This window comes from Mus musculus, chromosome 8, assembly GCF_000001635.26.
Source record: "Mus musculus strain C57BL/6J chromosome 8, GRCm38.p6 C57BL/6J".
NCBI classification, from domain to species: domain Eukaryota; kingdom Metazoa; phylum Chordata; class Mammalia; order Rodentia; family Muridae; genus Mus; species Mus musculus.
The window spans coordinates 57152693-57224781 of record NC_000074.6 but is presented as its reverse complement, the minus strand read 5'-3'; positions in this window follow the sequence as shown (position 1 = coordinate 57224781).

The following is a 72089-nucleotide window of genomic DNA, read 5'->3' as shown; positions in this document are numbered from 1 at the left end:
GTATATCAGAAGGCAAAAGGACACCTACACATCTGATTTCTGCTGTCAGCCTGGGACCATTTTTTCCTGTGATGTTTTGGAGAGGACATGGACTAGCCTTGTCTACTAACAAATCTTACTTTAAAAGAAATATTTAAAAGAATTTTCTTAGTCTGTCTTTTTAGGACTGCCTTCAGGGGATGAGTTCGAGAATGACACTTCCCTTAGGACCTAGTGCTCCAAAGCTTTTCATCCTCCACACATTGTCCCATTTTGGATATTTGTGTTAATTCCCATCTAATGCCAGTAAAAGCTTCTTTGATGTAGGTTTAGCAGCACACCGTTCTATGGGTATGGAATAGGATATTGAGTCCTTTGGGCATATGTCCAAGAGTGGTCTAGCTGAATCTTGAGATTAATATACTCACAACTTCTCGAGGAACCTTCACAGTCATGATCACAGTGGCTGTATGAGTTTATCCTCCCACTGACAATGAGGAAGTGTTCCTCTTTCTGTGAAACTTCACCAGCATGTGTATTTTGATAATTCTGACTGAGATAAGATGAAACTGCAAAGTAGTTTTGATTTGCATTTTTATGATGGCTAAGGATGATGAGCAGTTTTTAAAGTGTATCTCAGACATTTGTCTTTCATCTCTTGAGAACTCTCTGTTTTTGTCCTGTATTCCATTTTTAAATTCGGTTATTTGTTTTCTTTTTTCTTTCTTTTTTTTTAATTAGGTATTTTCTTCGTTTACATTTTCAATGCTATCCCAAAGGTCCCCCATACCCACCCCCCCATCCTCTACCCACCCACTCCCCCTTTTTGGCCCTGGCATTCCCCTGTACTGGGGCATATAAAGTTTGCAAGTCCAATGGGCCTCTCTTTGCAGTGATGGCCGACTAGGCCATCTTTTGATACATATGCAGCTAAAGACAAGAGCTCCCGGGTCCTGGTTAGTTCATATTGGTTTTTTTTGTTTTTTGTTTTTTGTTTTTTTTTTTTTTGTTTTTTTTTTTTTACATTTTTTTAATTAGGTATTTTCCTCATTTACATTTTCAATGCTATCCCAAAGGTTCCTCATACCCACCCCCCCAATCCCCTACCCACCCACTCCCCCTTTTTGGCCCTGGCGTTCCCCTGTACTGGGGCATATGAAGTTTGCAAGTCCAATGGGCCTCTCTTTGCAGTGATGGCCGACTAGGCCATCTTTTGATACATATGCAGCTAAAGACAAGAGCTCCCGGGTCCTGGTTAGTTCATATTGTTGTTCCACCTATAGGGTTGCAGTTCCCTTTAGCTCCTTGGGTAATTTCTCTAGCTCCTCCATTAGGGGCCGTGTGACCCATCCAATAGCTGACTGTGATCATCCACTTCTGTGTTTGCTAGGCCCTGGCATAGTCTCACAAGAGAGAGCTATATCTGGGTCCTTTCAGCGAAATCTTGCTAGTGTATGCAATGGTGTCAGCATTTGGAAGCTGATTATGGGATGGATCCCTGCATATGGCAATTACTAGATGGTCCATCCTTTTGTCACAGCTCCAAATTTTGTCTCTGTAACTCCTTCCATGGGTGTTTTGTTCCCATTTCTAAGAAAGGGTAAAGTGTCCACACTTTGGTCTTCGTTCTTCTTGAATTTCATGTGTTTGGCAAGTTGTATCTTATATCTTGGGTATCCTAAGTTTCTGGGCTAATATCCACTTATCAGTGAGTACATATTGTGCAAGTTCCTTTGTGATTGGGTTACCTCACTCAGGATGATACCCTCCAGGTCCACCCATTTATTTGCCTAGGAATTTCATAAATTCATTCTTTTTAATAGCTGAGTAGTACTCCATTGAGTAAATGTACCACATTTTCTGTATCCATTCCTGTGTTGAGGGGCATCTGGGTTCTTTCCAGCTTCTGGCTATTATAAACAAGGCTGCTATGAACATAGTGGAGCATGTGTCCTTCTTACCGGTTGGGACATCTTCTGGATATATGCCCAGGAGAGGTATTGCTGGATCCTCCGGTAGTACTATGTCCAATTTTCTGAGGAACCGCCAGACTGATTTCCAGAGTGGTTGTACAAGCTTGCAATCCCACCAACAATGGAGGAGTGTTCCCCTTTCTCCACATCCTCGCCAGCATCTGCTGTTATTTGTTTTCTTGATGAACATTTTAAAAATTTTTCTTTTTATGTTCTAGATACCAAACCTGTACCAGATGTATAATGGCTAAGTGACTTTTCCCCTTCTGTAGGCTCTGCCTGAATCATGGCATCCTTGGCCACACAAGAGCTCTTGGGCTTCCCATCTATTAACTCTTGTCCTTAGAGCCCACACTCTTGGTGTCCTGCTTAGAAAGTTCTTTGCTATGCCTATAAGCTCAAGACAGTTTCCCACTCTTTCTTATACCAGGTTCCAATTCCCTGTATGATCCCTGTGACTTAACTTGTAGAAGGAGAGAAGTGAGTCTTACAAGTTGTCCTGACTTCTACACAAGTGCTATGTGTTAACATGTGTACTATGTAACACAAGATAATTGTTTGAAAAGAAAAGGGTCACCTGCAAACTCTCTCATCTCAGTATGTGTCTATGTACAGTTTGGTTCTGTACTGTACATTTGAAATAGATAAACTGCCCCAAAGACAAAGAGAAAAAGAGTTTTTAATAGTATATATACTATTTGTTAGTAGTGGTCTAAAGGCATAGTAGATGAAGGTATCAATCTCTGATGGGATTAAACATTGACATCACTGACTACAGTAATAGTTACAATTGGTTGTGCTGGACGCGGAAGCAAGTATAAGCATGCAAGTCTTAGGTTAGGATGATAGTGAAGATGTAGGAATGAATGTTAGGAAGATAGGATGTAGGAAGATGTTAGGAAGATAGTGAAGAGTATAATTATAGCACGTGTTTTTAATAGATAGGATTGTTATTGTATATATTACATATTTTTGTACCTACAGTCCTAAATCTTACAAACTCTTTGCTTTTAGATCACCATGTTGGTTACAAAATACTACTGCTTACTATATTTAGGTTAGTTCCAAGTTTTTTTTTTATTTTTTCCATTTTTATTAGGTATTTAGCTCATTTACATTTCCAATGCTATACCAAAAGTCCCCCATATCCACCCACCCCCACTCCCCTGCCCACCCACGCCCCCTTTATGGCCCTGGTGTTCCCCTGTACTGGGGCATATAAAGTTTGCAAGTCCAATGGGCCTCTCTTTCCAGTGATGGCCGACTAGGCCATCTTTTGATATATATGCAGCTAGAGTCAAGAGCTCCGGGGTACTGGTTAGTTCATAATGTTGTTCCACCTATAGGGTTGCAGATCCCTTTAGCTCCTTGGCTACTTTCTCTAGCTCCTCCATTGGGAGCCCTATGATCCATCCATTAGCTGACTGTGAGCATCCACTTCTGTGTTTGCTAGGCCCCGGCATAGTCTCACAAGAGACAGCTACATCTGGGTCCTTTCAATAAAATCTTGCTAGTGTATGCAATGGTGTCAGCGTTTGGATGCTGATTATGGGTGGATCCTGGATATGGCAGTTTCTACATGGTCCATCCTTTCATCTCAGCTCCAAACTTTGTCTCTGTAACTCCTTCCATGGGTGTTTTGTTCCCAAATCTAAGGAGGGGCATAGTGTCCACACTTCAGTCTTCATTCTTCTTGAGTTTCATGTGTTTAGCAAATTATATCTTATATCTTGGGTATCCTAGGTTTGGGGCTAATATCCACTTATCAGTGAGTACATATTGTGTGAGTTCCTTTGTGAATGTGTTACCTCACTCAGGATGATGCCCTCCAGGTCCATCCATTTGGCTAGGAATTTCATAAATTCATTCTTTTTAATAGCTGAGTAGTACTCCATTATGTAGATGTACCACATTTTCTGTATCCATTCCTCTGTTGAGGGGCATCTAGGTTCTTTCCAGCTTCTGGCTATTATAAATAAGGCTGCTATGAACATAGTGGAGCATGTGTCCTTCTTACCAGTTGGGGCATCTTCTGGATATATGCCCAGGAGAGGTATTGCTGGATCCTCCGGTAGTACTATGTCCAGTTTTCTGAGGAACCGCCAGACTGATTTCCAGAGTGGTTGTACAAGCCTGCACTCCCACCAACAATGGAGGAGTGTTCCTCTTTCTCCACATCCACGCCAGCATCTGCTGTCACCTGAATTTTTGATCTTAGCCATTCTGACTGGTGTGAGGTGGAATCTCAGGGTTGTTTTGATTTGCATTTCCCTGATGATTAAGGATGTTGAACATTTTTTCAGGTGCTTCTCTGCCATTCGGTATTCCTCAGGTGAGAATTCTTTGTTCAGTTCTGAGCTCCATTTTTTAATGGGGTTATTTGATTTTCTGAAGTCCACCTTCTTGAGTTCTTTATATATGTTGGATATTAGTCCCCTATCTGATTTAGGATAGGTAAAGATCCTTTCCCAATCTGTTGGTGGTCTTTTTGTCTTATTGACGGTGTCTTTTGCCTTGCAGAAACTTTGGAGTTTCATTAGGTCCCATTTGTCAATTCTCGATCTTACAGCACAAGCCATTGCTGTTCTGTTCAGGAATTTTCCCCTGTGCCCATATCTTCAAGGCTTTTCCCCACTTTCTCCTCTATAAGTTTCAGTGTCTCTGGTTTTATGTGAAGTTCCTTGATCCACTTAGATTTGACCTTAGAACAAGGAGATAAGTATGGATCGATTCGCATTCTTCTACACGATAACAACCAGTTGTGCCAGCACCAATTGTTGAAAATGCTGTCTTTCTTCCACTGGATGGTTTTAGCTCCCTTGTCGAAGATCAAGTGACCATAGGTGTGTGGGTTCATTTCTGGGTCTTCAATTCTATTCCATTGGTCTACTTGTCTGTCTCTATCTATACCAGTACCATGCAGTTTTTATCACAATTGCTCTGTAGTAAAGCTTTAGGTCTGGCATGGTGATTCCGCCAGAAGTTCTTTTATCCTTGAGAAGACTTTTTGCTATCCTAGGTTTTTTGTTATTCAGGACAAATTTGCAAATTGCTCCTTCCAATTCGTTGAAGAATTGAGTTGGAATTTTGATGGGGATTGCATTGAATCTGTAGATTGCTTTTGGCAAGATAGCCATTTTTACAATGTTGATCCTGCCAATCCATGAGCATGGGAGATCTTTCCATCTTCTGAGATCTTCCTTAATTTCTTTCTTCAGAGATTTGAAGTTTTTATCATACAGATCTTTCACTTCCTTAGTTAGAGTCACGCCAAGATATTTTATATTATTTGTGACTATTGAGAAGGGTGTTGTTTCCCTAATTTCTTTCTCAGCCTGTTTATTCTTTGTATAGAGAAAGGCCATTGACTTGTTTGAGTTTATTTTATATCCAGCTACTTCACCGAAGCTGTTTATCAGGTTTAGGAGTTCTCTGGTAGAATTTTTAGGGTCACTTATATATACTATCATATCATCTGCAAAAAGTGATATTTTGACTTCCTCTTTTCCAATTTGTATCCCCTTGATCTCCTTTTGTTGTCGAATTGCTCTGGCTAATACTTCAAGTACTATGTTGAAAAGGTAGGGAGAAAGTGGGCAGCCTTGTCTAGTCCCTGATTTTAGTGGGATTGCTTCCAGCTTCTCTCCATTTACTTTGATGTTGGCTACTGGTTTGCTGTAGATTGCTTTTATCATGTTTAGGTATGGGCCTTGAATTCCTGATCTTTCCAAAACTTTTATCATGAATGGGTGTTGGATCTTGTCAAATGCTTTTTCTGCATCTAACGAGATGATCATGTGGTTTTTGTCTTTGAGTTTGTTTATATAATGGATTACATTGATGGATTTTCGTATATTAAACCATCCCTGCATCCCTGGAATAAAACCTACTTGGTCAGGATGGATGATTGCTTTAATGTGTTCTTGGATTCGGTTAGCGAGAATTTTATTGAGGATTTTTGCATCGATATTCATAAGAGAAATTGGTCTGAAGTTCTCTATCTTTGTTGGGTCTTTCTGTGGTTTAGGTATCAGAGTAATAGTGGCTTCATAAAATGAGTTGGGTAGAGTACCTTCTACTTCTATTTTGTGAAATAGTTTGTGCAGAACTGGAATTAGATCTTCTTTGAAGGTCTGATAGAACTCTGCACTAAACCCATCTGGTCCTGGGCTTTTTTTGGTTGGGAGACTATTAATAACTGCTTCTATTTCTTTAGGTGATATGGGACTGTTTAGATGATCAACTTGATCCTGATTCAACTTTGGTACCTGGTATCTGTCCAGAAATTTGTCCATTTCGTCCAGGTTTTCCAGTTTTGTTGAGTATAGCCTTTTGTAGAAGGATCTGATGGTGTTTTGGATTTCTTCAGGATCTGTTGTTATGTCTCCCTTTTCATTTCTGATTTTGTTAATTAGGATTTTGTCCCTGTGCCCTTTAGTGAGTCTAGCTAAGGGTTTATCTATCTTGTTGATTTTCTCAAAGAACCAACTCCTCATTTGGTTAATTCTTTGAATAGTTCTTCTTGTTTCCACTTGGTTGATTTCACCCCTGAGTTTGATTATTTCCTGCCGTCTACTCCTCTTGGGTGAATTTGCTTCCTTTTTTTCTAGGGCTTTTAGATGTGTTGTCAAGCTGCTAGTATGTGCTGTCTCCCGTTTCTTCTTGGAGGCACTCAGAGCTATGAGTTTCCCTCTTAGAAATGCTTTCATTGTGTCCCATAGGTTTGGGTACGTTGTGGCTTCATTTTCATTAAACTCTAAAAAGTCTTTAATTTCTTTCTTTATTCCTTCCTTGACCAAGGTATCATTGAGAAGAGTGTTATTCAGTTTCCACGTGAATGTTGGCTTTCCATTATTTATGTTGTTATTGAAGATCAGTCTTAGGCCATGGTGGTCTGATAGGATACATGGGACAATTTCTATATTTTTGTATCTATTGAGGCCTGTTTTGTGACCAATTATATGGTCAATTTTGGAGAAGGTCCCGTGAGGTGCTGAGAAGAAGGTATATCCTTTTGTTTTAGGACAAAATGTTCTGTAGATATCTGTCAGGTCCATTTGTTTCATAACTTCTGTTAGTTTCACTGTGTCCCTGTTTAGTTTCTGTTTCCATGATCTGTTCTTTGAAGAAAGTGGTGTGTTGAAGTCTCCCACTATTATTGTGTGAGGTGCAATGTATGCTTTGAGCTTTACTAAAGTGTCTCTAATGAATGTGGCTGCCCTTGCATTTGGTGCGTAGATATTCAGAATTGAGAGTTCCTCTTGGAGGATTTTACCTTTGATGAGTATGAAGTGTCCCTCCTTGTCTTTTTTGATAACTTTGGGTTGGAAGTCGATTTTATCCGATATTAAAATGGCTACTCCAGCTTGTTTCTTCAGTCCATTTGCTTGGAAAATTGTTTTCCAGCCTTTCACTCTGAGGTAGTGTCTGTCTTTTTCCCTGAGATGGGTTTCCTGTAAGCAGCAGAATGTTGGGTCCTGTTTGTGTAGCCAGTCTGTAAGTCTATGTCTTTTTTATTGGGGAATTGAGTCCATTGATATTAAGAGATATTAAGGAAAAGTAATTGTTGCTTCCTTTTATTTTTGTTGTTAGAGTTGGCATTCTGTTCTTGTGGCTGTTTTCTTTTTGGTTTGTTGAATGATTACTTTCTTGGTTGTTCTAGGGCGTGATTTCCGTCCTTGTATTGCTTCTTTTCTGTTATTATCCTTTGAAGGGCTGGATTCGTGGAAAGATATTGTGTGAATTTGTTTTTGTCGTGGAATACTTTGGTTTCTCCATCTATGGTAATTGAGAGTTTGGCCGGGTATAGTAGCCTGGGCTGGCATTTGTGTTCTCTTAGTGTCTGTATAACATCTGTCCAGGCTCTTCTGGCTTTCATAGTCTCTGGTGAAAAGTCTGGTGTAATTATGATAGGCCTTCCTTTATATGTTACTTGACCTTTCTCCCTTACTGCTTTTAATATTCTATCTTTATTTAGTGCATTTGTTGTTCTGATTATTATGTGTCGGGAGGAATTTCTTTTCTGGTCCAGTCTATTTGGAGTTCTGTAGGCTTCTTGTATGATCATGTGCATCTCTTTTTTTATGTTTGGGAAGTTTTCTTCTATTATTTTGTTGAAGATATTAGCTGGCCCTTTAAGTTGAAAATCTTCATTCTCATCAATTCCTATTATCTGTAGGTTTGGTCTTCTCATTGTGTCCTGCATTACCTGGATGTTTTGAGTTAGGATCCTTTTGCATTTTGTATTTTCTTTGACTGTTGTGTCGATGTTCTCTATGGAATCTTCTGCACCTGAGATTCTCTCTTCCATTTCTTGTATTCTGTTGCTGATGCTCGCATCTATGGTTCCAGATCTCTTTCCTAGGGTTTCTATCTCCAGCGTTGCCTCGCTTTGGGTTTTCTTTATTGTGTCTACTTCCCCTTTTAGTTCTAATATGGTTTTGTTCATTTCCATCACCTGTTTGGATGTGTTTTCCTGTTTTTCTTTAATGATTTCTACCTGTTTGGCTGTGTTTTCCTGCTTTTCTGTAAGGGCCTGTAACTCTTTAGCAGTGCTCTCCTGTAATTCTCTAAGCGACTTATGAAAGTCCTTTCTGATGTCCTCTATCATCATCATGAGAAATGTTTTTAAATCTGGGTCTAGATTTTCGGTTGTGTTGGGGTGCCCAGGACTAGGTGGGGTGGGAGTGCTGTGTTCTGATGATGGTGAGTGGTCTTGATTTCTGTTAGTAGGATTCTTATGTTTGCCTTTCGCCATCTGGTAATCTCTGAAGCTAGCTGTTTTAGTTGTCACTGTTAAGAGCTTGTTCTTCAGGTGACTCTGTTAGCCTCTATAAGCAGACCTGGAGGGTAGCACTCACCTTAGTTTCAGTGGGCAGAGTATTCTCTGCAGGCAAGCTCTCTTCTTGCAGGGCAGGTACCCAGATATCTGGTGTTCGAACCAGACTCCTGGCAGAAGTTGTGTTCCAGTCACTAGAGGTCTTAGGATCTCGTGTGGAATCCTGTGTGGGCCCTTGCAGGTGTCAGGCGACTCAGCTGGCAAGGTAGCCCGGGGCTCGAGTGGAGTGGAAGGGGTTTGTGCCCCAGATCAAGCCCGGGTAGCCTGCTTCCCTATGTACCACAGTCTCAGGTTCCGCGCGATTGGATTGGGGCAGGCGCTGTGTTCCACTCACCAGAGGTCTTAGGATCCTGTGGGGAGTCCCGTGTGGGCCCTTGCGGGTGTTGGGCAAGACTCTGCTGGCAAGGTAGCCCGGGGCTCGAGTCGAGCAGAAGGGGCTAGTTCCAAGTTTTTAAGATTGATTGTGGGATTAGAGAGATGGGTTAGTCCTTAAAGGCTAAGCTCACAACAATACCCACAAATGATATTGATTCCAATATCCCCTTCTAGTTTCTAGACTGTATGTTGATGTCACCATCATAGTTGGATCCTTTGAACTTATTGTAAACCCACTGATTACTGTAGGTGTATATAACTGACATACAAGTTATGGACACCAAACTCAAATGTTTGTATTTGATTACAGTATGTGATTTCTCCCCTACTAATTCCATGTTATTCTTGAATCTTCAGGGATTTATAAACTCTCATATAAATTGCAGAAGGTGAGCTGAATTTTTTCAATGTAAAGATATACAAAATCACCGCCATTTGTTCTTGTAGGAAAGAGACAGGAATTGTGATGTAAGTTTGTTTGTCCTTGTGACACTTTAAACAAGCCAAAAATAAAATGTTAAACTGTCTGTAAAGAAACTGCATTTTATACGTTTTATTATTAAATCCGCCTCTGCTTCGCTGACTAATAAAATGGAAAATGTGTACTTTTATAGGTTTATAAAAAGGCAAACTATAGTTTCATGAAAAATATCTTGTGCCGATTGAATACAGGTGGCTGTTTGTTTAGACTCTGAAGACGTAAAAGCTTAGTATAGATGTATGAAAAAGGTAATATGGCGCGATGAAAAAAAAATCTTCCGTTTCTGCTCATCAATCCTTTGGGTATTCCATGTCAAATAAACGCTACAACAATTTATAGTACAAGTACACAGTGCAAGTGCCAACGCTAACACTCCTTAGGACTGGATCCCTGCCAGGTTTTTCACACCAATATTTAATGCGACCCTGCGTGTCTTTCCTATTGGAAGTGTGAGAGGGAGCTTGTTTTCCTATATTTGGCAACACGCTTACGTGAAGTGTAAAGTCCAGTGCCCGTGATGTTCTCTTTATTTCAACCATGATAAATTGTGTCCATTTGTTTAAGTATGTGTGGCAGCTTTAGTGTTCCAACTATAAATTTTGGTTAACTTCTATTGACATGCTGTATTAAACTTAAGAAAAACAAATTACACTTCACCCATTTTAATTGACTAAATGTGTCAAAAACACAGTAAGTTTAACATGAAAGGTCAGATCCTTCGTCTACACTGTAATGGGTGTCATGGCAGAGATCCAACTTTTCTTGTACGTTTCATTTTTCACGAAGTTTTTAGGACAAGGCCTGCGTTTAACATTCACTTCCACTTCTCGTTCGTACTTCAAAGTTTATCACAGGCTGTGTTCCTCACAAGAACATTTTTGTCCTGCGCTATTTAAAGCGTATTCACGCTGACGTGCTTCCCCAGAGAATTCTGATGCTCTCCCGTAAACAAGCCTTCGGAACGGACTCTGCCGTTCTGAGGGCTGCAATGCTCACGTGTAGGCAACGTGTGTAAGCACATCCACAGATCACTGCAGACTCGGGGGCGGAGACCTGGTTTACATACCCAGTCCCCTCTTCTCTGCCCAGACAGATAATCACGTGGTAAGGATCGGATTAGATTTGGCTTCCCTTGGGACATGATTAAGTTTGCCAATTTTTATACTTGAACCCCACAGCCACCTGTTTATACAAACCTTTATTCTTTTCGATGTTCAGTTGCCCCACACCTGTTGATTAAATAGTATCCATTAAGTCCTTTCTTACATGCTGCTACTTTCCTCCGCCCCCCTCCTTTTGATGCTATTTCCCACTGTCCTGTTTTTGACCTCCTTTCTCACAAGGGGAATCTTTTCAAGGGCTCGGACATGAGTTTCCATTATGGATTCGTGTCTGGGAAAAATGAAACGGGTAACAGGTGTTTGCAAAGCATTATGTTTTGAAATGGAGAAATCAGGAACTATAAATCTGAAAACCTATTTAATTTTCATCACTGCTTATCCGAATCTTATTCTTGCTTACGGGCTTCCCTGCTCTGAAGGAGTGTCAGTATGTATTCAGCTGGTAGGGACTTATGGGAGGGAAGGCTGATAGAAAGTCCTTGTTATCCAAGGTACCCAGAGAGTGCTTTGTGGAGCCTGACCAGGACGATTCTATTTTCCTTAAAGGAAGGATGAGACTTTCTCCGACTCCTGTTCCCTGGGGGAGCACCCATGTCATGAAGAGTCTCTGAGAGTGAGGCTGCTTCTAAATTATGGGTTGGCAAACTTTCTGTGAAGGGTCAGATAATAAACTTTTAGGTCTCGAAGTCCAGATGGTCCCTGTCACGGTTACTCAGCTCTGCCATTGACAGTGTAGCCACTGACAGTATATAAACGAGTGGGTGTAGCTGAGTTCCAATAAATCTTTGCAGACTATGCAACTTGAATATCATATAAACTTATGTACTGGGATATAGTCCTCTTGACTTTTTCCAACCATTTGAAAAAATACAAATATCATTCATAGTTGGGGGCAGGATGACAAGAGTTGGCAGAACGGATTTGACTCAGAGGTCCCAGGTTGCCAACCTTGTTCTAAACTAATATTAATTCCTAAAAGCCACAGGAAATACAGAGTAAGGAACCTTTCATTTAAAAGGATATTTTGGTTTACTTTTACCCACAGCATCCTTTTACGTACAAGTGTGGTTTCTCTTCATGTCTCTCATGTTTTGGTCAGATCATAAATATGTCAGCATTTGGAATATAATCTCATGGGCATTTGGGGTAATAAACACTATGTCTGTGGTTCTGGGCTTGGTTCTCACACATGTCCGTGTCACTGTTTCCTGCAGTGGGCCTGGGAGATTCTGCTTTGGGTTTACTCCGGCCCCTGGAGCGCTTTTGGCCTGGTACTAGTGCATGCTGGAAGGATGCCTTCAATGTGGCCCCTATCAAAGATAAGTGGAACTGGGGAGTGACTATCCCTTGACTGGTTATCTTTGAGACATAGGCTCTACCTCCTCGAGTTCTTTTGTGGGATTGGATCTCCAGTTGTCCACAGTTAAAACCTTAAAAAGAAGGTTGTTCTAGCTACCACAAGTCTACATGATTGCTAACCCCGGGACCATTCCAAAAAGTGGCATGGCATCTCACTGAGGTTACACTGTTATCTGTACCCACAAAAGCATAACAGCAGCATAAGAAAACAGCGTGCAGAGGACCTTGTGCACTTCCCACCTTTCCACACGCATCCTGCAAGCTTGTAAAAGGTATCTTCTGACAGCTCGAGGTCCCCATTCCAGGTGTACAGTTCAGAGGGCTCTATTAAAAACAAACCTTTTGAGGCATTCTTCTTTGCAGAAAGTTCACTGCAGACTTCCTTCTGCCCCATTAACTGTGGCCTGTCTGCTCACTTTTCAAGTTTTCTGTGTTTCATGGTGCTGGAACAAGCTATTCCAAATTATGTATCTAGTATCTATGTCTCTATCTACGTATCTATCTATCTATGTCACTATCTACGTATCTCTGTCTGTCTGTCTGTCTGTATCGATCTATCTATCTACCTATATCTATCTATGTATCTGTGAATCTATGTATCTATCATCTATGTATCTATGAATCTACGAATCTATGTACCTATCATCTATCTATCTATCTATCTATCTATCTATCTATTTTATTTTAGAGTCTCTTACAGAGCATTTAGAAGGTATCCTAGGTAACTCACTCTTTCTACATCCACCTCACATTAGCAGACTGCATGTGCATGCTTTTCCAACACTCTTTCTACAGGGTTCTGCTTTGAAAAGTGCAAGCACTTAGCTAGCTTGCATTGGGAATGGAGGGAGAAGAGTCCTGGCTTGTGCTTTTTAGGGTTAAAAAATTCTTTTTAACCTGGGCGTGGTGGTGCACACCTTTAATCCCAGGAGGCAGAGGCAGGCGGATTTCTGAGTTTGAGGCCAACCTGGTCTACAGAGTGAGTTCCAGGACAGCCAGGGCTACACAGAGAAACCCTGTCTCGAAAAACAAAAACAAACAAACAAAAAATTCTTTTTAAGAAAAGATATAGAAACTGGATAAAAGGGGAGAGAATGATCAGTAGTTTTCTCATAGCAGCAGAGGGGATGCTGGCAGTGCCAAAAGAAAACAAAACAAAAAACAATCAAACAAACAAACAAACCAAAACCAAACCAACAACAACAACCCCCCCCCACCCAAAAAAAAAGAAAAACAAAAAAATCTAATGGTGATGAACCTGTGGTGAACAGGCAGCCCCAACCCCCCCCCCCAGGTATATAACCAAAAGGTCTTTAATTTATTAATGATACAATTTTAAATGGAATTATTATAGTTAAAGAATGTATGCCTAAATAATGATCCGTAAACTAATCCTAAATCATAATGAATGCTTGAGTTTTACTTGGAGCAAAAATGCCTTAGGTGGTCAGACATGGCGAATCATCTAAATGGGTAAGCTGAGTGAAGGCTAGGGGGATAGCTCAGTGGGTGAGGGCACTTTTTCACAAGGCTGGTGACTTGAATTCAATCCCTAGGACTCACATGGTATAAGGAAAGAATCAACTCTGGAAAGTTGTCTTCTCATCTCCACACATGCACCATGATACATATACACACACAAATGCAAAAAATACATACATGTTAAAACTCAGTAAATGGCTAGGGTGAGAATGTGGAAAACCCAAGATAGCCTAGAAAGTGCACTGCTACAGACCATATTCACCTGCTTAAAATGAAATGGACATCTTCATATAGCTTTAGAATATGACTGAATTTCTCAATTTATGCTACTGTAGAAAGACCAAAATTATTCATGAGAATTGCTCAGAAAAGTAAAGCCTAGTTAAGGACAGTCTCATGTGGATAAAAGGGTATAGTTAGATGAGTCCTGTCATTTAACTTTTTGTTGTTGTTGTTTTGAGACAGGGTTTCTTCATGTAGCACTGGATGTCCTGGAACAAACTATGAGACCAGGGTGGACTCAAACTCGGAGATCTGCCTGTCTCTGCCTCCCAAATACTGGAATTAAAGGTGTGTGCCACAACTTCCTGTCTGTTATTTAACATTATTATAAATATGAATTTTGATAGATCAATGGATTTATTCTTTCATTGTATATGTGGGTAATGACTTGGGGGATAATGGTACTACAATGTTGAAGATGCACTCTCTGGCTTAAGCAGGTTATAGCTCATTAGTTTCATAGCTATACAAAAATTTATATGTGTTTTACATACTGATAAATTCTGATCTTCCACTATAGTGTGGAAACACTGAAGTATGGTATCATCTTTGTCCCTGATTTTTGTTGGCTTGCCTTCCTTCCTTCCTTCCTTCCTTCCTTCCTTCCTTCCTTCCTTCCTTCCTTCCTTCCTTCCTTCCTTCCTCCACTTATTCACTTAATATTTTCAGGTTATTAATTATGTGCTGGATACTGTATTAAAGTATTTCTTCAGTCCTCATGGAGAATACTATCTTGTCTTGAAAGTCAATCAACATGGACTGAATAACAGTCACTGTCTGTGGTCTGTTAATACCTGGTATAATTGAATTTCAAAACAAAACACACATAGAAGTTGCATGATGGTTGTTAGTCTTTTATGAAAGCTTGCTGCCCACATGTCCCTGCAGATACACACATACAGGAGATAGTATGAAGACGGGAGATCTTCTATAAATCAAAATCCAATCCAGTGAGCCTTTACCTTTCCCACTCATTGGAACAAACCATTAGATGGAGTCTTTTTCACTGTGGATGGCTGTCCACCATGCCAGGATCACTGTCCAATGAGCTTCATTATTCCTTGGCATTCTCAGCTGCACGTCATCAGGCATCACCACCTTGTAGCCTGCTGTGGTCGCTCTGTCTCACACTTCATCACTTCTTGCATTCTTTGTGAGCTCTCAGCTCTGTTACAGACGCTATCCACAAATGTATTATTTCCGAATTAAATAGAAATTAATCAAACTTTATTTGCTGTTAGAATAGGGTTTTTTTTTTTTTTCCAATTGATCAGAACAGGTACGGTTCTGGTCATTATCAGGAAGAAAGAGTTCATTTTGCAAAGTATGGTAGAAAGGATTTTATGCAGTCTTTGTTTATTTCTATATTGATACATAAACCAAACCTGACAACTTATTACCAAGTATTTCTGTTTCATTGAACTGAAAGTGGTTGAGATATTTGCTGAATGTCTCGATGAAATCTCACAACTGCATGTTGGTTTATGTAGCCTTGGTGAACTTCAGCAGGCTATTTATTATTGTGAGTACATTTTAAGGCTCACTATGAAAGTACACAGTTTCTGATGATTTCATTTTAATAATTTTATAAGTTGTATTCATATATATAGTACATGTTATTGATAAGATTACTTAGTGTTGATTCAATTGCATGTATACCAATACAGAGATAGAAGGATTTCTATATTAGATTCTTTTATTGATTATTTTGACAGTGTTTATTTTATAAAGCATTATTTCACCTTAATTAAATTAAATGGACATGGCTGGGATGGCTGACTTTCAGTCAGGCCTTTCTGGGGTCCTCATTGATAATAACCATGTGTCACATCTAATCAGGTAGATATGTGTACGCATTTTAAAACTTAAAAATTTGTTTTTATTCTACTCTCTGGTCTGTGGAATTTAAGACTTTGTTTATTTAGAAGATGATGAGAAAGCTGGCCTTTTGGAGTACTCATAAAACTTTACAGAGACAATACTCGATTCCTTTAGTCAAAACAGTGCATTTCCGCTACTTTGATGGCTGCCTGGAGTTGTAACTTACTTGTGCTTTGAAGCGTTCTAACATTTGTTGGTGGTTTTTAATGTCAGGTATGCAGGTTGAGACGCAAACTGATGCATTTTGACTGAATGTGGACACTGGCTTTTTAAATTTAAATTTAGAAACCAAGAAAATAGTACTAAAGTTGTCGACCTACGGGGATAAGATGTTTGTCATACTATCAGATATCCATTTAAATTATTCTTTGCTTTATCTGGTGTGACTCAGAGTTGTGTGGCTTTTTCAGATATTGGCATTTAGGAGTCAGTGACTGAAAGATCAAGTTGGAAGCACCTCCTGTACACTCTCACTGTGTGCAGACAGAACATGTCTCATGATCGGCTTCAGATCACAAAGCCAATGATTGGGGAGAATAATTGGGGAGCCCCCACACAGTTAATAAAGGCAGAAGGGACTGAGACTGTCATTTATGTGTATTTTTATTCATGAAGCATCTTTTGAGGCCCTTCAGCATGTTATGTGGAGGCATTATGGACAGAAAGATAAATAAGTCTCCATTCCCGATAAAGGAGAAGTTACAAGAAATAATCCAAATATCTGTGTAAAACACTGTTTATCAAAGACCACAGCACATCTTCTACCTAGATAATGTTATCTGTAGAACAAGGATTCTACAATGAATAGAGCAATTGTCTCAGAGAGACTCAGTAACATGTCTAGGTCACAAGGAGCCAATGGAAAATTTAGACTTGACTCTTATTTTGTCTCCAGTCCAATGTAAGCAACTTGGAAATGCATAGGCCAGATTATATGTACTTCCTTAGAGCAAGCCAAATAGTTTGTATTTATTTATTTTTAATAAAAAAACAGATACTGACATTTTAAATTTTATACAGCACAGTATTTTAAAATATACACGTACAAATATGTACATGTAGCCAATTAACGAATACATGACATCATATTATTATTATTATTTTTGTAGTAAATCTATAAAAGAGTACTTGCTCTTTTTGCAAATAAAATATCTTATATTTTATTTATTTTGTGCATATATGTGTATGTACTTGTGTGGGTATGTGTATGCCATTGTGTTTGTGTGGTCAGAGAACAACTTGCTGGCGTTGATTTTCTCCATCCACCATGTGGGTCTCAGAGTCTAAACTCAAGTCCTCAGGCTTGGTGGCAAACATTTTTACCCACCCAACTATTCTTTGGTCAGTAGTTTTCCACCCTCCAGCTTCCTTACAAACCTAGCATTTGCTACCCAGCCTTTTGTGTTTATGAGATTCACTTATTGAGATTCTTCATAAGAAGTGAAATCACTCAATATTTGACTTGCTGGTTTTACTTTAAATGTGCTTCCAGATTCCTTACAATGGGGGAGATTTCTTTATTTATTAGATGACAGACTATTAATATTGATACACTGTGTATATTAACTATAGGTTTTTCTATCCACTGTTGGGCAAGTGGGGTTGGTTCTACAGCTTATTGTGTGGTAAGCATGGCAAGGCAGACATCTCCGTGAAATACTGGTTTGTTTTCTCTGAAGTACACCTAAGAGTAACTTACAGTTCTGTTTTTGACCTTTTGAGGAGAGCATCTTTATTGGTTTTCTGGTTTTCAGTAATGTATGTTCCTACCAATGGTGTACAAGGGTTCTTTTTGTCAGAACACAGTCTATGCATGAAGTCATGTTAGAATTCTGAGTGCTTGTGATTAAAGTCCCCAAACAAACAAACAAAACCAAACAACAAAAACCAAGACAAATAGCTTGTGATCCTTGTGATCCTAGGTTTTTGTTTTTGTTTTTGTTTTTTTTTTTGCTTTGCCCAGGCAGTTGGATTTATGACATATTCAGGAGGATTTTGTGAGAGAAGATAGAGTCACCTAGGAGATGTGCCTCTGGGCATGGGATCTGCCCCCTTCGAGAGGCGTTTTTCTTTAAGCAAGGGATCTTGGACTGTATAAGCATGAAGAGAAGAAGCTGAGCACTATCATGCTGCACTCATGTGTTGCTCTCTGCTTACTGAAGACGCAATAGGACCCGCTGCTTCAAGCTCCTGCTACCGTGGTTTCCTTTCCAGGACAGACTATAAACTAGAACTCTTTCCTTCCCAAGTTTCCTTAGCCAGGGTATTTTATTACAGCAGAAGAAAAGAATCCAAGACAGGTTGAGTAAAAGTTTGATAAATCAAGGATTGCTTTCAAAATTCTAAATAGAAAATGAGTTAGAAAATTATGTCATTCCATGGCATGTAATGATAGGATATACAAAAGGGGAGATTTTAGAATTGTATTGTAACTATACAACTTTATTATCAAATTAGACTTGTATCATAGAGAATAATATGAGTGCCTTAGAATGAGGAAAACATTCATCACTAATGTCTGGTACATTTAACTTCATACACTTTTCTGTGGTAAAAAATATATAGATTAAAAAGATGGATAGATTTTAGGACTTAACTTTAGATAAATAATTCTCTACTGCAAGTTATATTAAGTTCCTGAAAAGTCCTTCTATTTTTAAGATTATAGGTAACTCAAAATCGACTCTGGTTTCAAAATGACTTGTTGAACATATATACAGTATTCGGTGAGCTTAAGTACTGAATTTGAGAGGGATTTGGGATTCCATATGGATCGATTCTCTACTGAGGACCAATTTAATCTACAGTGATATCCAGAGTAGAACCACCCATACAAGAATATCTTTGCACAGGAAGATATCAAGATTCCAAGATGGGAGCATCGAGTTGTTTTTTGGTTATAAGGTCCAAGGATAGATGAAGACTTTGGGGGACCTCAAGTAAGTAATGAGAGCAAGGGATAGAAAGTGACCACCCTGTCCCCTAAAACATTTATTTAGGTTTGAAGAAAGACAAACACAGAAAATAATTTGAAAAAATTATAATCATGTCAAATATAGAAAATCAAGCAAGACAAGGCAAGGGGAGGGTAATCACCTATTGGATATTGCAGAGTGGGAACACCATTTTGCTCTTACCATAAGTAGTGTTTGTACATCAGTGGACAGAGAATCAAATCATAAGTGGAAAGACAAAGTGGGATCTAATGTTTATGCTTTAGAAACATGAATGTTGGGATGGCTAGGGCGACTTCTCAAGAGAGGTCTAAGGCTGATATTGGGATTTGGTTCTTCAAATGGGAAAAGCCTGAAAATATAGGTAGAGGGTAAGATCCAAGACAGAGGCATCACAAGAATCCCTGTATCTTAGGGATGTGTAAGGACCAAACAAGGTAATTCAGGAAAAACACACAGTGTGAGGTGAAAACTAAGGACTCACTACAGGACAGTCTTGTATATTACCATCAACAGTCAGATATTAACTATGGCGTGGCATATATTAAGTCTGTTCATTTGCAGAGACTTAGTTGATTTTTTCTCATTATAGCAGGATGAATATTTTATATATTAAATATTATTAAGCAGAGAAGCCTGAATTAGTTTTCCATAACAAATGGAACCGACTATAGTAGAGAAAGAGAAGTTCTGCACAGTTGATCTGAGCTTTCCCCACAGCTAGTGCAGAGGACAGAACTGATATTTCTTCTACCTACAAACTAATAGCGTTATCCTTCAAGGGTGGTGAGCTTGATTGCTGCCTGAAAGGGACCTGAAGTCTAGCCAGTGCTGCTTTCGCACTTGACCTGCAACCTGACCTTCTAAAAGGAGATATAAGAATAGCATTTGACACAGGCCATTCCTAATCCATTACAGTTTTTTTTTAAATATATTTTTACTACAACTGAAGTTTGAATTAGGACAAGAGCCTCAAAAGTAACCGAAATCAGAATGAACCAATGATCAGAATAAAGACACAGAAATACAAAGGAAAGAAGCTTCCGGGGGTCCAAATGCTTCCACTCACCAGTCAGTCCTAACCTTTCAATAATTATATTATGTGTAGCAGCAAAACAACATAAAGGGGATAAAGGTCTTTGGAGTTATATTGATAAACTATGTGTGGTGCTCCAAAATGGCATTGAATATCTTGTTTAAGCTGTAAAAATATATTAGCATGTCATGTTATCTTCATAAATTCTCCCAACACATAGGGTTGGTAGAGTTACCAAATCCCAAGGCACATTACCAATCCGGCTGGCCACTGCCATCCATCAGCTGTTTTGGCACATATTTTCAGACTCACAGTTGGGACTGAGGTATTATGATGCTGGAGGGCTTGATAATAGGTGACTTATTAGCTGCTGGGGACAGATTTGTTTCTGAGCTTTGCTGTGGCAGTCTCTCATATAAGGAGGTCATCATTCTCATGGAATTTGCTCCTTCAGACTTAAAAAGATTTTGAATATACATTGTAATTTTTCTCTCCCAGTAAAATTTCATTAGTGGTTCATTATGTCCGGTGGCGTGTTATGGAAGTTCACCAAGTGTGCTAAGAGTTCAGACATGTCAAAATTTAAATTGTCTTATGAAGTGAAAGCCCTCTGTATCCTTTGTCACCGTATCTACCCACACAGTGCAGTTTCTCACTAGAAAGCAAAGATATACAGAGCTTATATTTTTCTCAGGCTGCTAGACAACTTTATCTTTTGATTTTGTTTTTGAGAATTTCTTGGTACTATGGATTTTGAGTAAGAGATAGGTCATTCCAAAGAAGATTGTAACATTTGCAAATAAGCAGGAGGTAAAAATTCTTTTTGTGAAATTTGCACACATTTCCAGCCAAATGGAATAAAAAAGTGTTCAGTAACCTCTTACCTAGAAAGTTGTCAAAAGGTGACTTATTTTGAAAGTGAGTGAAGAAAAACCAATTATCTTCCCAAAGTGCATGTTTTATGGGAACACAAAGACAATAAACCCAAAGGAATGCAATGAGCTTCTCAATAAGATTATTTTGAAGTTTAAGACTCTATTTCAGCTCCAAACTTTGTCTCTGTAACTCCTTCCATGGGTGTTTTGATCCCAATTCTAAGAAGGGGCAAAATGTCTACACTTTGGTCTTCGCTCTTCTTCAGTTTCATGTGTTTTGCAAATTGTATCTTGTATCTTGGGTATTCTAAGTTTCTGGGCTAATATCCACTTATCAGTGAGTACATATCATGTGAGTTCTTTTGTGATTGGGTTACCTCACTCAGGATGATGCCCTCCAGGTCCATCCATTTGCCTAGGAATTTCATAAATTCATTCTTTTTAATAGCTGAGTAGTACTCCATTATGTAAATGTACCACATTTTCTGTATCCATTCTTCTGTTAGGGGGTACTGGTTAGTTCATATTATTGTTCCATCTGTAGGGTTGCAGACCCCTTTAGCTCCTTGGGTACTTTCTCTAGCTCCTCCACTGGGGGCCCTGTGATCCATCCAATAGCTGACTGTGAGCATCCACTTCTGTGTTTGCTAGGCCCTGGCGTAGCCTCACAAGAGACAGCTATATCTGGGTCTTTTCAGCAAAATTTTGCTAATGTATGCAATGGTGTCAGTGTTTGGAGGCTCAGAGCTCGTGTCTCTAGCTGCATATGTATCAAAAGATGGCCCAGTCAGCCATCATTGGAAAGAGGCCCATTGGTCTTACAAACTTTAGATGCTTCAGTACAGGGGAGTGCCAGGGCTAAGAAGTGGTAGTGGGTGAGTAGGGGAGTTGGGGCAGGAGGGTATGGGGGACTTTTGGGATAGCATTGGAAATGTAAATGAGGAAAATACCTAATTAAAAAAATTAAAAAAAGAGACTCTATTTCAGATGGATATCTTCATAGACAGATAGGTGCTTCATATCATATATTGTCATTGTCACCGAGTAAAAATTGATGAATTATTAAAATATTACAAATTTCTAATGCATTTCACAGTTAATGTGAAAGGATATATAAAAGCTCAAAATGTTTTCAAAAAGTTCATGTGGGTTCCCTAACAAGTAGGAAGAGGGCTTCTCAGTCTCCGTTCCCTGCAATTAGCTCCTTGTCCCTTCTACTTAGACGGCTTGGTTGGGCCATACTGGGAAAGGATGTGCCTGGACCTTCTGGGACTAGATGCCACAGGGTAGGGTGGTACCCAAGGGAGCCAGGTTCCCTGAGGAGAAGGGGAGGAGCAACGGTGGGGGGTGGGGACTTGTAAGAGTGGAATGGAATAGGTATGTAAAGTGAATTAAAAAGAAGATAGAGAAGGGGCAATGATAAGATGCTAAAATGGAGAAAAGGCAATTTTGGTGATAGAGCCCAAAGTGGCAGCCACGTCTACAACAACAATTTCTGAGTAATGTAGAGAATTGAAAATATTTTAGTAGTTTTATGTTTTTTTTTTTCTGGTTTGAAACTAACTGCTCTGTTTAAGCAAAGAATTATGTGACTGAATGAATGATCTGGAGCAAAATGCTGGGTTTGGATGATGTCATTGTTTAAATTAGCAAGGAGGAACAGATCACTTCTAATTGGTTGCTTTGAGTCTTTGGCATTCTTCGACCTCTTATGATCTTGTAGAGAACCTCTGGCCTAGGAATAGATTCAGTTTTGGACTTTCTTATTTAAGGTCCCATGTGGAAAATGCAAGAAAAATGGGAATGCAAAGAAACAAACAGGGCACTCTAAGCCCCAGACTCTCTATTCCAGAACTCTGCACTCTGTTTTGGGACAGTAGTCCTTATCCTCAGGGGTGTGTAGATGGGAAGGTTTGAGTGATTGTGACATCACTAGACCCACGGAGGGGAAGAGGAATTGTGATAATTCAGCAGGACAAAGGCGGGCAAACTGATCAATGTTGAGAGGTAGATGCCATCTTCCTTGTATTTACTTGTTAAACTCATCCACACGGTCAACATGAATGTCCTGGGTAGCTACCGTGAGCTAGGTGCCTTGCTTGTGAAGGTAACATGCAAGTGAACTGTGTTATCCCATGTGGTTTGGGGCTGGGGGTAATCGGCATGAAATGAAAATGCAGAAACTATTGTAAGTTGTCAGGAAGAAAAATTAAGGTACTGTGAGAGAGACTAGGCCTCACCACAGGTCTAAAGAAGGGATCTTTAAGCTAAGGCCTGACACATGCTTGTTAAAATATGAAGGTATTCTTTTGGCAGAGAATATGCTAAAATTTGTAGGATTATCTACTCTCTTGCCATTTTATAGTCTGGCACACAGAATAAAAACATATTTAGAACATGTCCATTTGTACTGGCCAGTTTTGTGTGTCAACTTGACACAGGCTGAAGTTATCACAGAGAAAGGAGCTTCAGTTGGGGAAATGCCTCCATGAGATCAGGCTGTGGGGCATTTTCTCAATTAGTGATCAAGGGGAAAGGCCCCCTGTGGGTGGGACCATCTCTGGGCTGGTAGTCTTGGGTTCTATAAGAAAGCAAGCTGAGCAAGCCAGGGGAAGCATGCAGCCAGTAAGCAACATCCCTCCATGGCCTCTGCTCAGCTCCTGCTTTCTGACCTGCTTGAGTTCCAGTCCTGACTTCCTTGGTGATGAACAGCAATGTGGAAGTGTAAGGCGAATAAACCCTTTCCTCCCCAACTACTTCTTGGTCATGATGTTTGTGCAGGAATAGAAACCCTGACTAAGACACTGTTCCACTGGCAAATTCATCTATTAGGGGCTTATCAGAAAAGCAGATACCATCTCCAAAGCAGGACCCGAGGAAGACTTAAAAACAGACAATTTATACAGGGGTGATCAGGAGTTCAGCAGCTGCCGTGGAAAGTGCAGGAGGCTGAGAGTCATCCCTAGGTTCCAAACGACAAGATGGAGAAGACAGGGAAAACAGCAGCATTGCTTTTGAAAGGGCAGGGTGACTGACAGAGGGACTCAACATCAAGAGGTGACCCTCCTCCGGTTAGAGTCGGTGGATACATTATTAAATCATTTCCTTCTTCCCGCTGGAGATGGCATGTGGCTCAATCCAATCCAAAGGTGATATATTCCATGAAGGCTGCCCTCCCAGGTAGGGCTTATACTCAGAAGGGGTATCACGGAGATACAGAGACAATATCTCATGCAGACAATCTAAATAAAACATTTTCTGTACGGACAAAGCTCAGCGGAAGGGGGAAGAGATGAGGTATTAGCCTTGTGAAAAGATTGATCAATATTTGATGAGCTAGCATTTGAAATGTAAATGAAGAAAATATCTAATAAAAAATTGGAGAAGAAAAAAAGATTAAAAAAAAAGATTTGACTAGTTTTGAAACAATCTATAATGTGACAAGGTCCACCAGACTTGAACAACTGCTATGGAAAGACACCATCCTTTCAGCTCATCTAAGATTCTCTTACTTGGTCATTCATATTTCTCCCTCTATCAAAATATTATCTGAGTAGTGCACATGACAGCAGCATCATGGGAAATACAAAGGCCAAAAATACGGCACGACTGAAAGATGAGCTGCCAACTACCCAGGCATTTACGCATATTATGACAAGCCTGCCCTTCCTCGTGATGATTGTTCTGTTCTTGCTTATGGTGGCTGCCGTCCCTGCCCCAGCCCCCAGGCTGGAGATGTTGAAATGAAGAAAGGCAGAAACCGAGACGTGTTAGTAATACTAGCTGACATTTGCTCAGTGAGACTTCTACGACACAAGAAGACATGGCCATATTTACTATTCCCCCTTTCACCTTAGTTTCAGATTATCTAGAAAAAAAAAAGACAGCTCTAAAAATTAACAGGTCATAATTTGTTTTTTTCTTATTTGGGCTCTCGGTAAGTAGAGAGCCCAGAGGCCTAAGGGTCACCTGCAGGTCTAGGGATTTTGAGATTTTTTTTTTTAATCAGGAATTCCTTGGCTTTAGGAGGATCGATTGGGTGCTGAGAGGTCACTCTTTGGCCAGCAGGGCTTCTAAACAGTTTCGTTCATCATTAGGATGCACGTGCCCATGGCCTCTTTAGATATAAAACTCTCCACCGATATGAAGCTCTCTGTTGGATCTCAGTGCAATGCTGCAGAGTCAGCGGAGCTAGCCGCCCCTGCTCTCACTGCAGAGAGAGTCATAGATGCTGCTACTGATCGGCCAGGGTTGCGTAGTGGGGACGTTGCACAGGTACCAGAAGCCCAATCCTGCTTTCTTCCTAAAATGAGAACAGCTTTCATAAAAAAGTTAGGGAACAGCGTGGTAGGCATCTTACTGTCTTCAGACCATTCAAGAGAGTCCGTGTAAGGAATAGATTTTTCTCTTCTGCTGAGTTTTGTTTATGAAGTGGTCCACTGGTTACAATGAAACCCGTCTCATTTGAGTCGCTGTTCAAATTTCTCTTCATTTGCTTCTCAAAACCTTTTTAAGAGCCAGGACAAAGACCGGAAGCCATCTGATGAGATCCACTCTCCTCTGTGTCACAAATGCCCGTGCTCAGGAAATTACAACTCACACAGCATAAAAAAGAGCAATGGCGGCTGAGATTGAAGGACTAAAACTCCACAGCAGAGGAGTGGGAGGAGTAACTGCCTTGGGCATATAGAAAGCAGAATGAATAGGAGTTCGTGAGAGTTGAGGTATGAAAAGAGAGAAGCCGACTTTTAAATAATGCATTCTTCATAAATTCAGTAAGCAGAAGTTTTCACAACATCTCTTTGAGGTAGGGTCTCATGTAGCCCAGGTTGGGCTCAGAGTCTATGTTGCCAAGTACGTCCTTGAACTCCTGATCCTCCTGCCCCCATCTCCTTAATTCTATACTGGAAGTGTGAGACACCGTACCCACACAAGTTAGTAGGCTATCTTTAAGCCACTTAATATTCAAGTTCAAGATAAGCATGGGACAATGAGCATGGATGTCTGAAAATATTTTAATAACATTCTTAAAAGCAGATGTTTTATGGGAGTTTTCACATCATTCAGATATTAAAGATTTTTTTCTTAAAAATAATTTCAGTTTTCTAATATGAATAATGAATTAACATTCACATTAAACTTAGTTTTGTAGATAAAGCAGTTGAATTATTACAGTTCATGTCTAGTTTATGTCATACTTGTAAACTTCTGATCAAAAGAATCTTATGTTAGCAGGGCTAAAGTAATATTTATTGTTATGTACTAATTAAATTGTCAATGCATCATGAGAAAAAAATTCCCACATTGTTAAGAAAATATTGTGGGGAAGGAGGGATTATGGGAGGGGGTGACTGGAAGGAGGGCAGTGAGTGAGATGTAAAGTGAATAATTAAAAAATATTAAAAAATATCATGCCATTATAGGCTGTTCTTTCTTTCCCATTGTGATATATTTTCTGACTTTTCATTTCCACTGAGCTCTCTAGAAAAATAGAATCAATAACATGTATGAAGTTATGCAGTAAGTGATTACAATAAATTGACTCATACAGTTGTGGGAGTCAAGAAGTTTTGAAGCCAGTGGTACCGTTGTAGAGGCTTGAGAACAAGGAGAGCTAATGGTCTATGTCTCTGTTCAATTCTGAAATGACCAAAACCAGAAGCAGAGAAAGACAGATAACTCTGCTCAAGCCTCCTCGTTCTATCTTAGCCCTCGAGGGATTAAAAGATAGCCTCTCAAAAGGTGACAGTAAATACCTTTTATTCAGTCTAGAGATTCAAGTGCCAACCTCTTCTGGAAGCACCCACAGATAATCTTTAATTAGCTGTCTGGCATACCTTAGTCCAGTCACTTTGATTCATTAAATTAACATCATTGCCTGTACAAAACCCCAAAGTCCTTTAAGATCCCTCTGGAGTGTCACTACACAATGGTGCCTCATTCTGCATCAAATTCTACTTTCTGAAAAGCAACTCAGTTGTCTCATTGACTTAGGCACATTCAGTGTAGAAATGAAAAGCAGAAGCTTCAGGCAAAATATATATATCATGATTATTATCTTAGTATTGCACCTACAGTTCTGGACTTTTATTAGCCACCTGTGTTTATTGAATACAATGTTTAGTGTGGTCATATAATTTTTTGTTTATTTCCTATTCTTCATAAAGGACTAAGCATGGGAATACAAGGCATTCGGGACAAGGCAAAATAAGGATGGTAAGAGTGAAATGTTTACTGGGGCACTGAGACTGTTCATTTTGGTTTTATCAGCCTTTCTTTCTCTATGTGTTGTGGTGGAAAGTTTCCTGGATATAGTAGTCTGGACTGGCTTCTGTGGTATTTTAGAGTCTGTAGAACATCTATCCAGGCCTTTCGGGTGCCCAGAGTCTCCATTAGAAAGTCAAGTGTTATTCTAATAGATCTGCCCTTACATGTTACTTGCTCTTTGCCTTGTAGCTTTTAATAGTTTTCCTTGTCCTGTACAGTGTTTTGACTATTATTTACCATGAAGAATTTATTTTCTGGTCCAGTCTATTTGGTCTTCTTTATGCTTTTTGTACCTTGATAGGTGCCTTCTGCTTTAGGTTAGGGAAAATTTCTTTTATGCTTTTGTTAAAAATGTTACCTGTGCCTTTGACCTGGTTTTCTTATCCTTCCTTTATACCTATTTTTCTGAGATTCTGTCTTTTTCGAAGTGTTCCAGATTTCTTGGATGTTTTGTGTCAAGATATTTTTTTAGATTAACATTTTCTTTGATCAAGATGTCCATTTCTTCTACCTTTTCTTCAGTGCCTGAGACTCTATTTTTTTTGCATTCTGTTTGTGAAGCTTGTCTCTTATGTGTCTGTATCCCCAAAGTTCTCATTTCCAGTTTTAGATGCATTTGTCTTTCTTTATTGATTCTTTCTTCCCATTCATGTCTTGAACTCTTTTCTTCTTTTCATTGTGTTTTCATAGATGTCTTTAATGGATTTGTCCATTTCCTCTTTAAAAACCTATACCATACAAATAAAGCCTCCTTTGAAGTCCTTGTCTTGTGCTTCAGCCATATTGCATTGCTCAGAGCCTACTGTGATGAGGTTGCTTGCAAACATATTGTCATGCCTGTTATTGATTGTGTCTTTACTTTGGCATCTAGGCATCTGTGGGTGGCATGATTATTATTCACCAGAGAAGACAGTTTGGATATGGGTTTAAGCCAATAGAAAGTCTTTATTAGAGGGCTGGCAAATACACTGGGAGTTTGGGATCACAAGTGTAGCCACAAGGCTTCCTTGGAGTGATCTTTTAAGCATAGAAATCCTATACTTGGTTGACACACTTCAGCTAACAAGAACAGATAACCAGAAGCCAAAGAGCAGTGTCAGTACCCTCAGAGTCTTTCCTAGAACTCCAGACTTTGATGGATTATGCTGTTTACATTTGGCAGATGTTACTGTCTATGTGTTGAGGTTTATGGTTTGTATGGTACTTCTGCCATACAGTCAGTTGTGCTAATCTGGAGGCTTGTTACAATTACAATCATAGTTGTTGATATCTCGTCTTGTTTTTGTTGGGTGGGGGCATTCCATTCCTTGGTTGTTGTTGTCTTCTTTGATTTTTAGGAGACTGTGGTGGCTGTGGGTTGCCTTGTAGGGAATACTTCTGAGATCCTACCAGGTATGGCCACTGGGGCTGGGTAGAGTGTGTTTTTAGGTATTAAGAACCAAACAATTAGGAACAGGGATGAACTAGACAGGGGAGGAGGAGTTGAAAGTTTCCAGAAGCAGGAGGAAGGCAGTGCTACCAGAATCTGCTTAGTACATTGGGAGTGGTGGCAGAGAGTCAGGAGAGGCCATGGCATGTGGTCTGCTACAGATCTAGTGATGGGATTTGGGGATTGGATTTGGAGGAGTGGAGAGAGCCTGAAGATCTGAAAATGGCTTACCTACTTCCCAGACTGGCATCATCAGCAGATTCCCAGGGAATGGTGGGAGCTGGTAGCTGAGACAAAAAGAATGGGGTCATGAGGAAGGCTGTAAGAAATTATCTGTATGATCATCAAGAGATTGGGGCAGAGAAGGAGGAGAGGCCCCAGCAGGCAGTGTTTGACAGAAATGGAGATAAGACTGGGACATTGGATTATGAGGGAAGACGGGAGAGTGAAGAGTTCAACCTTACCTTTTAAAAAAAACTTAATTAATTTATTGTTATTATTATTATTATTAATTTTATTTTATTTTTTACTTATTCACTTTTTACATCCTGCTCACTGACACCTCCCAGTTGGCCATGTCATCTCACAATTCTTTCCTCCTCCCTCTTTCCCTGCTCCTCAAGGTGGGTTGGGGAGTCCCTGGGTATCCTCCCCGCACATCCTCTCCTACTGAAGCCAGACAAGGCAGCCCAGCTAGTAGAACATATCCCACAGACAGGCAACAGCTTTTGCGATAGTTCCTGCTCCAATTGTTTAGGACCCACATGAAGACCAAGCTGCACATCTGCTACATATGTGCTGGGAGACCTAGGTCCAGGCTTGTATGTTCTTTGGTTGGCGGTTCAGACTCCGAGAGTGCCAAGGGTCCAGGTCAGTTGATCTGTTGGTTTTCCTGTGGAGCTCCTATCCCCTTCTGGGACTGCAGTCCTTCCTCCTATTCTTCAGTAAGAATCTTCATGCTCCATCTACCGGTTGGCTAATGGGTGTCTGTATCTGTCTGAGACATCTGCTGCTCTATCTTACTTTTTGAGACAAGGTCTCTTGTTGATCCCGGAGTTCACCACTTTGTCAAGACTAACTGGAAAATAAGCCCCAGGGATGGGCCTGCTTCTGCATCTCCAGATCTGGAATTATAGGACGGTGTGGCAGCACGTTCTCTTCCTTCAAACCCAAGTCCCCAAGCTTGTACCGCAAGCATTTTACTGACTTAGATATCTCTACAGCTTCTTCTTATTTTTTTTTTCTTGACAAATTAAAATCATATATTTATGGGGTGAAAATCAATGCCACGACATATGCATAGTGTGTTTCAGGACTGACTTAAGGAAATTAACATATCCATTATCTCAAAGGCCTACTGTGTATTTCCCCTCTCTCTTTGTACTTTTTTGCCAATATTTCTCTACTCACTCTATTCCAGGCTTTTGGTAACCACAATTCTCCTCTTTACTTTTAATAGTCTGATTGCTTTAGCTTCTTCATTTTGTTCAGAGTCTACAGTTTTTTTCTCTCACTGGCTTATTTCAACTTAAAATAATACCTTTCTGTTTCCTATAATTCTTGCAAATTATAGAATATTTTCTTTATTCTTAGAGCTGAATAGTATTCCAGTGTGTGTGTGTGTGTGTGTGTGTGTGTGTGTGTGTGTGTGTGTGTGTGTGTGTATTGGGTACCTAGACTAGTTCTGTAACCTATATTTGACTCAGTTCCAAATCAAAAGATATTGGTCAGACAGAGAACCTATCAATTAAGTGATGAATGAAGCTAAAGCCACAGACAAAGTGGCAATCACAAACTCCAAATGTTAGAAATTTTCTGCATGTAAGCTTAGGACATCCTGGTTGGATATATGATTTTATAAATGAAAGATGAACAATCGGGGGAGATGGTTGGGTAATGGGTCTGAAGGCAGTTTCCCCAGAGAGAGAAGAAAAGGGCTAGTTGACGATGTTTCCTCTATCTTTCTTTTTTTAAAAATTTCTTTATAAAAATTTTAAAAATTTCTTGTCAAGTATGGGTTTTTATTTTATTATTTTATTTTTTTATTAGGTATTTTCTTTATTTACATTTCAAATTTTATCCCCTTTCCTGGTTTTCCCTCCAAAACCCCACTTCCCCTATGCCCTCCCCACTCCCCCTGCTCCCCAACACACCCACTCTTGCTTCCTGGCCCTGGCATTCCCCTACACTGGGGCATAGAGCCTTCACAAGACCAAGGGCCTCTCCTCCCATTGATGACTGACTAGGACATCCTCCGCTGTACTACAGAGCAATTGTGATAAAAACTGCATGAAATTGGTACATTGACAGACAGGTAAATCAATGGAATAGAATTGAAGACCCAGAAGTGAACCCACACACCTATGATCACTTGATCTTTGACAAAGGAGCTAAAACCATCCAGTGGAAAAAAAGACAGCATTTTCAACAAATGGTGCTGGCTCAACTGGTGGTTAGCATCTAGAAGAATGCAAATCAATCCGTTCTTATCTCCTTGTACAAAGCTCAAGTCCAAGTGGATCAAGGACCTCCACATAAAACCAGATACACTGAAGCTAATAGAAGAGAAAGTGGGCACAGGGGAAAAATTCTTAAATAGAACATCAATGGCTTGTGCTGTATGATCAAGAATTAACAAATGGAACCTTATAAAATTACAAAGCTTCTGTAAGGCAAAGACACTGCCAATAAGACAAAAAGGCCACTAACAGATTGGGAAAGGATCTTTACCAATCCTACATCTGTTTCCTCTTTCAAACTCACAGCCAGGAGGTCCTTAAGGTGGTTGTCAGCCTCATCTAAATCACAGGGGTTGAGAGAACTAGTTTATGGAAATGTTTGTTTGATCTTACAAAGACTATTTGGAGTAGGCCTTACACAGCTTTACAGATGTGGAAACTGAGGCACAGGGAGTGTCAGCTGTCACTTACCCAGTCTCAGGTTGTGCTCCTGTCAGCCCTGAATCTCAGCAGTTTTCCCACAAATACATATTTTCAGTTACACTTGTTCTCTTGCACCTTCAATAGTTAAAAAAATCTTGTATTTTCTACAATCTTTTTAAAGTATCATTTTATTCTTTGAAAAAAAAATGAGGAGGCAAGGCTGACAAAAATATCTAAAATTTTCCTTTAACTTTCATATTCTCTAATATGCTTTTAAGTTTATTGTAGGACTGTCTGGGTGGGTTTAGTTTAAGCCCTCAGGCAGAGGATAAATTGGAATAATATTATACACAACTTAAAATATTATTCTGATGAACAGTTATAGTAGGCAACTGTAACCCAAGTCTGTGTTCAATGTGGAAAACATAACAGTTTAAAAAGTAACAGACCAATGGAATTTTGCTAATGCATCCAAAAAGGAAATGTGATTTCACATGCATATTGTATGCATGTTTATGAATGCCATCATAGAGTCTGGAGCCTAGGTAGGAAACTCTGAGGCAAATCAGTGAAGTGAAATATAAAAATAAAACATTGTATGACACGTCCTAAAGGGGAGCATTGCTGCTGCCTTTACTAAAACCATGTGGGAATATAAACGCGATCTGTAAGTGGTTGAGCGTTTCTGAGTTTCCCTGGCGAAATTCATATATCACAAAATGAATTCTGGCTGGCCGTAATTGACTGGGCAGCATGCTCCACATACCTCCGCGAGATGCCGGAATCGTGATCACCTCCAGTAAATTCTGCATTTACTTTGTATGAGAAATATGTAGACTCTTGTTTATGATTTTTTAAAAAGAAATTAATTGGAGCAAAGGTTTAGAATTATAAACCCAGTTAAGGATAGGACATGTGATTTAGGTAACAGATTCACAAGTGTGAGTGCGTGCATGTGAGTGTGTGTGTGTGTGTGTGTGTGTGTGATTGCTTGTTTTCACCAAAACTGCTTTTTAGTGATTTGGTTGCAAAGAGTTCATTGTATGTTTAAATATACCAAGGACAATTTGGAATAGTGTTTTTGATCGACTCTTCTCCCATCCCAATCAACTTGAATTCACAAACCTCCCAAAATGGCTTCATATTAATGTGACTTCTAATTATGGAATAAGATGTTCACAACAGTTAAATTTTTATGTCAAATTAACTTGGTAGTTGGCTAGTGACAAAAATCTTTGTTTTTATACCTTGGTAAAAATTCTAGTTTGGTGTTGAGATTTATGCCTGTAATCTCAGCACTTTGGAGGTTGAGCAACACAAGTTTAAGGCCAGCCTCGATTGCATACTAAGTTCAAGGTCAGCATGAGCTACCTGACTCCCTGTCTCATAAAAGTCCAAATCCAACCTTACACTCACCCCCCTACCAACCAGTCAACCAAATAACAAAGACAAATAAATTCCAGCTGATGAACTTGAATTTCTCCCTCTTCTTCTGTAAGCAAAGGTTACATTATTTAACTTTTTAAAAATATTTTTTATTATTATGTATTTTCCTCAATTACATTTAGAATGCTATCCCAAAAGTCCCCCATACCCTCCCCCCCCCACTTCGCCAAATGCTTGATGCTGATGACATTTTAAAACCCAATGAATGCTAACGAGAAAAATTGAGTGTGCATGTGACTTGATATGTAACAAAATCCTAAATATTATACCTAGTACATGATGTGTGTTTGCGTGTGTGATATGCATGTGTGGTGTGATGTGTATGTGTGTGTGGTGTGTGTATGTGTGTGTGATGTATGTGTGCATGTATGTGTGTGCGTGTGTGATATGCATGTGTGGTGTGATGTGTATGTATGTGTGGTGTGTATATGTGTGGTGTGTGTATGGGTGTGTGTGTGCGTGTGATGTATGTGTGCATGTATGTGTGTGCATGTGTGATATGCATGTGTGGTGTGATGTGTATGTGTGTGTGGTGTGTATATGTGTGGTGTGTGTATGGGTGTGTGTGTGTGCATGTGTGTATGTGTGTTATCAGAATAGTGAAGTTTCATTTATTTGCTGCTTACTTTGAGAACAGTGACCTAGACCTCTTGTGAAATATCCTCCTGCAATTTCTCCTCCTATAAATAACTGGCTTTGAGGCTGGTGGCTTGTAATCAGTGAATTATGATTGCTGACTGGGGCTCCATTATCAACCACAGCATTGATGGGGCATTTAGTCCTCATAGCATTCCTGTGAAGTAAGAATTATAATTACTTTCATTTACTCCCAAGCATACCAACACTCAGGGAGGTTAGACCACTTGCGAAAAAATACCGTCAAACAATGTGGGTGTAACAGACATTTATTTTGTTTTGCTATTCTCTGGACATTGTGTTGATTTTGATGAATAAACAGAAGACACACTATGTTTTTAAATCTTTCATAATTTACTGGAGAAGGGAGATGAGTTGGGCAACCACTGCAGAAAGGTTAAGAACTAGTGTACAAACGTCTACAATGATGTCTTAAAGATCTAGGACATACTCAGAGGGGTTGAGAAAAACTTTGGCAGGCAGTAAGTAACAAGGCTGAGAGGTCTTTCCTGTGTGTCCTTGCTGTGCACCTAGACTGCTCGCCCTTATGCTTTTATTTCTTTGAGGCTATAGTTTTTTTTTTTTTTTTTTTTTTTTGTAGGCAGATTATAGTTTACCAGTGGTTCACTTGTGGAACTACTGTTCTCCCTTGCACATGTGGAGACAGAATAAACTGGACATTTATTCTTAGGGCTGTTTTTTTTTAACAGGCTACTTATTTATGGTGTCAATGAAAACATACGTGAGAAAAAAACTGAATAATTTTTTAGATACATGGCATCCACAGCTGGTTGTGTTCAGGACCAGTTTGTTATTTATAAACGATTTTAGTATTTTTGACCCACTTCAAAAATATATTGCTTGTCATTTTTAAATGGTTTTAAATTTATAAGTTGAGCATTCTGTGTTCTTTCCAGCTGCATGGTATAATGACATGAAGTTTAGAGCAGCAGCGGAGACATTTGTAGATCTGCCTAGACTTTAGAGGAAAACAACTGAGCCAACTCTTGAAGCTTTGAACCCTGTGAGTAAAGCCACAGGATGCTGACTGTCCACTATCCTTCTAAGACCTCTTCCCTTGAGATCCCTTTGGCTGATATAGGTGTTCCCATGTTTGTAAAGTTAACAGACTGATTCAGAATGGAAAGGCTATCCAGGTTGGACTAACTATTAACTACTTTTCAGCTTCATTGATTAGCTGATATAGTCAGATTCTATTCAGTTCCTTTTCTAACTGGTGAACTGAAATTCAACATTGGCATTACCAACCTAGAGTTAGCACAGACTCCAGGGTGAATGGTCTCAATTCTCCACAAGACTGCTCTCAAGTGAGAGAGAGAAACTGCTGTGGTGTCCCTCCAAAGTCAAGATGTATTTCCCTCAGCAACACACTGGTATATCCATTGCAAGAAATCAACCCAAGCTTTGGCATTCTAGAGTTTTATTGGAATCTTATCACACATTCAAGATTAACAAATCATGGGCCACAGAAATATGTTTCATCTCCAGCCTCTGCCTTTCCCAGAGATTCAAAAATTGAAAAGTTCAACCTCCTCTGTGCCAGGTCTTCCTAGTGTTCATTTTCCATCCTTAGGCTAGTTATGGCCCCACCACGAACAGCTTCATTGGGATCACGCAAACACTCTCGTCATCAAGCGGATTTGGCGTGTGTCTTACCACCTTGAGGGTTTTGCTAAAGCGCAGCACTCCTAGCAATGCCTTTTTGGCTACTCTGCCTGAACAGCTCTGCTCCCTTCACCCATCAGCCTTGGTCTTTTCATTCTGCTACATTTTGTTTTAAACTATTCAGCATATGACATCTTGATTGTTTATTGCTAGTTTCTTTGGAATACACATTTATGAGAGAGGGGCATGGCTTATTTTGTCCATTATTTCAGCAGTTAGCCAAATTCAGTTGAAGAAAAGGAGAAATGAAGCAATGTATCTGCTGCTTTTTTTTTTTTTTGTTTTTTTTGTTTTTTTTTGTTTTTTTTTCCATGTTTTATTAGGTATTTAGCTCATTTACATTTCCAATGCTATACCAAAAGTCCCCCTTACCCACCCACCCCCACTCCCCTACCCACCCACTCCCCCCCTTTGGCCCTGGCGTTCCCCTGTACCGGGGCACACAAAGTCTGCGTGTCCAATGGGCCTCTCTTTCCAGTGATGGCCGACTAGGCCATCTTTTGATACATATGCAGCTAGAGTCAAGAGCTCAGGGGTACTGGTTAGTTCATAATGTTGTTCCACCTATAGGGTTGAAGATCCCTTTAGCTCCTTGGGTACTTTCTCTAGCTCCTCCATTGGGAGCCCTGTGATCCATCCATTAGCTGACTGTGAGCATCCACTTCTGTGTTTGCTAGGCCCCGGCATAGTCTCACAAGAGACAGCTACATCTGGGTCCTTTCGATAAAATCTTGCTAGTATATGCAATGGTGTCAGCGTTTGGATGCTGATTATGGGGTGGATCCCTGGATATGGCAGTCTCTACATGGTCCATCCTTTCATCTCAGCTCCAAACTTTGTTTCTGTAACTCCTTCCATGGGTGTTTTGTTCCCACTTCTAAGGAGGGGCATAGTGTCCACACTTCAGTCTTCATTTTTCTTGAGTTTCATGTGTTTAGGAAATTGTATCTTATATCGTGGGTATCCTAGGTTTTGGGCTAGTATCCACTTATCAGTGAGTACATATTGTGTGAGTTCCTTTGTGATTGTGTTACCTCACTCAGGATGATGCTCTCCAGGTCCATCCATTTGGCTAGGAATTTCATAAATTCATTCTTTTTAATAGCTGAGTAGTACTCCATTGTGTAGATGTACCACATTTTCTGTATCCATTCCTCTGTTGAGGGGCATCTGGGTTCTTTCCAGTTTCTGGCTATTATAAATAAGGCTGCTATGAACATAGTGGAGCATGTGTCCTTCTTACCAGTTGGGGCTTCTTCTGGATATATGCCCAGGAGAGGTATTGCTGGATCCTCCGGTAGTACTATGTCCAATTTTCTGAGGAACCGCCAGACTGATTTCCAGAGTGGTTGTACAAGCCTGCAATCCCACCAACAATGGAGGAGTGTTCCTCTTTCTCCACATCCTCGCCAGCATCTGCTGTCACCTGAATTTTTGATCTTAGCCATTCTCACTGGTGTGAGGTGGAATCTCAGGGTTGTTTTGATTTGCATTTCCCTGATGATTAAGGATGTTGAACATTTTTTCAGGTGCTTCTCTGCCATTCGGTATTCCTCAGGTGAGAATTCTTTGTTCAGTTCTGAGCCCCATTTTTTAAGGGGGTTATTTGATTTTCTGAGGTCCACCTTCTTGAGTTCTTTATATATGTTGGATATTAGTCCCCTATCTGATTTAGGATAGGTAAAGATCCTTTCCCAGTCTGTTGGTGGTCTTTTTGTCTTATAGACAGTGTCTTTTGCCTTGCAGAAACTTTGGAGTTTCATTAGGTCCCATTTGTCAATTCTCGATCTTACAGCACAAGCCATTGCTGTTCTGTTCAGGAATTTTTCCCCTGTGCCCATATCTTCAAGGCTTTTCCCCACTTTCTCCTCTATAAGTTTCAGTGTCTCTGGTTTTATGTGAAGTTCCTTGATCCACTTAGATTTGACCTTAGTACAAGGAGATAAGTATGGATCGATTCGCATTCTTCTACATGATAACAACCAGTTGTGCCAGCACCAATTGTTGAAAATGCTGTCTTTCTTCCACTGGATGGTTTTGGCTCCCTTGTCGAAGATCAAGTGACCATAGGTGTGTGGGTTCATTTCTGGGTCTTCAATTCTATTCCATTGGTCCACTTGTCTGTCTCTATACCAGTACCATGCAGTTTTTATCACAATTGCTCTGTAGTAAAGCTTTAGGTCAGGCATGGTGATTCCACCAGAGGTTCTTTTATCCTTGAGAAGAGTTTTTGCTATCCTCGGTTTTTTGTTATTCCAGATGAATTTGCAAATTGTTCCTTCTAATTCGTTGAAGAATTGAGTTGGAATTTTAATGGGGATTGCATTGAATCTGTAGATTGCTTTTGGCAAGATAGCCATTTTTACAATGTTGGTCCTGCCAATCCATGAGCATGGGAGATCTTTCCATCTTCTGAGATCTTCTTTAATTTCTTTCTTCAGGGACTTGAAGTTTTTATCATACAGATCTTTCACTTCCTTCGTTAGAGTCACGCCGAGATATTTTATATTATTTGTGGCTATTGAGAAGGGTGTTGTTTCCCTAATTTCTTTCTCAGCCTGTTTATTCTTTGTGTAGAGAAAGGCCATTGACTTGTTTGAGTTAATTTTATATCCAGCTACTTCACCGAAGCTGTTTATCAGGTTTAGGAGTTCTCTGTTGGAATTTTTAGGGTCACTTATATATACTATCATATCATCTGCAAAAAGTGATATTTTGACTTCCTCTTTTCCAATTTGTATCCCCTTGATCTCCTTTTGTTGTCGAATTGCTCTGGCTAATACTTCAAGTACTATGTTGAAAAGGTAGGGAGAAAGTGGGCAGCCTTGTCTAGTCCCTGATTTTAGTGGGATTGCTTCCAGCTTCTCTCCATTTACTTTGATGTTGGCTACTGGTTTGCTGTAGATTGCTTTTATCATGTTTAGGTATTGGCCTTGAATTCCTGATCTTTCCAGAACTTTTATCATGAATGGGTGTTGGATCTTGTCAAATGCTTTTTCTGCATCTAACGAGATGATCATGTGGTTTTTGTCTTTGAGTTTGTTTATATAATGGATTACATTGATGGATTTTCGTATATTAAACCATCCCTGCATCCCTGGAATAAAACCTACTTGGTCAGGATGGATGATTGCTTTAATGTGTTCTTGGATTCGGTTAGCGAGAATTTTATTAAGGATTTTTGCATCGATGTTCATAAGAGAAATTGGTCTGAAGTTCTCTATCTTTGTTGGATCTTTCTGTGGTTTAGGTATCAGAGTAATAGTGGCTTCATAAAATGAGTTGGGTAGAATACCTTCTACTTCTATCTTGTGAAAAAGTTTGTGCAGAACTGGAGTTAGATCTTCTTTGAAGGTCTGATAGAACTCTGCACTAAACCCGTCTGGTCCTGGGCTTTTTTTGGCTGGGAGACTATTAATAACTGCTTCTATTTCTTTAGGGGATATGGGACTGTTTAGAAGGTCAACTTGATCCTGATTCAACTTTGGTACCTGGTATCTGTCCAGAAATTTGTCCATTTCGTCCAGGTTTTCCAGTTTTGTTGAGTATAGCCTTTTGTAGAAGGATCTGATGGTGTTTTGGATTTCTTCAGGATCTGTTGTTATGTCTCCCTTTTCATTTCTGATTTTGTTAATTAGGATTTTGTCCCTGTGCCCTTTAGTGAGTCTAGCTAAGGGTTTATCTATCTTGTTGATTTTCTCAAAGAACCAACTCCTCGTTTGGTTAATTCTTTGAATAGTTCTTCTTGTTTCCACTTGGTTGATTTCACCCCTGAGTTTGATTATTTCCTGCCGTCTACTCCTCTTGGGTGAATTTGCTTCCTTTTTTTCTAGAGCTTTTAGATGTGTTGTCAAGCTGCTAGTATGTGCTCTCTCCCGTTTTTTCTTGAAGGCACTCATAGCTATGAGTTTCCCTCTTAGAAATGCTTTCATTGTGTCCCAAAGGTTTGGGTACGTTGTGGCTTCATTTTCATTAAACTCTAAAAAGTCTTTAATTTCTTTCTTTATTCCTTCCTTGACCAAGGTATCATTGAGAAGAGTGTTGTTCAGTTTCCATGTGAATGTTGGCTTTCTGTTATTTATTTTGTTATTGAAGATCAGCCTTAGTGCATGGTGATCTGATAGGATACATGGGACAATTTCAATATTTTTGAATCTGTTGAGGCCTGATTTGTGACCTATTATGTGGTCAATTTTGGAGAAGGTACCATGAGGTGCTGAGAAGAAGGTATATCCTTTTGTTTTAGGGAAAAATGTTCTGTAGATATCTGTCAGATCCATTTGTTTCATCACTTCTGTTAGTTTCAGTGTGTCCCTGTTTAGTTTCTGTTTCCATGATCTGTCCATTGGTGAAAGTGGTGTGTTGAAGTCTCCCGCTATTATTGTGTGAGGCGCAATGTGTGCTTTGAGCTTTACTAAAGTTTCTTTAGTGAATGTGGCTGCTCTTGTATTTGGAGCATAGATATTCAGAATTGAGAGTTCCTCTTGGAGGATTTTACCTTTGATGAGAATGAAGTGTCCCTCCTTGTCTTTTTTGATGACTTTGGGTTGGAAGTCAATCTTATCAGATATTAGGATGGCTACTCCTGCTTGTTTCTTCATACCATTTGCTTGGAAAATTGTTTTCCAGCCTTTCATTCTGAGGTAGTGTCTATCTTTTTCTCTGAGATGAGTTTCCTGTAAGCAGCAAAATGTTGGGTCTTGTTTGTGTAGCCAGTTTGTTAGTCTATGTCTTTTTATTGGCGAGTTGAGACCATTGATGTTAAGAGATATTAAGGAAAAGTAATTGTTGCTTCCTGTTATTTTAGTTGTTAAAGGTGGCATTCTGTTCTTGTGGCTGTCTTCTTTTAGGTTTGTTGAGGGATTACCTTCTTGTTTTTTCTAGGGCGTTGTTCCCGTTCTTGTATTGGTTTTTTTCTGTTATTATCCTTTGAAGGGCTGGATTCGTGGAGAGATAATGCGTGAATTTGGTTTTGTCGTGGAATACTTTGGTTTCTCCCTCTATGATAATTGAGAGTTTGGCTGGGTATAGTAGCCTGGGCTGCAGTTTGTGTTCTCTTAGTGTCTGTATAACATCTGTCCAGGCTCTTCTGGCTTTCATAGTCTCTGGTGAAAAATCTGGTGTAATTCTGATAGGCTTGCCTTTATATGTTACTTGACCTTTTTCCCTTACTGCTTTTAGTATTCTATCTTTATTTAGTGCATTTGATGTTCTGATTATTATGTGTCGGGAGGAATTTCTTTTCTGGTCCAGTCTATTTGGAGTTCTGTAGGCTTCTTGTATGTTCATATGCATCTCATTCTTTAGATTTGGGAAGTTTTCTTCAATAATTTTGTTGAAGATGTTTGCTGGACCTTTGAGTTGAAAATCTTCATTCTCATCCACTCCTATTATCCGTACGTTTGGTCTTCTTATTGTGTCCTGGATTTCCTGGATATTTTGAGTTAGGATCTTTTTGCATTTTCCATTTTCTTTGATTGTTGTGCCGATGTTCTCTATGGAATCTTCTGCACCTGAGATTCTCTCTTCCATCTCTTGTATTCTGTTGCTGATGCTCAAATCTATGGTTCCAGATTTCTTTCCTAGGGTTTCTATCTCTAGAGTTGCCTCGCTTTGAGTTTTCTTTATTGTGTCTACTTCCCTTTTTAGGTCTAGTATGGTTTTGTTCATTTCCATCACCTGTTTGTATGTTTTTTCCTCTTTTTCTGTAAGGACTTCTACCTGTTTGATTGTGTTTTCCTGTTTTTCTTTAAGGACTTGTAACTCTTTAGCAGTGTTCTCCTGTATTTCTTTAAGTGATTTATTAAAGTCCTTCTTGATGTCCTCTACCATCATCATGAGATATGCTTTTAAATCTAGGTCTAGGTTCTCAGGTGTGTTGGGGTTCCCTGGACTGGGCGAAGTGGGTGTGCTGGGTTCTGGTGATGGTGAGTGGTCTTGGTTCCTGTTAGTAAGATTCCTCCGTTTACCTTTCGCCATCTGGTAATCTCTGGAGTTAGTAGTTATAGTTGACTCTGTTTAGAGATTGTTCTTCTGGTGATTCTGTTACCGTCTATCAGCAGACCTGGGAGACAGATTCTCTCCTCTGAGTTTCAGTGCTCAGAGCACTCTCTGCTGGCAAGCTCTCTTACAGGGAAGGTGCGCAGATATCTTGTATTTGGACCTCCTCCTGGCCGAAGAAGAAGGCCCAAAACAGGACCTTTCTCAGACACTGTGTTGCTTTGGCAGTTCCTAGGTGGTACAGACTCTCACCTAAGCAGACTAATTTCCTAAGTTCCTTGGAGTCCCGGGACCAAGATGGCGACCGCTGCTGCTGTGGCTTAGGTCGCCTCCCCAGCCGGGCGGGCACCTGTCCTCTGGTCCGGAAGGTGGCCGGCTGTCCCCGGCCCACACAGGGTGCTGCCTCAGCGCCTCTGTGCTTCTGCCTGTTCCAGAAGCTGTCAGGTTCTCTGGCGCACCCTCTCACCTGTTCAGACTAATTTCCTAAGTTCGGCGGGTCCCGGACCAAGATGGCGACCGCTGCTGCTGTGGCTTAGGCCGCCTCCCCAGCCGGGTGGGCACCTGTCCTCTGGTCCGGCAGGTGGCCGGCTGTCCCCGGCCCACGCAGGGTGCTGCCTCAGCGCCTCTGTGCTTCCGCCTGTTCCAGAAGCTGTCAGGTTCTCTGGCGCACCCTCTCACCTGTTCAGACTAATTTCCTAAGTTCGGCGGGTCCCGGACCAAGATGGCGACCGCTGCTGCTGTGGCTTAGGCCGCCTCCCCAGCCGGGTGGGCACCTGTCCTCTGGTCCGGAAGGTGGCCGGCTGTCCCCGGCCCACGCAGGGTGCTGCCTCAGCGCCTCTTCGCCTCTGTGCTTCCGCCTGTTCCAGAAGCTGTCAGGTTCTCTGGCGCACCCTCTCACCTGTTCAGACTAATTTCCTAAGTTCGGCGGGTCCCGGACCAAGATGGCGACCGCTGCTGCTGTGGCTTAGGTCGCCTCCCCAGCCGGGCGGGCACCTGTCCTCCGGTCCGGAAGGTGGCCGGCTGTCCCCGGCCCACACAGGGTGCTGCCTCAGCCCCTCTGTGCTTCTGCCTGTTCCAGAGGCTGTCAGGTTCTCTGGCGCACCCTCTCACCTGTTCAGACTAATTTCCTAAGTTCGTCGGGTCCCGGACCAAGATGGCGACCGCTGCTGCTGTGGCTTAGGCCGCCTCCCCAGCCTGTATCTGCTGCTTAACACTTTGTTTGCATGTGCATGTATTTGTGTATGTATGCATGTCCTCATGTATGTTAGTGGACATTGCATACATACATATATGCATACATGCATACATGCATACATACATACATACATACATGCATACATGTATGTGCTTATTACCTGTTGAGCATACTTCATATGTTTAGTGAGAATGTTCTGCCTTATGGTTTTAGCCCCTAAAAGAAAGCACGTTAGAAACTTGATTACAATCCCTCCTTATAGATAGTGCACAAATTAGATAGTATCTACATGTCCTCTGATTCAGAACATGAAAACCTCTGGAAGTATGGTCAGGAGGGACCCATGATCATAAATACATGTGTGTGTGTGTATGTGTGTGTATATAAATGTATATGTGCATATATATGCATGTGTGTTTACATGTGTATGCATGTGTATGTATGTGTATATATATGTACATATGTGTACACACACACACACACACACACACACACACACACACACACACAATTGCAAGTGTGTATGTTGGCCGCAGTGGTCAATGTCTTAGTGGCTACTGCCTAGAGCTTGCAGTGTGAGCTGCAGTGTATATGCCTAATGTTATTGGCAGTGGATTCTCCATGAAACAGCTTGATGTGTACCTGTGGGTCATGCCTGGCTTCATAGTTTGTAAGTTCTACTCTCTCTTCTTCCCAGGAAGTTCATCAACTATGTAAGTTACTGAAAAATTCGATTCATATTTCATTGAAATTAGCTCAGTGGAGTCTGTGGTCTGTTAGTGAGAATCCTAAACACTTAACTACTAGTAACAGTTTTAAAAACGCCTTTGGAAGTGTGAAAAAATAAATTTTTATTGTTTAAGCTGTAGCCTTATTTAATTCATATACATGTGCTCTAATTTCTGTATCTGGAGGCTGTCAATCATAAACTAGGGAGTTACGCCCAATAGTTGTATATGATGTTTAAAGAGCTTCTCCCAATATTCAATACTCCATCTCATTTTGGAATTTTGAAATATCAGTACTAAATGAAATATAAAAAACATGACATTGAGTTTTACATTAATGGGCGGTTGAAAATTGAACATTTTGATTGCAAAATTTAATTTTTATAAAATGCTTAATAATATGTAATTATATTTTGAAACATAAACCAGGTCATTTGCATATTTCCTTTTAATTTAAAAAAGTTATGGGAAAAGATAACACATGAAAAACAATGTTAAGCTACTCATTATTTTTAGTTTCTTGAGACAGAATCTTACATATAGCCAGGCTAAGCTGGAACTTACTATGCTGCCAGGGATGACCGTAAGCTTCTGATCTTTCGCTTTTACCTCCTCCCATGTGCCAGGGTCACAGGCTTATGCTACTGCTTTGCATGTATGTGGTTCTTGGTTTAAACCAAGGGCTTCATGTATAAAAGGCCAAAATTCTACTGATTGAGCGTCATCCCCAGTCAAGGAAAGTAGTGTGAGACTACAAACTGAATATCGCCTTTTGCAAGTTCTTGGGATCAAAGTGCTATGGGATTGTTGATTCTTTTGGGTTTTGGAATATCTGTATATGTCTAATGAGATATCATTGTGATGAGGCCAATCCTAAAGGTAGATTTATTTATATTTTGTATATACTTTGTATAGTGAATCCTGAAAATAAATTTATTCTCTTGTATTATGATTATAATCTCTCTCATAAAGTCATGTGTAATTTTCCTTTATGGAGTCATCAGTAGAAGTAGAACTTTCTTATTTTAAGTTATTCTAGACTTTCAGGCTAGAAAGCGCAACTTGTATTAATTAATTTTTTTTCTCTTAGAAAACAGTGTTTTTGCAGGGCAGTAGTGGCACATGCCTTTAATCCCAGCACTTGGGAGGCAGAGGTAGGCAGATTTCTGAGTTTGAGGCCAACCTGGTCTACAGAGTGAGTTCCAGGACAGCCAGAGCTACACAGAGAAACCCTGTCTAGAAAAACCAAAAACAAAACACAATACAACACAACAAAACAACCCTCAATGTTTTCTTATTTTATTTAGATGAGAAATCAGAAATGTGGTTATCTGAAGATAAAATGTGGCCTGTCATTGATACTACAGATATTCTCATCAGGATTCATGTCTGTCTGCATTTTTATGATGAGTCCCAATACTAGTTTTATGTCAGCATTCAAGTTGCAGACTACCTGGCTCCTAAGGCTGAAAATAGCTCTTGATCTTTTACGGAAAGTAAAGTTTGTTCATCGAAGCTTCAGGTCATCAAGAATGTATTCAATTTGAAATCACAATAAAAGTATAAAATTCAAAATTGAAATTAAAAAAGGAATAAAAGCTAAGAATCGGAATGAAATGTTGAGATGCATGTCTCAAATGTAAACAACTGGTTGCTGGGAAAGCGAGCAAAAGCCACAGAAAACTCACAAGCAGGGTGTTACAAACTCAGTTTTCAAATGAAAAATGAGCAAGGAAGTTATTCTCATCAACTCACAGTGGATCGGTTCGGATCAAACCTGCGATATCAAATTTTCTGTGAAAGGAAACTATCGCCATCAATTAAAGTGGCAAAAATGGAGGTTTTGGAAAATTGTTCATATGAAATTCCTGATTCAGAGGCAGCAAATGTAACTTTGGCCCACTCATTAGATGCTGAGGAGAACTGTATTCATAAAATCTGAAAGTTGGCTGCGAGAGGCAAAAGTCTTTGGAGTGCTCTTCTGTTTATTGGATGATGGTTTTGGAAAATGGCTGTCATATCCGGACACGACTGTGGTTGTTTCTAGCACGTCACCATCCGATTCAAAGCAGTGATTATGATTTTCCATGGGATAAACATGGCAGAATTTATATTTCATTTTAAGCACTATTCTTCAAAATTCTGACAGAGGCTGTTATAGTCTAATTTCAAAGATAAAGAGACTTGCTATGCTGGTATGTATTTTATAACCAGGGTTCATGGTTGGTTTTGGCAAGTGGAGATATTCATAACTGTAAACACATTCTTTTTTTTTTGCGTTTGTTATTAGATATTTTCTTTACTTACATTTCAAATGCTATCCCGAAATTTCCCTATACCCTCCTCCCGCCCTGCTCCCCTACCCACCCACTCCCACTTCTTGGCCCTGGCATTCCCCTGTATTGGGGCATGTAAAGTTTGCAAGACCAAGGTGCCTTTCTTCCCAATGATGGCCGACTAGGTCATCTTCTGCTACATATTCAGCTAGAGACACGAACTCTGGGGGTACTGGTTAGTTCATATTGTTGTTCCACCTATAGGGTTGCAGACACCTTCAGCTCCTTGGGTGCTTTCTCTAGCTCCTCCATTGGGGGCCCTGTATTCCATCTTATAGATGACTGTGTAAACACATTCTTGATTAGAATCACATGAAATGAGTCTCGATGTGGTGGTGCACTCCTATAACTTCAAGACCAAGGTAGGAGGATTGCAATCTCTAGGCCAGCCTGGGCTATGTAAGAAAACCCTGTGTCAAAGCAAATAAGCAAACAATAAAAAAATGTCATAAGTACCAAAGAATGTGTGTGTGTGTGTGTGTGTGTGTGTGTGTGTGTGTATACTGAAGAACTCAGGTAAGTAACAAATAATTAATATTTTGAAAACAAAGAGTTAAATATAGGAAAAATAAAATGCTTTATATAATATTCTGAATGATAATAAGGACTAATATTTACCAAAGACAATATGAGCTTTCAAAGTGCTAGTGTGGACAGAAAAGTCAAAAGGGAAATAGCTGTAGTATAAATTATTCCAAACTTGTTGACCAGGTAGATGGTCCTGTAATATATTTAAAAATAAGGAAAATATAGTTTCTCTCTTGAATTAAGAATTCAAATGTAAACTTTTTAAAAATAAGAAAGTGGATTTATTTAGTTTGACTGCGTTTCAAAATATTGAGAAGCTTCTCAAATAATAATCAAATTGCAGAAAATTCATTATTAATTTATATTTGAATGTGTGCTATCCATTTGGTTTGCTATCAATAGCCATAGTTAAAGATAATGACAATGTTTTTTTTTCTAAAAAAGAGATGTGTTTAGCAATAAGTTTAAAATCTTTTAATGAAAAAAAAAACCTTTTCTCTGTTGCAAGAAAGTATGGGTGAGATATATTGTCAGGGTGATATCTCATTAAAACAGAAGAGAATCATAAGAAATGGAAACATTTCCTTAGTTATTGTGCAGGTGATGTACAGAGGTTCTCAGCCTTCCTAATGCTGCAATCCTTCAATATAGTTCCTCATGCTGTGATTCCCAACTGCAACATTATTTTCAAAGCTACTTCATAACTGTAATTTTGCTACTGCTATGATCATCATGCAAATATCTGATAAGTGACCCCTGTAAAACTTTTGAAGGGCTCCCAGGGGGTGGCAACCCACAGGTTGATATGTGCTACATTGTTTATAGAAGTTGCTTTCTAGATGCTTTACGAACTTGTAAAATCAAAGAGATTTATGCCTACAATTAAATACTTTCTTGATATTTTGTGGATAATTTATCATGAGCATCTCCATTTTATTGTTTGGACATAATGTGTTAATTTCACATTTTGACCCTCCTGTTTTGTTTTCCAATCTAAATGTTTTAAGTTGTTGCTGTCAGTTGCTATTGTCTCAGCAAGATGTTTCTCCGAATTAGACAGAAAAAAATATCTATTGAAGAATTTCCTGATTTGTCTGCCATTACTGTATAAAAATCTGAATAGTAACAGAAATAGTCAATTTATAGACATTTTGTGTGATTTTAAATGTGCTTACATTTAAAAATTAGTCATGCTAGATTTTTTTTCTGTATTCTATCACCCACACATTGCTGGGCCATAAAGAGAACTTCAGTTTATGCACAATAAAAGTTACACTGTTTTCTTTGATAGTTTGTCAGACTTTAATCTTGCACAAAGCATAGCTTTCAATTTGGAAGGCAGATCAATAGAGAACGTTATTTTTGAATTTAACAGTGTGTTAAGCTTATGTAAAACTTAAGGGTTTAGATATGGATGCCTTCATTGTGTTCAGCCAAAACATTGTACTAGATATTACTAGTACTATCTAGAAATACTAGTAATCTAGAATTATTAGTAATTCACATTACTAGTATTACCTAGTAACACTAGTAATTTGTGTTATTAGTAATTAGTAATCTAGTAATTTTAGTATCTAGGATATTAGTAATCCCTAGGTTGAGATAAAACATGGGAGGACATGAGTCCTAGGGCTTCTTCATAGCCTTCCCTTTTCTAATAGTAAGGGTCAAATAGGTAAGAGGTGTAGGAGGCAGGAAGGTTACTGTCCCTCCAACTACTCAATAGTTTCTTCCTGATTTCTTGCCTTCAGCTTTCTTTTTTTTTTTTTTTTTTTTTTTCACCTCTCTCGGAAGCTCTGTTCTTTTTTTTTTTTTTTCTTTTTTTTTTCCATTTTTTATTAGGTATTTAACTCATTTACATTTCCAATGCTATACCAAAAGTCCCCCATATCCACCCACCCCCACTCCCCTGCCCACCCACTCCCCCTTTTTGGCCCTGGTATTCCCCTGTACTGGGGCATATAAAGTTTGCAAGTCCAATGGGCCTCTCTTTCCAGTGATGGCCGACTAGGCCATCTTTTGATATATATGCAGCTAGAGTCAAGAGCTCCGGGGTACTGGTTAGCTCATAATGTTGTTCCACCTATAGGGTTGCAGATCCCTTTAGCTCCTTGGCTACTTTCTCTAGCTCCTCCATTGGGAGCCCTATGATCCATCCATTAGCTGACTGTGAGCATCCACTTCTGTGTTTGCTGGGCCCCGGCATAGTCTCACAAGAGACAGCTACATCTGCGTCCTTTCAATAAAATCTTGCTAGTGTATGCAATGGTGTCAGCGTTTGGATGCTGATTATGGGGTGGATCCCTGGCTATGGCAGTCTCTACATGGTCCATCCTTTCATCTCAGCTCCAAACTCCGTCTCTGTAACTCCTTCCATGGGTGTTTTGTTCCCAAATCTAAGGAGGGGCATAGTGTCCACACTTCAGTCTTCATTCTCCTTGAGTTTCATGTGTTTAGCAAATTATATCTTATATCTTGGGTATCCTAGGTTTGGGGCTAATATCCACTTATCAGTGAATACATATTGTGTGAGTTTCTTTGTGAATGTGTTACCTCACTCAGGATGATGCCCTCCAGGTCCATCCATTTGGCTAGGAATTTCATAAATTCATTCTTTTTAATAGCTGAGTAGTACTCCATTGTGTAGATGTACCACATTTTCTGTATCCATTCCTCTGTTGAGGGGCATCTAGGTTCTTTCCAGCTTCTGGCTATTATAAATAAGGCTGCTATGAACATAGTGGAGCATGTGTCCTTCTTACCTGTTGGGGCATCTTCTGGATATATGCCCAGGAGAGGTATTGCTGGATCCTCCGGTAGTACTATGTCCAGTTTTCTGAGGAACCGCCAGACTGATTTCCAGAGTGGTTGTACAAGCCTGCACTCCCACCAACAATGGAGGAGTGTTCCTCTTTCTCCACATCCTCGCCAGCATCTGCTGTCACCTGAATTTTTGATCTTAGCCATTCTGACTGGTGTGAGGTGGAATCTCAGGGTTGTTTTGATTTGCATTTCCCTGATGATTAAGGATGTTGAACATTTTTTCAAGTGCTTCTCTGCCATTCGGTATTCCTCAGGTGAGAATTCTTTGTTCAGTTCTGAGCCCCATTTTTTAATGGGGTTATTTGATTTTCTGAAGTCCACCTTCTTGAGTTCTTTATATATGTTGGATATTAGTCCCCTATCTGATTTAGGATAGGTAAAGATCCTTTCCCAATCTGTTGGTGGTCTTTTTGTCTTATTGACGGTGTCTTTTGCCTTGCAGAAACTTTGGAGTTTCATTAGGTCCCATTTGTCGATTCTCGATCTTACAGCACAAGCCATTGCTGTTCTGTTCAGGAATTTTTCCCCTGTGCCCATATCTTCAAGGCTTTTCCCCACTTTCTCCTCTATAAGTTTCAGTGTCTCTGGTTTTATGTGAAGTTCCTTGATCCACTTAGATTTGACCTTAGTACAAGGAGATAAGTATGGATCGATTCGCATTCTTCTACACGATAACAACCAGTTGTGCCAGCACCAATTGTTGAAAATGCTGTCTTTCTTCCACTGGATGGTTTTAGCTCCCTTGTCGAAGATCAAGTGACCATAGGTGTGTGGGTTCATTTCTGGATCTTCAATTCTATTCCATTGGTCTACTTGTCTGTCTCTATACCAGTACCATGCAGTTTTTATCACAATTGCTCTGTAGTAAAGCTTTAGGTCTGGCATGGTGATTCCGCCAGAAGTTCTTTTATCCTTGAGAAGACTTTTTGCTATCCTAGGTTTTTTGTTATTCCAGACAAATTTGCAAATTGCTCCTTCCAATTCGTTGAAGAATTGAGTTGGAATTTTGATGGGGATTGCATTGAATCTGTAGATTGCTTTTGGCAAGATAGCCATTTTTACAATGTTGATCCTGCCAATCCATGAGCATGGGAGATCTTTCCATCTTCTGAGATCTTCCTTAATTTCTTTCTTCAGAGATTTGAAGTTTTTATCATACAGATCTTTCACTTCCTTAGTTAGAGTCATGCCAAGATATTTTATATTATTTGTGACTATTGAGAAGGGTGTTGTTTCCCTAATTTCTTTCTCAGCCTGTTTATTCTTTGTATAGAGAAAGGCCATTGACTTGTTTGAGTTTATTTTATATCCAGCTACTTCACCGAAGCTGTTTATCAGGTTTAGGAGTTCTCTGGTAGAATTTTTAGGGTCACTTATATATACTATCATATCATCTGCAAAAAGTGATATTTTGACTTCCTCTTTTCCAATTTGTATCCCCTTGATCTCCTTTTGTTGTCGAATTGCTCTGGCTAATACTTCAAGTACTATGTTGAAAAGGTAGGGAGAAAGTGGGCAGCCTTGTCTAGTCCCTGATTTTAGTGGGATTGCTTCCAGCTTCTCTCCATTTACTTTGATGTTGGCTACTGGTTTGCTGTAGATTGCTTTTATCATGTTTAGGTATGGGCCTTGAATTCCTGATCTTTCCAAAACTTTTATCATGAATGGGTGTTGGATCTTGTCAAATGCTTTTTCTGCATCTAACGAGATGATCATGTGGTTTTTGTCTTTGAGTTTGTTTATATAATGGATTACATTGATGGATTTTCGTATATTAAACCATCCCTGCATCCCTGGAATAAAACCTACTTGGTCAGGATGGATGATTGCTTTAATGTGTTCTTGGATTCGGTTAGCGAGAATTTTATTGAGGATTTTTGCATCGATATTCATAAGAGAAATTGGTCTGAAGTTCTCTATCTTTGTTGGATCTTTCTGTGGTTTAGGTATCAGAGTAATAGTGGCTTCATAAAATGAGTTGGGTAGAGTACCTTCTACTTCTATTTTGTGAAATAGTTTGTGCAGAATTGGAATTAGATCTTCTTTGAAGGTCTGATAGAACTCTGCACTAAACCCATCTGGTCCTGGGCTTTTTTTGGTTGGGAGACTATTAATAACTGCTTCTATTTCTTTAGGTGATATGGGACTGTTTAGATGGTCAACTTGATCCTGATTCAACTTTGGTACCTGGTATCTGTCCAGAAATTTGTCCATTTCGTCCAGGTTTTCCAGTTTTGTTGAGTATAGCCTTTTGTAGAAGGATCTGATGGTGTTTTGGATTTCTTCAGGATCTGTTGTTATGTCTCCCTTTTCATTTCTGATTTTGTTAATTAGGATTTTGTCCCTGTGCCCTTTAGTGAGTCTAGCTAAGGGTTTATCTATCTTGTTGATTTTCTCAAAGAACCAACTCCTCGTTTGGTTAATTCTTTGAATAGTTCTTCTTGTTTCCACTTGGTTGATTTCACCCCTGAGTTTGATTATTTCCTGCCGTCTACTCCTCTTGGGTGAATTTGCTTCCTTTTTTTCTAGGGCTTTTAGATGTGTTGTCAAGCTGCTAGTATGTGCTGTCTCCCGTTTCTTCTTGGAGGCACTCAGCGCTATGAGTTTCCCTCTTAGAAATGCTTTCATTGTGTCCCATAGGTTTGGGTACGTTGTGGCTTCATTTTCATTAAACTCTAAAAAGTCTTTAATTTCTTTCTTTATTCCTTCCTTGACCAAGGTATCATTGAGAAGAGTGTTATTCAGTTTCCACGTGAATGTTGGCTTTCCATTATTTATGTTGTTATTGAAGATCAGTCTTAGGCCATGGTGGTCTGATAGGATACATGGGACAATTTCTATATTTTTGTATCTATTGAGGCCTGTTTTGTGACCAATTATATGGTCAATTTTGGAGAAGGTCCCGTGAGGTGCTGAGAAGAAGGTATATCCTTTTATTTTAGGATAAAATGTTCTGTAGATATCTGTCAGGTCCATTTGTTTCATAACTTCTGTTAGTTTCACTGTGTCCCTGTTTAGTTTCTGTTTCCACGATCTGTCCTTTGAAGAAAGTGGTGTGTTGAAGTCTCCCACTATTATTGTGTGAGGTGCAATGTATGCTTTGAGCTTTACTAAAGTGTCTCTAATGAATGTGGCTGCCCTTGCATTTGGTGCGTAGATATTCAGAATTGAGAGTTCCTCTTGGAGGATTTTACCTTTGATGAGTATGAAGTGTCCCTCCTTGTCTTTTTTGATAACTTTGGGTTGGAAGTCGATTTTATCCGATATTAAAATGGCTACTCCAGCTTGTTTCTTCAGTCCATTTGCTTGGAAAATTGTTTTCCAGCCTTTCACTCTGAGGTAGTGTCTGTCTTTTTCCCTGAGATGGGTTTCCTGTAAGCAGCAGAATGTTGGGTCCTGTTTGTGTAGCCAGTCTGTTAGTCTATGTCTTTTTATTGGGGAATTGAGTCCATTGATATTAAGAGATATTAAGGAAAAGTAATTGTTGCTCCCTTTTATTTTTGTTGTTAGAGTTGGCATTCTGTTCTTGTGGCTGTCTTCTTTTTGGTTTGTTGAATGATTACTTTCTTGGTTGTTCTAGGGCGTGATTTCCGTCCTTGTATTGCTTCTTTTCTGTTATTATCCTTTGAAGGGCTGGATTCGTGGAAAGATATTGTGTGAACTTGGTTTTGTCGTGGAATACTTTGGTTTCTCCATCTATGGTAATTGAGAGTTTGGCCGGGTATAGTAGCCTGGGCTGGCATTTGTGTTCTCTTAGTGTCTGTATAACATCTGTCCAGGCTCTTCTGGCTTTCATAGTCTCTGGTGAAAAGTCTGGTGTAATTCTGATAGGCCTTCCCTTATATGTTACTTGACCTTTCTCCCTTACTGCTTTTAATATTCTATCTTTATTTAGTGCATTTGTTGTTCTGATTATTATGTGTCGGGAGGAATTTCTTTTCTGGTCCAGTCTATTTGGAGTTCTGTATGCTTCTTGTATGATCATGGGCATCTCTTTTTTTATGTTTGGGAAGTTTTCTTCTATTTTTTTGTTGAAGACATTAGCTGGCCCTTTAAGTTGAAAATCTTCATTCTCATCAATTCCTATTATCCGTAGGTTTGGTCTTCTCATTGTGTCCTGGATTACCTGGATGTTTTGAGTTAGGATCCTTTTGCATTTTGTATTTTCTTTGACTGTTGTGTCGATGTTCTCTATGGAATCTTCTGCACCTGAGATTCTCTCTTCCATTTCTTGTATTCTGTTGCTGATGCTCGCATCTATGGTTCCAGATCTCTTTCCTAGGGTTTCTATCTCCAGCGTTGCCTCGCTTTGGGTTTTCTTTATTGTGTCTACTTCCCCTTTTAGTTCTAGTATGGTTTTGTTCATTTCCATCACCTGTTTGGCTGTGTTTTCCTGCTTTTCTTTAAGAGCCTGTAACTCTTTAGCAGTGCTCTCCTGTAAATCTTTAAGTGACTTATGAAAGTCCTTCTTGATGTCCTCTATCATCATCATGAGAAATGTTTTTAAATCTGGGTCTAGATTTTCGGTTGTGTTGGGGTGCCCAGGACTAGGTGGGGTGGGAGTGCTGCGTTCTGATGATGGTGAGTGGTCTTGATTTCTGTTAGTAGGATTCTTACGTTTGCCTTTCGCCATCTGGTAATCTCTGAAGCTAGCTGTTTTAGTTGTCACTGTTAAGAGCTTGTTCTTCAGGTGACTCTGTTAGCCTCTATGAGCAGACCTGGAGGGTAGCACTCTCCTTAGTTTCAGTGGGCAGAGTATTCTCTGCAGGCAAGCTCTCTTCTTGCAAGGCAGGTACCCAGATATCTGGTGTTCGAACCAGACTCCTGGCAGAAGTTGTGTTCCACTCACTAGAGGTCTTAGGATCACGTGTGGAATCCTGTGTGGGCCCTTGCGGGTGTCAGGCGACTCAGCTGGCAAGGTAGCCGGGGCTCGAGTGGAGTGGAAGGGGTTTGTGCCCCAGATCAAGCCCGGGTAGCCTGCTTCCCTATGTACCGCAGTCTCAAGTTCCGCGCGATTGGTTTGGGGCAGGCACTGTGGTCCACTCACCAGAGGTCTTAGGGTCCCGTGGGGAGTCCCGTGTGGACCCTTGCGGGTGTTGGGCAAGACTCTGCTGGCAAGGTAGCCCGGGGCTCGAGTCTCGAGTCGAGCGGAAGGGACTTGTGCCCCAGATCAGGCCCGGGTAGCCTGCTTCCCTATGTACCGCAGTCTCAAGTTCCGCGCGATTGGATTGGGGCAGGCACTGTGATCCACTCACCAGAGGTCTTAGGGTCCCGTGGGGAGTCCCGTGTGGACCCTTGCGGGTGTTGGGCAAGACTCTGCTGGCAAGGTAGCCCGGGGCTCGAGTCTCGAGTTGAGCGGAAGGGCGCCTTCAGCTTTCTTGAGTGGAGAAAATGTTTTGCTTTGGGATGAACCCTCACAAATCAGCTTCTTCTCCTGTTCAAAAATCCAAAGAAATATGCTTTTGTCTTTTTCCCAACTTGCTTCCCGGGAGAAGAAATGTCATGCCATCTAGAAGAATTATTAATTTGCCACAGTCTAGACCTATTAAACAGAACAATTGATTGCAATTTTAAGTTGCCTGTTACTGCCAATGTGGGAAGCTGGATTATTTTTTTAATGTATATTTGTGTGAACTTGTAATTTTTGATACAAATAGTAAGTGGTATTCCATGGGAACATTCTCAGGCTGTGTCCAGTGTTGTAAAAAATAAAGTCAAACTACATGTAACTGGCAATCATTGGCATAGTGAAGGAGGCAGGCACCAACCACATTGTTCCATAAAGAGACAAGTTATATTTTACTTCTGTCAACATTGTCTAATCAGCAGGACCTGCTTTAAGCAAGACAGGATCTTTATTCATAAGCTTATTGTTGTAACCTGATCTGTATTAATTCACATTTTTCTTAGCCTACCATTACTTTTTGAACTCATCCAGGCAGTCTTTAAAGGCTGAGAGTTGTTGAAAACTGAACAAATTCCTATGCCCCCTAATTTTTGTTGCTTACAAGTAATCGAATAGACACGTCCTTATCACTCATTTGGTACCTGGCCAATTTGTTTCCCTTTAGTCAGCCCAATGAATGCCATAAATGTCAGCTTGGCTGGGCCTTTTGAAATAAATCACACACGGAGAAGAAGATACTCTGTGCACAACTTGCTAAAGATATTTAGAATGTGCTTCTCCCAAGATTAAAGTGGAAAATCCAAAGTAACTGATCTATCCCAGCAATAGCGTTCAGTGAGGCTTTGTTATATAGACCATTTCCTTGTATATGACACTCATTAAAACAGAAAGGGCCTTATGGAAAGGCTCATAAGGTGACGTTTTCCTCCATATAATATTTTCTATGTGTAATGTTCAAAAGTGACGTGCCCTGGAAAGCATTACAAAGGATTTCTCTTGTAGATCTGTGCTCATTTAAAATTTATTTTGGATTGTTCTTTGGCCAATGTTTCACAATTTACGTTTGTGCATGAAGGTCCCCAAGCACGTATTTTTTATCCTGATCACACTTTTGTCATGTGTGACCAGTTTTGTCCAGTGCTTTGCATCTAATTTGCGGTTTTCTGCAACTAATAGGATAGTCAGGATCTGATTAAGAGAAACTTGTTTGTAAATGAAAGTGGCCCTCTTTAACTCAGAGAATAACTTTACCCACTGGAAGTATTTTGGTACTGTGTCCTGTAAGCAAAGCTTCCAGTTGGAAAAAAAAGACATCTGATTTACAGTGCTATGGCATAGTTTATCAATATTGGTCATTCTGGTGAATGGCTCCTTTGTGCGACCCCCAGAGCTCCCAGGGCCTAAACCACCAACCAAGGAGTATACATGGAGAGACCCATGGCTCCAGTTGCATATGTAGCAGAGGATGGCCTTGTTGGGTGTCAATGGGAGGAGAGGCCCTTGGTCCTGTGAAGGGTAGATTCCCCAGTGTAGGGGAATTTGAGTGTAGGGAGGAGGGAGTGGGTGGGTGAGTGGGGGAACATCCCCATAGAAGAAAGGGGAAGGGAGATGATATAAGGGATTCCTAGGGGAGAAATCTAGAAAGGGAATAATATTTGAAAGGTAAATTAAAAAAATCCAATAAAGAAAAAAGAAAAAAAATTCTTGCATCTAAGTCCAACATTTTCCTCTAACAGTTTCAGACTTTCAGTTTTTAAATTAAAGTCTTATTGAAAGAGAAGAGAATTTTGGAGTGAGTCTTGTTCAAATGCAGTAGAAACTCTATGCATAAGGATAGCAGTGTCCTCATTTGTCTGGGCTTGCATTAGATGATGATGAAGATTAACATCATTGAAGGGTCAAGTTACTTTGAAAACGGACAACAGGGACAGCTATCAAAAGATAAAAAAAAAAAAAACTTATGGAGCCACCATAAGTTTTAGAGCAGTGGTTCTCAACCTGTGGGTCATGACCCTTCTGAGGGTCACATGTCACATTATGATTCATAACAGTAGCAAATTTACAGTTATGAACAAGCAACAAAATAATTTTATGGTTGGGCAGGTCACTACAAACATAGTGTTTTTATTAATAATAAAACATAGTGGTTTATTAATGGGGTTCACCATTAGGAAGGTTGAGAACCCTTGCTTTTGAGGGTGGGCATATGTGTGACATTTACTTTGAAACTTACAGGAAGATAATAGAACGTTGAGAAGATGCATAGAGGAAACAACACTTGCAAAAGCCCAGAGGCCAGAAAGATTATGTTATATTTGACAGAGAAAATCAACTCGAGTCCAAGGCTGAAAAGGGAGAAGAGAAAGCATGATGCCAGAGTCTGCCACCCTTCCCCAGCATGTTTCAGATTAAGGGGATTATTTTTAAAGTTAACTAAGGTGAACCATAATAAAAGACACATCTGCTCAGCAAATTATCATCCTGGTTTTAGGTTGAGCCATATGCCCGTGCACTCAGAGTTGGTTGTTTTCATGCCCTTGCCAGGAGTTAGACCCAGATTTGCTCAAGGCAAGTCCAGTTTTTAATGTGTCCTTTAAGTGATAGTGGTGCCAGCAGGATTTAGTTTCAGCTGCAAGTTCATACAGATGGGTCTAAGTTTGGGTTTGGAATTCAGAAAGGGGAGTGGACCATGGCTCTGTGCTGTTATAATGGACTTGGGTTCTGTCTGGGCAGCAAGGGTAAGTTTCATCCGGGGCTTCTGTACTGACTGACCCAAGTGCTTCGATACAGCCTATGCTCCTGGAGCTAGTATGTCTCTGAGGTCTACCAAGTGGGAGGGGGAACTATGACCCCGAGATTCTAGGCTGCCTTAGTTTCTCTGACTGGATAGCTGTAAGAGAAATGTGGAACACACAGATGTATGCTTCGTAGACAGTTGCAATCTTTATTTCCAACACAGAAAAAGGGGAAATTAGCACTATTCTTGGAGAGTCCTCAAGGTGGCAGCCATGCTGGTAGTACTTAGAGGATCCATTGTGTGAGTTCTCAGGTATTAGAGATGCTAGCAGAAAAACACCCCCAAGACTCCCAGAATGGCACACCATAGACTGTTCACCAAAGAAAAGCCAATGTATCTCATTTAGGGCGACCTTAGTGTCTTTATTTAAGGAAGAGCTTAAAGGAGTTCAATTGACAGGACAGCAGCTGATCCACAAGTTTTCTAATATCAACAAACAGGGATAACAAACTCTGCAGAGATTGTTAACAGGTAGGTACTGCTATAGCTGCTATGCCTCTGAATTGCTCACGGAGGCATGGCAATATTGGAAACTCTACAGAAGTCATGAAGAAAACCGTTAACAGAGCAAGGTTTGCTTACACAAGCAGCTAGCAGGTATTATATAATTATTTCTTTGAATGTTGAGTTTTATTTCATAGACCATGTTACCAAAAAACACAGCTAGTTCACTGGAAGGATACCTTGCATGCAGCATTTTCCTCTGTGTGACAGTTCAAAGAGATGAGGGTGAGAGAGACATCATACTTTGAGCCATCTAGTTCAGCTCTTGGGAGTCCGGTGAGTGTGACAATTCTGTAGTTTAACGAAAGTAAAGGAAAGAGAACTCCTGTGACATCTGATGCTGTACAGCTGATGTCACTGGTGTTGTCACAGAATATGTTACACACAGTTTTAATCATAGGGTTGGCTCTGTTAGAGGAGTCAAGCCTGTGGTCTGATAAGTTCCTTCTAAAGATGTCTACAACTGTCTAGCAGGGTCAAAATTTGATCATTAAATAATCATTCCTCTGAATATTGCATTTTACTTCATAGAACACCTTTTAAAAATGTAGCTATCTCATTGGAAGGCTACTTTTAAGTGCCTTGAAAGAATTACAAATGTATGCCACTGTGGCCTGAAAAAGTACCTGGAGTTTAGAAAGTGCAGAGGAATAGGAAAGGGAGGAGCCTAAGGGGAAAGAAGTGTTTCCCTGAGAAAGTTTGCTTCTAAAAGTTCCTGAACTAGTGTGTAGCAGCAAAAGACACACACACACACACACACACACACACACACACACACACACACACACACATATGTGTATATATATATATATATATATATATATATATTTATATTTATAAATCTCTGATCATCAACGCATTCACATTTTGTAGGATGAGTTCTCTTTTTTGTGTGTTGCTTGTGCACACAGTTTGTGTGTATATCTACAAAGACTTATTTGTGTGTAGGTATGCGTGCACATATATGACTATGGAGAACAGAAGTTGGTGTTGGGTGTCTTCTTCAGTCATTTCTTATTTTTGTTGAAAGGATCTCTCACTGAACCTGAAGCTCGTTCTCATCAATTAGGCTAGGCTGCTGGTCAATGAACTATAAATATTCGCCAATCTTCTCCTGTCTACCCCCATGCCTGGAATTTCTCATATGTAACTTTGACCACTTTTTTAAAAATATAGATTCAAGGGATCTGAACTCTGATCCTCAAGAATTTACTGACTGAGCTATATCCCCAGTCTTCTGGGTTACTTAATTGTAGTAGTTTTTAAAATGCTGATTATTTAGATATTCGAAGAAAAGCTAGTTATTCAGAAACACTGGCAACAATGAACAATTGTCTCATCCATTTGAAAATATTTTAATATTTAATTTGGATGGATATTTTGTCTATATGTATGTCTGTGCATCATGTGTCCTGGTCCTCATGGAGGGCAGAAAAAGGCACATGATCCTTTAGAACTGGAGTTATAGAGTTGTGAGATGCCATGCTGGGGTTGGTAGTTAAACCCAGGTCCTCTGGAAGATCTATTAGTCAGCTGGCCATCTCTCTAGCCTGAAAATATTTTTGTTTTCATAATGTTGAATGGAGCTTTAGAAACTGAATAAGGCATTAAAGTAGAATAGTGAATATCATGAAGCAGGAAGGAACTGTGGGTGACAGAGGAGAGAATAAAGAAAAAATGTGTACATGTATGAAAATGTCATACTGAAACCCATCACTTTATATTCTAACTAAAACTAATTTTAAATGTCTGGATGACACTGTTGGATTACCATGGAGGAAATGGTGTAGCTATATAGCATTTAGAATTGGTTACCTGCCTTTGAAAAATATCAACTGTCCCTGTAGATTATGGTTCTTTGATCCTGTTCTCATGGTGAGGGTTTCAAGTGTCTGAGAAGGATGCTGCACATATGAGCCTGTGCTCATAGGGAAGACTGCTGATGCCTGAGAGGATGCCTTCATTTGCATTAGCATTCAACAAAACATTGAGTGTATTGTCTTCTTTTCCTAGTTGCATCTTATGCTTTGGCTGCCAAGTTACAATTAAGGAAAAACACTCTGGAACCCACAGTATAGATAAATAAAAGATAAATCAGACAAGATATGTTAGGAGTTTAGATTATGGGATAATGAATTAAAATGTTCAAAAACTTATAAAAGAATCATGGTGTAGTTAAAATAGCATATAATAAAAATGTAAAGCTCAGAATATGTTCACTTTTTTTTTTTTGCAATAAATCTTTGTATTGTTATTTTGCTATTCTTCATTAGCAAGTAGGGGAAGTAGGGGGGTTGTGGTGTGGCTTGCAAGTTCCTTTTCTACAAAATAGTATGGGCCAATGACAGCTTTTGTATCTTCTTCAGGACCGTGGAGAAGTTGCACAAAGACTGCATGGGAGGCTTCTCTCCCAACACTAGTTCTATCATCATTCTGTTCCCCATTTCACAAATATCGGGTGGAGAAAGAACTATGTACCATCTTCGCTTAACTGTGGGGAGACAGTGTGGTTAACAAAGGGAGCTTGGACTGTTTCATAATTATGTGCAACTCTGAAATCTTACTGCAGTACAGTTGGGTAGATTTTTTTTTTGTCACTGTGAGTTTGCCTATGTGTTTATCCAGGAATGTAATTCCCCCAAATGCCAAAGAATTAATAATTTTCTGGAAGAGGCATTTTCTCTCTTCTTTACCAAATGATAGAAGAGTTAAAAAGAGATTGCTTGATTTGTGGACATTTCAAAAGCTCGTAACATATTTAGAATCAAAGAGTATGTAGTCTAGAATATAAACCTTTGCCAGCGTCTTACCCATCATGGCTCTGCGCCTTCAACAAACAGGTGCACTTTATTTAGATTTGGCTTGAAACTTACAATAGTGTCCTAGTTCCATGGTAAAGCATGAAATGACATGATATGGGTATTTGTGTGCTATTCTGGATATATTATACAGTATGTGAGTATGTATATATAGGTGAAAGAAGACTCATTTCACCTTCTTTAGGTAGTTATAAGAAAAAAATAATTAAAAGTAAGCCCAAACGTTGGGAATGCACATGCATCTTTGGAGTACTCCTCATGCAGATAGAGTGGCCAATGCTACATGGATTTCCAGCTACCAATAGGCACAAGTATTTACTCTCTTTTTGCTATATTAAGATTATCACTAGCTATTGCTTGTGTTCTTACTCAACTCTAGTCCCTATCACTGATGAATACTTGGTCATTCTCATCTTCTTGGGGTTATATGATGTACACTTCATGAGCAGCATCATGGTCCTTGTTTGAATGACTATTGGCTGTGAAAGATATATTTAGGTGGCAGAGAAACTCTTTGGCTAAGATACCAACATGGAGTAGGTCTAGGAAGTACAGACAGACTCAGCCTGCCAGTTGTTTCTGGGAACAAGTTGGAAAAATATTTTCAACCATGGATGGATCAGCTTAATGCTAATGATGGTGTTTTGGGGAATAGTGGGGGTCTGAACACTCTGGGCCCTGTCCTATGCGTTGATGACCACTAGTGGGCATGCTCTGGACCAGGACTTCTCAAACTTTTATGGGCACCAGAATCATCTACAAGGCTTGTTGAAACACACATTGCCCCAACAACCATTATCCCAACAACAGTTCCTATGCAGTGGTCTTGGGTGATGAATGATAATAAGGACATTTGAGAAAGATTCAGGTGGTTTGGACTCTAATGGTGGTGAACTGTACTTCTGTACTTCACAGAACATCTTTCTAGTGTAACTCAATGAGATATTTCATGTTAACTTAGGTATTCTTTGTTTTAAATCCTACATGCCTGTGTCTTCAAGAAAACCTCATAGACTACAGAAGAGTCTAACTCATCATGGATTTAAGATGTGCAATTTTGAAAATAGGATAGCAACCCATGTAAAATACTCCTTAAGTAATTTCTCAAAAGTACAATTGTGGATTTCATATAATGTAGCCATGATGTGTGCATGAACCTATTGTTAGTGCTGAGCAAATTTATTGGAAGATGGCATCAACAACTCAAGTTGTCTTTATTTACTATTTATGACTACTGTAATTTTATGGAGTAATTATATATTTTTGTGGTAGAGTCATGAACTCAAATGTCTAATTGGTCCATGAACCAACTGCAAATGAGGAGAATGGTTTGGTGGTAAGTGTGGTAAGTGTGGTGAGCTGGTGGCCTGTGCCTATTTAAGAACACAGTCTTCCAGCGATCCAGCAGATGGGTGCCAGGGAAGAATGTGGGCTGCCTTGCCATGGTTTTCTTTCAAGAGGATCCAGAAATACAGAGTTTTATATGAACTTCTCCATCTTCCTTAATGTCAGCTCTCAGAAGGACCAAAAGCACACTTGGAAGCCAAGTCTAAATTTGCTTTTACCATCAAACTACATCCCACAACTTGAGCCTTCGAGATTTTGGAAACTGTGCTTTTGTGAATGTCAAGGGTTTGGTGTTCAGTATTATGAGAGCTTCGAGTAGTTTAAATACGTAGCTGCCCTTTAACAGCAGTTTTTATTTTAATGAGGGAAAAGAAGTGTACTATGAAGTCTCATTCTTGGGGCAGGAGATGGACTAGGATGTTCTTCACAGAATAACTCACATGTACCTTTTCCAGTATTCATTCACTGCCACGACTACAAAGCCCCAGGCCCAGTTGAGATTGTGTGTGTGCGTGTGTGTGTGTGTGTCTGTGTGTGTGTGTTTGTGTGTGTGTGTTTGTGTGTGTGTGTGTGTGTGTGCATGCACATGCTGAGCCTTATCATTGCTCACATTCTCTTACTAGCCTGAAAATCTGAAAATCATTCTGGAAAACAAACTTCAAGCTATTGAAAGCAGATAGAAATTTCAAAAAACAAAACTATTTCTAACAGATATTTGTATTTGAGGGCCAAATTTGCTGCGTAATCACATGGTTTAGGTGTTTTTGGTCACCTCTCAATTATTTAGAAGCAGGCTGTTGGATTTTCATATTAGTTTTCCTGTCCTTTGCATCCTCTCTACTTTATGGCTTGAACTACTGCCATGGTCAGTCTGGCAGATAGAGTGATGGGCTGAGGTCGTACTAGCAATTATTTTAGTGGCAGGTTGAAGGCTTTTGGAGCCCAGGACTCAATCTGAAGTTCGGGTTTTGGCATATTTTATTTTACATTTTCCTGCCAGTGCTGCTTTCATTTAAATAGCTAAGGATGGCTGAGATCTGTGCTTCTTCTTTTTCCAGATTTTAGTATTTTGGTCCTGAGAAAGATAATGTCCAATTTTTCAAGAACAACAGGAAAAGAAATCAAGGGGGAATAATGGTAAATATTGCGCAGCAGTAAAATCGAGGGCCAGTACATACTAGTGCCATTTATATGTATGTATGCATATAATATATATATATATATATGTGTGTGTGTGTGTGTGTGTGTGTGTGTGTGTGTGTGTGTGTGTGTATGTATGTTTGAATCTAGTAGTTGTTCAGTTCCACAAAGCTGGGTGTCTCAGTTGGTCTTCTGTTAATCCCAAAGATGTAGGCTCCAATGCCAGACAAGAAATAGATGTGCTAGCAAGGTGAAAGCAAATAATGAACCTTCCTTCTTCCATTGTTCTTATACAGGCTTCCAGCACAAAGTATAGACCAGATTAAAGGTGTGCCTCAAGATCTGGATCATGGGTGTGCCTTCCATTTCTGGACTGTAGTTCATTCCAGATATAGTCAAGTTGACAACCAACAATAGCCATCCCAGTGACCTCAATAAATTAAATCACAAGTCTATGCTTTAGTGTTCCCAGACAGCAAATAAGTAACACAGGCAGAAACCAGTCATATTTTCTCTAATCTGTTTTCTGTGGAGACCCACCACTGCTGCCAAGTTACCCCAGAGGACTTGAGTCGGAGTGTGATATCCCCACTTTACAAAGAAATTCTACCTTGACACACTCAAAGCTTCATGTTACCAAATAGTGTGAAACTTCCATTCTTTTAAACATTTTTCTTTTTTATTAATTATGTTTATTTGATGAATTCATACAAGTAAACAAGGTATTTTGATTATTCTTTCCTGTACACTGTCTCTTATCTCTGTGAATCCCTGACCTAAACTTTGCCAATCTGTTCCTTTTAGAATCACGTCTTTTGGTTTTGTTCTGTGATCCATCCAGTTGAACCAGGGTCATCTGTGTGACGACTGGATTTGAACCATCCATAGGAGAATTGTGGAGTCATCAGTGGATATAGAACTTAAAAGATAACAATTTCTTATTCCTGAATCCACCAGTAACAAATGGTTCAGCAGTGAGTTCCTTCTTCACTCAAGGCCAATTATTGATGGATACATTCTTATGTGTACCCAGTACGGGAATTCACAGCTACTTTGAGTTCATGATTATAAGTCTGTATTTTCTCCCTGTTCTTACTTACATTCTTTTTGCTCTCTCTTCAACACTGCTCCCTGAGCCTTAGGGAGGATTACATTTGGTTTTGAGCGCCCATCCAGCATTAAGTCTCAGCATCTTATGTAGCCATGAATCTCCGCATTAATCTCTGCTCACCAGAAAAAGAGACTTCTATGGTTAAGGTTCGCCTGTAAGTATGAAAATAAATATTGAGAAGCCATCTTGATGCTATGTCAAGTTAGCAAATAACTTCATATATTCACTTCGTACCTGAGGGCCTATAATATTCCGCACAGTGAGCCTATATAGCTTTCTGAATAGAAAGCCCCAAGTCTTAATAATCTTTTAAGAAAAACAACCTATGTTATGGGGAGAATATTTTTTAGTTTCTCAAAATCCCATGTTAGAACCCAAACCTCAGTGTGATCACATTAAGGAGCAGGGCTTTCATTACTACCCACATTAAAAGTACTGTGAATGTGATATCTCCTTTTGCGTTGTTGCGTAGGAGTATCCCAGATATCCTACAGACATTGTAGGCTATTGCCATGCTCCTGGTTTACCACCAGAACCCGATGGAAAAAGCCTACCGCTGAAGGAACCATACACTTTTCATAGGACACAGAGAAATCAAGCAGGCACCTACTGGGAAGCTTTCTTTCTGTTGGATATCTTTCATAGTACTGGAAGGTACTCTTGGGGGAGAAAAGTCATTAGCCACTGTGAACTCTGCAAGCTATTAACAATAACTGCTGTGTCAAGACAAGCCTATGGGTACAATAATGACATAAATGTTATGAAGGCAACCAAGTGCACTCTGACTGGATTTAAAATTGACTATCTAGAAAGAAATGCATGCTTGGTACTTTAAGTCCAGCCAAGAACCCGTGGTTGTAGAACTCTCAGTTCCCTCTCTGTCCCTGAGGGTTGACTAACTACTGTTGCTTTGCTGAATGGAAAAGGAATCAAAATGTCCTTTAAACTTGTATCATTACTATTCCCTTTAGTGAGTCAGCTTAGCCAGATCTCAGACTCCTCACTCTATCCATGTAGATCAGTGCAGCTGTCAGACTTCACCAGAGATGCTTCTTTGTGCAGTGGATGGCAGCTGATGTAGAAGCTCTCAACTGTTCAAAGTGTAGAGAGTAAGCATCCATGGAATGGCTCAGTCATTAATGACATTAAGGATATTTATATTACTCTCTCTTTATCCAGTGCCTAGGGAACATCATGAAAGGATAGGAGAAAGATTTTAAGAGCTAGAGATCTAGGAAGAATGGAATAAAGGTAACCACATCTTCTGGATATAACAGGACCAATGTACCCAAGAACTCACAACAGCCACGTTTATCTGCACAAGATCAAACTGGCTAACATTTCAGCACAGGGGAGAAGAGGAATCCCTGAGCCTCTGCCCCTAGCTGAGGAGCTTTTGATAGTTGATAGCTGCTGGGAGAGGGAAAGTCAGTGTTCTTTAAGTGTATAGGCCCTGATATGTCAACCATATACCACCCGAGGATCACCCTATGCCCATAAGTACATGGGCAGCAAAAATTGGGCTAAGTAGGTCATTAAAACAAATAAACAAGAAGACATGAAGTTGGGGGTACACAGATCTGTGAGGGGTGAAGTGGGGAGTAGATGGGTGAATATGATAATATACACTATATATGTGTATGTATGTATGAAATTCTCAAAGAATTAATAAAAATATATCTTATTTAACAAAAGGGTCTTTTGGGAAGATGCTGACACCAGTAGGGTAGAGGCCTTGTAATTGGGATTTTTGAAAGGCATCAGGGAGCTTGCTTGTTCTTTCTACTGAGTTGTTCATGGAGAAGGTTTCAGCTAGGAAGAACGGATGCTCACCAGTTATTGGATCTGCAAGTGCCTCCCAATCATCTCAGATGCCAGAGAAGTAAGAAGCGGATTTATGTGGTGTAAAAAAATACCAAGTCTTTGAGGGAATAGCCAACCAATAACCAGCCCAACTTGAGACTCATCCCATGGACAAGAACCAGTCCCTGACAGTATTAATGTTAGTCTGTTAGGCATGAAGACAGGAATCTAGCATGGCTGTCTCTGAGAGGCTTCACTCAGCAGCTGGCTCAGGCACAGTCAAACAATGGATGTAGCTTGGGACTCTTTTTTTTTTTTGAATTTTTTTTATTAGGTATTTTCCTCATTTACATTTTCAATGCTATCCCAAAGGTCCCCCATACCCACCCCCCAATCCCCTACCCACCCACTCCCCCTTTTTGGCCCTGGTGTTCCCCTGTACTGGGGCATATAAAGTTTGCAAGTCCAATGGGCCTCTCTTTGCAGTGATGGCCGACTAGGCCATCTTTTGATACATATGCAGCTAAAGACAAGAGCTCCCGGGTACTGGTTAGTTCATATTGTTGTTCCTCCTATAGGGTTGCAGTTCCCTATAGCTCCTTGGGTAATTTCACTAGCTCCTCCATTAGGGGCCGTGTGACCCATCCAATAGCTGACTGTGATCATCCACTTCTGTGTTTGCTAGGCCCCGGCATAGTCTCACAAGAGAGAGCTATAACTGAGTCCTTTCAGCGAAATCTTGCTAGTGTATGCAATGGTGTCAGCATTTGGAAGCTGATTATGGGATGGATCCCTGCATATGGCAGTCACTAGATGGTCCATCCTTTTGTCACAGCTCCAAATTTTGTCTCTGTAACTCCTTCTATGGGTGTTTTGTTCCCATTTCTAAGAAAGGGTAAAGTGTCCACACTTTGGTCTTTGTTCTTCTTGAATTTCATGTGTTTGGCAAGTTGTATCTTATATCTTGGGTATCCTAAGTTTCTGGGCTATTATCCACTTATCAGTGAGTACATATTGTACGAGTTCCTTTGTGATTGGGTTACTTCACTCAGGATGATACCCTCCAGGTCCATCCATTTGCCTAGGAATTTCATAAATTCATTTTTTAATAGCTGAGTAGTATTCCATTGTGTAAATGTACCACATTTTCTGTATCCATTCCTCTGTTGAGGGGCATCTTATGGAAGAGTAGGGGGAAGGATTGTGGGCCCAGAAGGGGATAGAAACTCCACAGGAAGACTAACAGATTAAATGAATCTTGACCCTTGGGGGCTCTCAGAGACTGAACCACCAATGAGAGAGCATACACAGATTGGACCTAGGCTTACCTGCACATATGTAGCATATTTTCAGCCTGGTCTTTATGTGGGTACCTGGAGCAGAGGATATCCCAAAAGCTGTTGCCTGTTCATGGGATATGTTATTCTAGCTGGGCTGCCCTGTCTGGCCTCAGTGGGAGAGAATGCACCTAGCCTTTCGGAATCTTGATGTGCCAGAGCAGGGGGATACTTAGGGGACCCCACCCTCTAAGGGACGGGGATGGGGGAAGGACTGTGGAAGGGGTGGCCAGGAGGGAGTTGTAAAGTGAAAAAAATTAAAATATTAAAAAGCAAAAACAAAGCCAAACAAACAAATAAACAAACATCCCCTCCCCCAAGTCTTGGATGTTTTGTTATAGTTATCAGACAGGGAATGTTAAGGTTCTATTAAATCATCATAGAGCTGCTATGCTCTTATCCTCACTGTTATAATGACATATCCTTTCCCAGAATTCTCCCCTACCCCTACTGTCTGCTAACTCTCCAGTCTCTATCCAGCTGACAAACTTTGATACATATGATGAGATCTGCAAATATTCCATTAGTTCTTTGAGACTAGGAATTATGGTTAGTCTGCCCTCACCTACGTCCTAACACAATAAAAAAATGTTCTTTGAGACATTAAAATGGACTTTTATAGTTTTACCAATGGACATACTGGCATAAATACCATTCTTTATATCAAGGCAGGCAAGGATTATAAATGTATTTTCATCTACTGTTTGGGTGTGAGTCTCTGCATCTCTTTTCATTGGCTGTTGGGTGATGCCTCTCAGAGGGTTTTTCCTGTCTCCAAGCATACTGGAATATCATCAATAGTGTCAAGGATTGGTTTTTGCCCAAGGGATGTGTCTCAATTTGGAGACATCATTAGTTGACCATTCCCTCAGACTCTGCTCTAACTTTGTCCCTACACATCTTATAGGCAGGACACATTTTGGGTAAAAGGCTATTTGGGTAGATTTCTCTCCTTATCCATCCACTGGGAAGGGATGGTGGATAGTGGATGCTTGCCTACAGAAGTGGCCACTTCAAAATCTATATTCCCCACTGCTAGGAGTTTCAGCTAGGGTTGCTTAGACCTTCTGGAGCCTCTCCCCATCCCAGGTCTCTAGAAGGTCCTAGAGACTGCCCCCCCAGCCAATCTCCCTTCTCTCTTGCCAGCTTTTCCTACATATGATCCCCCAGCCCCCACCCCTCCCCATCCCTCTTCCACCCAGTTCCTTTCTTCCATAGACCTCCAATATCTATTTTGTTTCACTTCTGCAAAAGATTCAACTATCTTTCCTTTTGCTCTTATGTTATTTGGTTTCTTTGGGTCTGTGAACAGTAGATGAAGCTTGGGGAGTCTTATGGAAGAGTTTGGAGAAAGGCTGTGGGACCGGAAGAGGACAAGGACTCCAAAGGAAGACCAACAGAGTCTACAAAACCTGGACACTTGGGGGTTCCCAAAGACCGAATCACCAACCAAAGAGAAAGTACAGGCTGGACCTAGTGCACCTGCACCTATGTAGCAGATGAGCAGTTTGATCTTCATGTGGGTCCCCCAAACAACTGGCACCAGGGCTATCTCTGAGCCTATTGCCTATCTGTGGATCTGTGGATCCTCATACTCCTAAATGGACAGCTTTGTCTGGTCTTAGTGTCCGAGGATGTACCTAGCAATCTTATGTGCAGGGCGGAGGTGTAGGGATTTGGGTGTGTGTGTGTGTGTGTGAGGTATGGGGTGTGGTGTGGTGTGGGAAGGAAGGGAGTGGGAGGTTGACACCAAGAAGGGAGCTTCCCCTTTCTAAGGACTTATGTGAGGGGGTACTGGAAGGAGAGGAAGGGCTGATAGTGGGTTTTAAATGAATGAGTGAATGAATGAATGAATGAATGAATGAATAAATTTAATAAAAATAAGTGTATTTTCTCGAACGCATACATCTAATTTCCTGAATTCCATTACTATGCTCCATTGGTTCTTATTAAGGCAAGGGCAACTAGTTGTAGAGGATTCAGGCTTCCTGCATTCCACAGAGTTGCATCTGAGTCTTTGGAATTTACTTGGTGCCAAGACAAGGAGGTGGCTTTGTAGTCATGGTCACAGGTTTCAGGTTGTTGCTGATACTCCCATTCCTACTCATGTGACACCTCTCTGCTTTCTGTAACCTCAGAGTGTCTACATTTCCTCTTTGCCAAGCTGGATCTTTTTTTTCTCCCTAAAAGTTTGACTTCAAAATTTAAAAGTACTCCTAAATTTAACTGAAATTTCTTCAACGAAGATTTTCTCTACATTATATTCCAAGTTCTTTTTATTCTCTTGGGACTTATACCTTTTATAGAGAAGAGGTGCAGAGGCTATTCTGCTTCTGTTAGCAGGCAAATACTCCCTGCTCCTTGTTGTTAGCACATAGTGCCTATGAAACTTTATTGAAAGCTAGATGGTGAGAACAAGGAGAGAGGAAAAGAAAAATATTCCCAGAGGGGGCAGGGGGGAACATGATCTGTAAAAACTATGATGTTCTTGGAGGCTTGTGTTCTAACATAATTATATGAATAAATTCTTTATTCTATAAAAATGTACTCATTCACAATACGGGACTACTTAAAATATTTTCAGATGAAACTGTATGAATTATAAACTAAAACCGATGTATGTAGAAAGATGCTTCATGTTGCATTCCATATCCAGAAGCTCTGTGTCCTCCCATGTTTCAAAAGTAGATGTCACATAGCCATACAAAACTCTAGTCTCATCTTTCTGACATGGTTGTCAGTTATATGTGCTTGGAGGAAAGCAGTGACACATAGTACCACATTAATGAAAGGCAGACTACTTTTGTAAAGACAAAATAATTTATTTTCCTTTCATCATTATTATTTTTGTTCATTTTCTCCCAAATAACATTTTTATTGATTATTTGGAAATTTCACACCATGTACCCTGATCCCACTTACTTCTCACTCCTCCTAAGTCTGCCCCCTCCCACCCTTGTGACCTTTCCTCATGCCCAAAATAAAGAAGAAAAAAACAAAAGTCCAATTTGTGTTGCCCATATATGGTCAACCTACTACCACTCAGCCCCTTAAAGAAAACTGAGCCCTACCCTACATAAACCTCTACCTCAGCCAGAGCTACCTGTCAGCATTGTCATCACAATTTTTAAGAGTTCTCTTTGTTGATCACTTGGCTGTTACTTGGGGTGGGTAGGGTAGGGTGAGAGTCAGGATTGTCATGCTCACCTTCTATGTCCCTCTTTCTCAACTGTGAGTCTACAGTCATCAGTGCCACTGCAAAAGTATCTCTTAACAGTTAGCAGGAGAACAGATCATGGACTTCCATATGGTTTCTGGTGACAGTATGGACACTGGACATGTGGTCTGTGCTACTACATGAAGCCTTGTAGTAGTTCATGGACCACACTATGGTTTTGAGACACACATGGCCTCCAGCATCAACCCATGCCAAGAACCTCAGCAGGGTCTCCAGTGGCAGTACAGATCATGAACATGAACACAATCCTTTGCCACATCATGGACACCATCATAGTTCTCTGCAGCAGCACAGGCCAAGGACATCAATATGGCCTTCAGGCCAACACATTCCAAGGATATCAATATGGTCCCAGTGGCAGCCCAGACCATGGACATCAACATTGCCTTTGATGCCTACACTAGCCACTCATATCAACATGCTCAGCATGGCCCATGGACATCAATATGATTTCATGCAGCAGCACAGACCACAGACATCCACATAGCCCTTGATGGTAACACGAGCCACAAATATCAATATAGTTCCTGGCTGCCAGTAGGACCATAGACCCATATATGATCATCATTGTCTGCACAAACCATGGACAACAATCTGATAGCACAGACCACAGACACCTGCATGGTCCATGAACTTCAACAAGGCTTCAACAACGCATAGACAATGGACATCTGCATGGTCCCCAGTGGTTAACACAAGCTTCTCACACCTGTCATTGCTCTTGAGCCTCTTGTTCTGCCCCATTTCACCACACATAAATCTCTCCATTCCTCAACCTCATTAGCCTCTTGGGATTAAGAAAGACTCCCTTCCCTATGATCTTTTATTTTTCTCTCTTCTTAATGAAACAAACATTTTTTTGGCTGTAAATGGTGTATCTTCTATTCTGATTACTTCTTTCTTCTTCTTCTTCTTCTTCTTCTTCTTCTTCTTCTTCTTCTTCTTCTTCTTCTTCTTCTTCTTCTTCTTCTTCTTCTTCTTCTTCTGCCATTGTGACACTGAAAACTACACCTTTAGTAGGAAGTTAAACCTTTCCTGAATTTTAGTACAGAATTGAAATGTAGATATATTTCTAATGTTCTCAAATAAATCACAGGGAAGGGGAAATATGACTGAAGAAAGTTAGGAACTCTTGAAATAATTAATCACCTTGGCTGGTTGTACTTATCTTAATGTTAGGTTATTTTCTACAAACAGGAATCAGATTAGACCTAAAAATAGTCTAAAGGTTTTTGTTTTCCATCAAGTTTTGCGAAGACAGAGAGGAATCCCTGAGACTTCTTAGGCTAGTAGGAGGATGTAAACTCAGTGAAGTGGGGCTTATACAATAAACAGACATCATCTTGGAGTCATGTATGGGTTAGAAAACTGCAAGTGTGTAAGTCTTGGGGGAGGGAAGACACAAAAAGCATAGAGTGATAACTATTACTATCCATATACATGGTTTGCTTAAGGGTATGACATTTGTTTAGTAAGTAGATACTTCTTTCAAAAGGCAAACCAAGATCACTTCTTAAGATTTAAATGTTAAGATAGATCACACCTTCTCACACTGAGTTCACAGAGATATAATGTAGAAGTCAGGTATTTTTGGAGGGCTGCAATGAGAAGTGAAAGGCTTGTGGAGAGGGATTTGATGACATTTTAGTCAGGACTGAGTGTTCTAAAGTGTTTCACTATCTGGACATAGCTCAATTGTGGGTTTCTGTGTTTGTTCCCATCTACTGCAGGAAGAAGATTCCCTGATGATGGCTGAGCTAAACACTAACCTGTGAGTATAGGAGAATATTGTTAGGAGGTCATTTTGTTGCTCTGTTTCTTAGTGGAAGAGTAGTATATGGTTTTACTCTATGTCCATGGTCTATCTTGTCTCAGGTTCTTGACCACCCCAACAGTGTCAGGCATGGATTCAATCCCATGGTGTAGCCCTTAAATCCAACCAGATAGTAGTTGGTTACTCCCATAACTTTTGTACTATTACTGCATCATCATAT